The 72,089-nt window shown below is 37.4% G+C and overlaps 3 protein-coding genes, 1 long non-coding RNA gene and 1 pseudogene across 9 annotated transcripts; 2 read left to right on the top strand and 3 right to left on the bottom strand.

Moving 5' to 3' along the window:
* Positions 1-17,331: 17,331 nt before the first annotated feature.
* Positions 17,332-21,396, bottom strand: LOC122074397 (protein DMR6-LIKE OXYGENASE 2-like). Its single transcript, XM_042639222.1, has 4 exons — positions 21,178-21,396; positions 19,742-19,989; positions 18,231-18,552; positions 17,332-17,583 (listed from the first exon to the last, which is right to left on the bottom strand). Exons 1-4 carry the CDS (start codon positions 21,394-21,396, stop codon positions 17,332-17,334), a joined length of 1,041 nt encoding a protein of 346 aa, XP_042495156.1.
* An 8,077-nt stretch (positions 21,397-29,473) lies between these two features.
* LOC122079858 (60S ribosomal protein L23A) lies at positions 29,474-34,828 on the bottom strand. 2 transcript variants are annotated; one of them, XM_042646650.1, is made up of 4 exons: positions 34,716-34,828; positions 33,048-33,099; positions 32,423-32,786; positions 29,474-29,766 (listed from the first exon to the last, which is right to left on the bottom strand). In XM_042646650.1, exons 2-4 carry the CDS (start codon positions 33,064-33,066, stop codon positions 29,682-29,684), a joined length of 468 nt encoding a protein of 155 aa, XP_042502584.1. In that variant the 5' UTR covers positions 33,067-33,099; positions 34,716-34,828; the 3' UTR covers positions 29,474-29,681. The 2 variants fall into 2 exon arrangements, with proteins under 2 accessions (XP_042502584.1, XP_042502664.1); XM_042646730.1 differs by lacking the exon at positions 34,716-34,828 and adding an exon at positions 34,053-34,313.
* Positions 34,829-49,074: 14,246 nt separating this feature from the next.
* Positions 49,075-50,688, top strand: LOC122071692 (annotated as a pseudogene).
* A 3,655-nt stretch (positions 50,689-54,343) lies between these two features.
* LOC122081155 lies at positions 54,344-57,657 on the bottom strand. Of its 2 annotated transcripts, none has more exons than XR_006141027.1 (3): positions 56,841-57,657; positions 56,435-56,707; positions 54,344-54,545 (listed from the first exon to the last, which is right to left on the bottom strand). It is a non-coding gene; the product is annotated as an uncharacterized LOC122081155 (long non-coding RNA). The 2 variants fall into 2 exon arrangements; XR_006141028.1 differs by lacking the exon at positions 54,344-54,545 and adding an exon at positions 56,160-56,203.
* An 888-nt stretch (positions 57,658-58,545) lies between these two features.
* Positions 58,546-70,077, top strand: LOC122081131 (probable U3 small nucleolar RNA-associated protein 11). 4 transcript variants are annotated; one of them, XM_042648120.1, is made up of 9 exons: positions 58,546-58,677; positions 60,777-60,868; positions 60,959-61,049; positions 61,193-61,284; positions 61,362-61,455; positions 61,827-61,906; positions 65,091-65,174; positions 69,301-69,400; positions 69,492-70,077. In XM_042648120.1, the coding sequence occupies exons 2-9, from the start codon at positions 60,813-60,815 to the stop codon at positions 69,582-69,584; spliced, it is 690 nt and encodes a 229-aa protein (XP_042504054.1). In that variant the 5' UTR covers positions 58,546-58,677; positions 60,777-60,812; the 3' UTR covers positions 69,585-70,077. The 4 variants fall into 4 exon arrangements, with proteins under 4 accessions (XP_042504054.1, XP_042504058.1, XP_042504072.1 ...); XM_042648124.1 differs by having other exon boundaries at positions 58,552-58,677; positions 60,747-60,868; XM_042648138.1 differs by having other exon boundaries at positions 58,564-58,677; positions 60,785-60,868.
* The last annotated feature ends 2,012 nt before the right edge of the window (positions 70,078-72,089 follow it).

Below are 72,089 nucleotides of genomic sequence, written 5' to 3'. Positions count from 1 at the left end.
CCCGATAGCGTGTGGGGTCAGAGTGGGTACGCTGTGCAGAAAGGAGAAAGTTTATGAGACCCAAGAATATGACAAGTTTCGGACCCACCAGGGAGATTGGTGAGGTGTCCCCACCAAGAATACGACCAATACCAGGGGTTTGGGAGATCGGTGAGGGTATTTAAACTTTAGTCCCACATCGCCTAGGGAGATATTATTAGGCTAGTTAATAACCTCTAGTCTCCTTAACATGGTGCAATGTATTTTAAAGCTTTGAGCCACATGAGGACAATATTGTGTAAGGTTAGTGGGGCTGAGGCGTTACAAACCTAAGAATACGACAAGTACCAGACCTGCTTGAAAGATCGGTGAGGTATCTCCACTAAGAATACGGTCAGTACTAGGGGTTTGGGAGATTGGTGAGGGCGTGTAAAATTTAGTCCCACATTGCCTGGGGAGAGATTACTGGTCTAGTTAATAACCTCTACCCTCCTTAACATGGTACAACGTGTTTTAAAGCCTTGAGACCCATGGGAGAAAGAATACAATATTGTGTAAGGTTAATGGGATCGAGGGGTTACAAATGGTATCAGAGCGGACCCCGACAGTGTGGGGGGCCACAATGGGAATGCTGTGCCGAAATAAGGAATTTTGTGAGACCCAAGAATACATAAGTACCAGACCCGCCTAGGCAAACAGTGAGGTGTCCCCACCAAGAATACGGCAAGTACCAAGGGGTTTGGGAGATCAGTGAGGGTGTGTAATCTTTAATCCCACATCGCCTAGGGAGAGATTACTGTGCTAGTTAATAACCTCTAGCCTCCTTAACATGGTACAACGCGTTTTAAAGCCTTGAGGCCTATGGGCCAAAGAGGACAATATTGTACAAGGTTCATGGGGCTGGGGCGTTACAGGCCTTACTCTCTATACCCTCTATGCAGTTAAATAGATATTCAAATATAATGTGCGTTTAGGCTTTTTTCACTAGAAGATTAAATTTTATTAAAAGAGAGAAAAAATAAACGAATACAAAAGAGAATAAAAAAAACCCAGAAGGAGCCTCCACCGGTGGCATTGCCATCAGCAGAGGCTCACAACCACTATCTGTAGAGTCTGAAGCGGGAGCGACCTGCTTCATCAATGAGGATCTCGTTAGTGATGGAATCTAGAAGAGGCAATTCACATCTAAAAAGCTAATCTTAGATGCATCTTTGGCTAGGAAATCCGCTATGGAATTAGCTTCTCTAAAATAGTGGGTGATCTTCCACTCAATGGAGTTAACATAGCTTAAGAGGTTAGACCATTCTTGGAAAACAAACTAGGGAAAAAGCCTATGAAGAAACATAATAACCACGGAGGCAGAATCAGACTCGATCCAAAGATGCCACACATTCATGTCATGAGTGTATTTCAGGCCCTTGACTATACTCCAAAATTCTACTGCAAAATTATTTGCCACTCCCAAGAAGACATTATAACATATAAGCTTTTTCCCAACATGGTCGCGAAAAATACCTCCACCACCTGCCCGACCAGGGTTCCTAGGGAGCAACCATCAACATTCAGCTTAACCCAATTTACCTGAGGCTTGCTCCAGCGAACTTCCAAAATCTCATGGGTAGAATTATGAGCATTGTTTAGCTGAAATCGTCTACTAAGGACAAGATCATTTACAGATTTGGTGAAATTTTCATCCCATTGCAAATAAACACAATGTCTTTAGAAATAGCAGTGAGCACCATGGGAGAGGTAAAGGATATTGATTCAAGCCTTCTGAGATTCCTCTCACTCCAGATTGCATCAATAATGACACTCAGCCCAATTAGCAAAGGTTCTTTTAGAACCCATCCCTTCCCCTTGCTCTTCCACCATTTAATGACCTCATCGACTGAGGGTTTGCTAACCCACGCCTGATGGAACAGCGCAGCAGACTTGGCCCAGATGTCCTGAGAGAATTTGCATTCTAGGAATAAATAATTGAATGTTTCATCAATCTCACCACATAGATCAGACTTGAAAGAGAGTGGATGCCTTTTGCTTGGATTCTGTAATCAATTGGAAATTTTCCATGCACGTAGCACCAAGCCAAGATAGATAGTCTAGGGGGAAGAAGCTTATTCCAAACAACTGAAGCCCAAGAAACAGGAGGTGAGACAATCCTAATGCCATTCCAAGCAAATTTCACAGAGAAGATTCTCATAGGATCAAGCTTCCAAACACACTTATCGTCCATTGGAACAGAAGGAAGAGGTATATCTCGAATAGACTCAAAAGCCAACTTCAAGAGTCTTGAGTCAACCGAAGGCAGGTTCCAAACACCGTTGTCAATAAACTCAACCATCTGAGCAAAAAAGCCACTGAAGACGTCTTCCCCAAGCCCAGAAAAATCACATATGGATTTGGGACCCATCCAGGTGTGTCCCCAAAAATCGATTTTCTTTCCATCTCCCACAATCCTCCTCTCATTATTTGCAACAAAATTCTACATCTTCTTTATACTAGGCCAAATGGAAGATCTTTTAAAGCCTTTCTTGAGCTGACCATGCTTAGATAAGAAACTTGCCCTGAGAAGTCTACTGAAATCAGAGTCATCGTGCTTTACATTCCAGGCGAGCTTGGTGAGCAAAGCCTTGTTAACATCTCTAAGTCTTCTTATTCCAAGACTCCCCTCCCTTTTTGGTTTGCACACTGAATCCCATCTCACAATAATCGACTTAGCGGTATCAATCTCCCTCGACCAGATGAAATTCCTCGTCCATTTCTCAAGGCACTTGATAAGAGAGGTGGGCCACCAATACACAGAAAAGCTATGAAGAGGCATATCAGAGAACTCACTGAACGAACTAGCTCAACCCTACCAACCATAGATAGGATCTTTCCCTTCCATCCAGATGAAAACATCATCTGCAAAGAGAAGGTGAGTGGAAGCCACAACCCCACAAGGGCCCCCAATGGGTTTGATGAGGTTGTTGCTAGCCAAAGCATTCAGCCCCCTGCAAAGGACTTCTTCAGCAATAATAAATAAAATGGAGGAGATGGGATCATCCTGCCTTAGCTCTTTACTGACCTCAAAGTATCCAACAGGGCCACCATTGAGGAGAATAAAAAATTTTGCCGACAAAATAATAGAATGAACCCATCCAATCATGATCTTAGAGAAGCCAAATTTTCTAAGGACCATAAACAAAAAATCCCAATAGAGGGTGTCAAAAGCTTTCCTTATGTCAATCTTAAGACCCAACCCTCCACCTCTGGAGGTCTTCCCCTTTAAATTGGCAGGCTCAGAGGCTGAGCCAATGTTAGTCTGAATTAATTTCCCTCATTGGAAAACTCCTTGCTCAGGGGAAATAATTCTAGGGAGAAAACCCGAGATACGAGAAGCCATAATCTTAGACAAAATTTTGTAAACAAAATTGCCCATACACAGGGGCCGAAATTTATCCAGAGATCTTGTCCCCTCCACCTTATTAATAGTAAGAAATTATTATTTACTCTAAGTGGTACGACACTTGATAAAAAAAATGCTTGAACGCTCTACAGACATGTCCATGAATGATACCCCAGCACTTCCTATAGAAAGCTCCCGTGTATCCATCAAGTCCTGAAGAGCTATCGGGTCAAGGTCCCAAATGGCCTTCTTGATTTCATCCTTTGAGGGAATCGAATCAAGGAATAGTAGATCCTCTTGATGAAGAACCTTCGGGATTGAGTCTAGAATGTCTTGATGGCTCTCAAGCTCCACCCTTCTCTGGAAAGATTCATAGGAATCGACCATGTAGTTCCCCATCTGATCTTGATATTTGATTGCAATCCCATCATCTCTATTAATGCTTCTAATAGCATTTTTAGATCTCTTCACTTTCTCCATGACATGGGAAAATTAGGAATTTCTGTCTCCTTATTTTAACCATTTAACTCTGGATTTTTTCACCCACATTTTCTTATGGTTCTCCAAAGCTTTCCAATGGTGAACTTTTGCATCAGCCTCAATATTAAAATGGTCGTCAATCATCCCTTCCTCCTCCATTCTTCTCTGGATAACATCAAGGGCAGCCCTAGAGCTTGAGACCTCCACTTCCAGTTTGGGAAAAGCTACCCGGGACCAGGAAAGAATGATGGGCTTAAGCTTTTTCAACTTCTGAGCCAGGGAGGAGATAGGGGAGCCATAGCAATCTGTGTTCCAAGCATTACTCACCATAGAGGTGAACTCTAAATGATCCATCCAAATTTATTGATTCGAAAAGGACAACTTTTGTGCTTTGAAGAGTTCTCAGAACATACCAGCAAAGGAGCATGGTCCGAGGCAAACCTAAGGAGAACAAGTTGCATATGATCACTGAACTTATTCAGCCATTCCAAGTTGATGAAAGATCTATCCAGGACTGCTGAAACATTCCCCCGCTTCCTGTTGTTGCTCCATGTGCGTTTGGGCTTATCTGAAGCCTGCATTTCATAATCACATGGTAGGTGTAAGAACTTTCAACTCTTTTGTTATCATTAGTTCATTTCTTATTCTTATTTGTAAGAAATTGTGCTCATTATTCGAAATCAACAATAGCAACAACAACAACAACAAAGCTTTATCTCAACTTAATGGGGTTGGGTACATGGATCTAAGCAAAGCTAAAGAAAAAGAAGAAGAAAAAAAAGGCATTAAAGGAAACGGATTAGTAATCACTAATGAAGTAGAACATAGATAAAGTGGGTCCGCTATCTAGATTCTAGCCCTCCAATCTGCTCTATTCTAGACCATACTTGGGACAAGGCCTAATTTGTGCATGTATTTCCTCACAACATCTCCTATGGTCATTTTTGGCTTGCCTCTAGTACTTTTAGGTCTTATCTTAATCAAATTGCTCTTCCTTACCGGTGCATCTGATCGCCTTCATTGGACATGACCAAACCACCTCAAACGAGAATTAACCAAATCACTGGTTCAACATTATAAAATAAATAAATAAATAAATAAATATGATAGAAGCTTGAATCAATGTCAAAAAAATGTCCATATGTTCACATAAACCAATGAAAGCTTCTTCCTTGTTATCCTAATGACCGAAGCTTCAGTGAAATCCTTCCTACAAAGATAAAGTTCTGCAAGATAAGATCCAAAAGCTCAAGAGCAGAGTTGCGGAGATCGGAAGCTTTCCAGCAACGATTAAGTTCTGCAAGATAAACTAATGAAAGCTTCTTCGTTGTGCAGTTTGGCAGTAATTTAGAGAAGATCGATGCACGGCTTGCCAGAATTTCATGCCGAATGTCTCAACCCAATATGCCGCCACCACCGCCGGCATCGAAAGCAAAAGAGGAAATTGGGCAAAGTTCTTCATCCGTTGGTGTTGATGTGGTAGGTGAGGGATCTCTAGACCCCTTTGCATTGAGTTATAGAAAGTTTCCTTCTTATCTCAGATCCTCCTTACTCTATTGTTCTCTCTTCCCTAAGGGAATACGTAGAGGAAGATTTGTTCGGCTATTGGTGGCTGAAGGTATTTTCCAAGAAAGACCAAGGGAAGTCATGGAGGATATTGCTAAAGAAATTATCAACCAATTAGTTGCCCAAGGAATGCTTCGAATTGAAATTAGCTACGAAAATGAACTTAAAGTTGTCCACCCTTATCGTAAAATCTGTCAACTTAAGCTGCAGCAAGGAGAAACTATCAATTGGTATCTGGGTTCAAATTTTAATTTGCATCAGAGTTCAATTCCCGTATTGTTTTGGTCCAATATCATGGTGAGCCTATCAGTACAAGCTTGAATGATGTTCCAATTCGATCATTATTTGTCCATTGCGCACCGTATTAACAAGGATTAGTTCCCCATGAGTATTAGGAGGAAGGCATTCCTGACGATCACTGGGCCTCCGTAAGAAGTGTCTTCCCTTCCATACCACTAATTTTTTAGGGTTTTGGAGTTTGATAATCTTGAAGTTAAGAGCTTTCCAGAAGAAATAAAAGATCTGATAAATTTGAGGTATCTAGGCTTAAAAAATTCAGCACTGGATGAGATTGCAGAGTGCATAGGCAATCTTCAAAATCCATAGACTTTGGATATTAGATGGCTTGGATGGCCAAGGGTATTGCCAAGTGGAGTTCTGAATCTTCTACAGTTGTGGCACCTTGTGTTGCCAACGAATGGAATAAAAGTTCCCTCAGGTATAGGCATATTAACAAACATCCAAAGTTTTAACTAATTTATTTATAAGACCTGGCATCATCCAAGAATTAAGAAGTTTGACCCAACTCAAGAAACTGATATTAAGGGATGTATCAGAAGAACATGGCAGTGAGCTCTTTGCTTGTATTATGAAGTTTATAGGACTCCTCTGCTTGTCTATGGATTCAGAAGATGATGGTGAAGGAGAAGAAATGTTGCCCACATTGGATCCGTTTTCGCCACCCCGTTTATGAGACACCTCAGCTTATGCGGGTGTCTAGTTGATCTTCCTGATTGGGTCTATTCCATAGAGAACCTCACTAAGTTAACCTTAGGAAATTCTTTTCTACTTGAGGGAGCAATTTATGTACTTCAGTTTCTTCCTAACTTGAAGCATCTAAATTTGGGTGGAGCCTGCAACAGAAAACAAATACACGAGGAGTTTTGCAAGGTGGGTGGATTTCCAAAGCTAGAGACACTCAGAATTTGTTCAGATGATCTAGTAGAATGGACTGAGATAGAAAAGGGGGCATCCCAAGCTTATCATTCCTCTTCTTCCAAAATTGTCAACAGATGATGAATCTTCCAAAAGGACTACAGTTTGTCACCATGTTAAAAGTATTGGAGATCATTGCCTTGCACCCATATCTTGAACGGAGGTTGAAACCTGATGGAGGTTAAAGAGAATTACAAGATCAAACACATTCCACTAATAAGGTATTATACTTCCTAGTCATCTATTAATGATTGATAACTCTGTTTAGGATTGATGTACGATCTGATTTGAAATTCATTTAAAACTTGATCAGAGTTTATTGAAGAAGCAGTAGAGTCAAGTTATAAAAATTAGTATTTTGAAAGGCTATTTGGTGGTCCAAGATCATTTCGTTGCTTTCCACGCAGGAGGCATCAGATTAACATCTACAAAAGTTCACAAAACTCTGCATTGTGTAGTGATTTTATCTACTTTTATAGGTTTTGGGATTGACCTAATTTTCAAGTGGTGGCTGTCAAGCTTAGAACTCACAAATACAATATATTTGTTAGTGATTTAAGGCCATTTGGATATTGTAACATCTCTCTTTGGATTGGTCATGTATGGCTCCAAAACTCACGGTTATTGATTTGCTATGACTTTCACTACCTAAGATTACACTTAAGAGTAAGCACACATGGGCCTTAGCTTGGTAAATGTGTGTAGGTGGCTTATATCAGCATGGAAAATGGCCAATGAAGTCAGGTATTTTCCAGCCGCAGGGACGCTCAACGCGACATCTGATGGCTGGGAAGTACAAGATATTTTTCCTAAAGAAAAAGATACACTAATACGAAAGACAAGACAAAAAGTAAGCACACATGGGCCTTAGCTTGGTGGTTTGAATGGAGTTGGTCACTCGATCAACTTCTCTCAAGCGGATCAGTGCTTGGTTTACATCAATTTCCTTGCTTTCCAAGAAGTGTGGCCTTGGGCTCTGTAAGGATGATGTACGTTGGGGGGGTTTTGATGTGTATATCTCCATCCATGGTCCCTACACCACTGTATCATCACTCGGGAAAATACATGGGGGGCCTTTTTAGCAAATAACGCATTCCCTCTTTGTTGGGTGATTTTTCAATGATAAACTAATTTCCAATTCAGGGATTGAGAATCATAAAATTTGGATTTGCCACCTAGGGTTAGGGCCTAGGACCCGGGATGTAGGTCCATTCCATATGAATGGACCCGAGATTGACTCGATCTGGTCCAGAGATTTAGGTTAAGAGTTAGGTTATGAAGCTGGGAAGGTGTTAGGCACCCACTTCACATAGTTGAACTGGTCTCCCTATTAGATGCATATATTTGAATATCCCCCAGTATATCCTAACCCACATGTGTGACTAAATATTTAATATACAAGCATTATATCGAATGAAATATCTACATTAAGCCTACTTAGTTAAGAAATTATACTTGACCTTGACCTATGTTTCGGGTCAAGAGGGGTGGGAATAATTTTGGTTGCTTGCTTCTTTTCTTTGGAGAATCTAGGCCTTTAAAAAACTCTGGCACGTCTCTCGAGGACCTCTAGGAAATTTGGCAAATCTTCATCTTGAGGGAGCAAAAGCTGGGCACACTCGGGCAGAACTTCGTCACGCGAAAGAGAAAGTCGGACACACTCGGGTAGAACTTCGGGTAAGGACCACTAGGTTAGGCTAAAAAAAGGAAAGGGTTGGTGGTTGGGTGGAAGAGGATACCAAAAATGGCAAGGGGGTCTACTACTTTGGGAAGGGCTATTCCTTTTACACTGAGCTCTCTTAGACTAAAATGGGGGATCTTTCCAAATTCCTTTCACCCACTAAAATTGGTAAAAAAAATGACAACATTTATAGGCGTTCGGACCAGATTTAGCGGGCCTTCAAAAAATGGAAAATTCTCTGGCAGGTTTGCCACCCAAAAAATGTAACATTTCATAGGCCCAGTCAATTTTCAAGTTTATTTTCAAAAGGAATTTGACAGGCCCGCCCAAAATTGGTAGGTCCATAACCAAAAAATCATTTTTTTCACTGGCTCGTGCCAATTCCAGACCAATTTATTGAAGAGAAAAGTGGCAGGCCCGCCAGATTGATCTAGGGAAAATTTAGCCGATTGATCCCTATTCTGACTTCCGAGGGTGATTCCGGAAGATCCGGTGGTCCAATTTTTGCGTGCAATATATCGTCAAAATTGTATTTTCGAGCACTATCCTATGCGTCGGTTTCAAGCTCCTTTTCGCTCTTAAAAATTCCAAATCAACAAGAAAGGGTCTTCTGCCCTAGTGCAAGCTGGGGTTTTTCTGGAAATCCTTATTCATGTCATTTCCACACCATTAGAGAGTACTTAGAATCGATTCAATAATATATAACATGTTAATATCATGTGCTATGAGATCAGGTCTGAAATTGATCACGAGCCAGATTAGGGTTTCAGGTTGAATTAGGGTTTCGGGCTTATCATCGGGTCTCAAGTTACTGTCAGTGTCATCAGAAAAGGCCTAGATTCTCTTCCGATGTAGAGCATGAACCTGATCATTCCCTATTCGTTATCATTTTTTATGTGGGTGGAAAATTTGGGTGTCTATAGGCTCCTATTGACTCCTCTGTGAGTCTGTTCTTAGCCCCTTTGTGGGTTTACTGAAATGGCCATTAAACCCCTAAACTTTGAACCCAAAGGGGATGAGAAAAGAACAATAGTAGGGTAATTTAAAGGTTTTTCTGATTGTCCCCTCCTGATGTGTCAAATTTATCTTAAACTTTCTTATTAGCCTTATCACTAATGTTGTCTCAAATTTTACCAAAACAAACAAATGTTGTTTCAAGTGAATAGTTATACTTGTAATTTCAAGAATGTTCTTCAAGTGCTTTATTATGATTGCCAATAGTACTCGCTTGGAAAATGGTCATGGATAATGAAGGGATGGATAATGCAGATTAGAACAGCAAACTAGAACCCTATGTACCTGAGGCTGCCTTCTAGACTCTGGGTCCTGTGACCTTTCTGGTGCAAGTACACACTAGTGGGCATGGCAATTGGAAGAGCTCGTGCAAGCATCTTCAGTGCATGGCATTGCAGTCTTTCCACACTCATTGTGTCTAGGCTCAAGTACACGCTAGAGGGTAGTGTTCTTTTTTCCATAATAATAATAAGAGAGAAAGAGCTACCCGTACAGTTACCCATGCCTAGACACATGGTGAACTGGGGACAAGCTGTGAAAAGATGCCCTTGCCTTTGCCTCCACTTCCCCATGTTTATGGACATGGGGAATGCGGATGGGAATTTTCTTTCCCTAAGAATAATAAAATGTGGGCTTGAGTTACTTATTTTACAGTCCATGATTACAATACATCATTATGAGTCCATGCTTCTAATTCTAAGGTTGTCATATTATTGCTGGGGTTAAAAACATCACTTTTTCTTGGGGCAAGAGAACGCTACTTGATTGCATAGGTACACACCAGCATCTTTGGAGTAGTCTTTGAATTCCCATGGAGTCCAACACACGAATTGTGTGTTCGGCTATAGGCCCATGGTATTTTGTTGTAGGCCAACTTGTATTCATAACTTATTGAATCTATCAGGGTTTCGCAACATTATGCTAGGCACATTTCTGGGGTGCCCAATCTCTCTTTCTCTCTCTCCCTTTGGAAATAACCCCAATACCCCTCCCATCCAGGCCCCTCCACTGGTTGAGCTGCTAATTCTATGAAAACTAAATATAGAATTGATGGACGCATTTCCGATATATATGGTTGATATTCAATAGACCCAACCTATTTGTATGGTTAAAAATTGCCACATCATCAGCTATGTGGCTTAAATTGGATCGAGCATGTAGCGAAGTTTCTTGAAACCAACTATGCCACATTTTTGCCAGAAAACAAAATCATTGAGTAAGTCCACATGAGATGATTAAAATTTTGAAAATTATCCTAATATTTGGTATATGAAATCTTTCCAACATCTTTCCTTTCTGTACCTTGCAGCTTCTTTAATTTCGTAGCTAATTTTAGTGATTTATAATTGAACCAATTAATTTCTTCATTCCTATCACAAGCATGTAGTAATTAGTTTCAAGTCCAGTAAATAAGATTACCTTCTGTATCTCTTTCAATAAGATGTTGGCTCCCATTTGACATTGAAACGAGTGTGAATCAATGTATTCAAAAACTTTCCCTCAGCTGGTTCTTTTAAGGGTGTTAATAGGTTCGATTTCGGTTTAAATGGTGCGGATCAGTTCTGTTCACATTTATTTGACTAAAACCATCACCGCACCATTTACTAAATGGTTTCACTTTCTGAAACCGTGACCATTTAGTGAATGGTTTTGGTTTCCACGGTTGCTAAACGGTGCCAGTTTCACAATTTTAAACAGTTTCGGTTTCGGTTTATTCCATACGGTTTGTAAAACGGTTCACAATCGGTTTGTTATAACTTGCAACCATCTCTAAACTAAAGATCATAAGCTTATCAAAAAATAATTGGCAACCACAAATAAGAGATTCTATATTAACGATGGTATGTCTTAATTTGATAATCTAGTGTTATTTCTTTGCATGATCATTCTCAAACATTTAGAACTAATATCATACAACATCCAAATCCAGCATTCTACAGCATAAAATATTAAAATGACAAGTGGTTCAGCCAAAACACCCCATCTATGATAACATAATAATGTAGTAACATATATGAATCACAAGTTCATGTTCTAAAGCCTAAACTTGAATTGAATTGCAATAAATCATACCAAAGCAGGATGGGCACTTAATTTAATTGTTAATTGTTATACGGATTACTGCCCCTTCTTTATTTAATTGTTATATGGATAAATCAAATCGGTTTAAATGGTTTAAACGGTTTTAAAAGGTTTCAATTCTGTTTGAAACCAACGGGTTCCGCGGTTAAAACTAGCCCGACCTATTTAGCTAATCGGTCTGAAACTTGAAACCATAACCGCATCATTTACTAAACGGTTTTGCAGTTTCGGTGTAAATGGATTGGTTTGGTTTCGGTAAATGGTTTCAGTTACAAATTCACATCCTTAGGTTCTTTGCCAAGTCATCAACTAATGCGGTACACTTTTAGTCACAGTCTTCTAATATTGCCTAGAGTTGCTATGTATACAATTGATAACTCCACTGTTGCATAGCGTTATCTCGGAATCTCTACACTGCAACCACTATCTTACACATAGACAATCGTATGCACATTCACACTGCACCACCAAATAGCTAGCCCTACCAAATGTGCATACCCAAACTGCAAACAAGCACTCCAATATGCAAAGTAAGCATACACAAAAACAACACAAAAGATATGTGGTTCAGCCAATTGCCTGCGTGCACAAAGTAATGCCCACTGTCAGGCTTAGTATTTACTCAATAAATTATGACTGAACCCACAGCTAAGGGACACACAGTCTAAGTTTCCATCAATGACATATAATGGTTAGGTCTTCACCCCTATGTTTCCTATAATGATCTGAGAAACCGCAACCATGAAAATTAAGATTAGGTTTGTGGTATGTGTCCAATACCCACTGGACACCAATTACAAAATGAAGTTGGGCTTATATCAATGCCTTACAATGATATCTCATATAGAATAGGTCTACTGCATGTATAAACTAGCTACACATACATTGAAAATACATTAAATCAAATACACAATTCAATGCGTATAGGATAGTTTACAACTCTACAATGTCTCTAATCACTGGTTTCGGGACAAGAAACATGGAACTTTGATTTCCCATTGGAATCTTCAAGTATACTATGGAATCCGGATCTAGCAGTGTTTAGTGTGTGATACAAACACACTCTCTCTCTCTTTTCTTCCTTCTTTTTCTTTCTTGCAAATTAGACATTCAAGCCTTCAATGGAACTTAACAACCACCTTCAAAATAGAAGTTCAAAGGCTTTCTCTTGAAGTTAATATTTCATTCAATGCAACTAACACGAGAAGGTTCTTCTCTAGGGCACAGGAAGAGTCACACACACCTCTTTTTTCTCGCTTTTTATGTTTCTTTCAACACACATTCATCACCACACACTTTTCTCATAGAGTTCTCTAATCCACCATCAATGGCTTCTTGAAGATATATAAGAGATCGTTAAGGGCATTCGACACACATAGGAATGGAGGATCTTCTTCTTATTTCTTTTTCTCTTTCATATTTTTCTTTTTTCCCTTTCTTCTTCTTGGCTACAACGAATGGAGGTTGTTTCTCTAGCTTCTAGCAACTTTTTTTGCCCTTTAATGGATGCCACAAATTATATGCAAGAGATAGCATGTTCAATATTCAAACCCAAAGCTTCTATAGTGCTTCAAATCCATTTTTGGATAACCTCAGCAACCCACACCTCTAGTTTCTTGCTACAGGAAGATTTCTCTTGCAAAAACAAAGAGAACCCAACTTGAGTCAGTCCAATCAGACTCAGGATGAGAGAGATATTGCATTTTGAAGATTGGTCTTTAATATTGCTTCAAATGGAATCTTCACTTAACTTCATGTACTTTTGTGAATTACCAAATAATAAGGCTAAGCATAACCCTTAGATTAGATTCACAAATATATAGATTTAATAAGGGCCATTAGATCACGTCAGAACCTCTAGCACAAAATCCGGATGACCTTTAAATGGAAGCCCTCATATTCGAATCTGTATGACACCTCGTCATGTCATGTATAAAGTGAGAAAGACACTTATCAACTTTTGATTGAACATTAAGAATCTTCCATAGAGATCATCGGATCTAGGTAACAAGAGGTGGTTCAGATTCTTCCATAGGGAAACACAAAAATATCAATCAATTAATGAAGCAGCTTTGGAATCTCAAATATCTTTCTCACCCTTCTCTCTTTTAAAAAAAAAAAATTTTTAAAATAAAAAAATAAAAAGAAAAGGAGAGATTAAAGCACGCCAAATTTAAACCATTGAACTACTTTAGGTTGCAACCCAACTCAACCTGTTGCCTTGCTACCCAAGTCAGCCCTTTCTGCTAGCTAGGCAGGCACCATGAGACCCCTTTACCGCCCATTAACCGTGCACGTGGAGCTCCTTGCATGCCGGCCAACCAAGCTGATTGCCACCACCACCACCACCTAGCCAACATAAAAAATGCCACATCGCAAAATAAAAAGACTCATTTGGTCTACTGCCACCTCGCTAGATGGGGCCTGCAACTCTTTGAAACGCATGTGATACTATTTAGGCATTTCATTGAACACTTGTGCCATGTTGGAGTTATTGCATGAAAATGATCATAAATTCTTCATATAAACTCAAATTGTAATGAAACAAGTTGCGTTGCATTCAATACTTGGAGAACTACAACTTTCTAGAACAACTCAACTTCAGAACTAGTCATATAAATGACAAAATTGCCCCTGAACTTTTTATAGGCCACAACTTCTATGTTTTAGCTCTGATCAAAGCGTCGTTTGCAGCCACGTTCATGAAAATGAGCACAAAAAATATAACCCGCTCACACCAGAAAAATACTTACTTTTTTGTCAGTAAGCAGAACACAACTTGAATAAACTAAAATGCTATTTATTTTCAGGTTACTAAACGAGAATTGCTATAACTTCATCAACCGAACTCAAAATTATGCAATTCCAGTTGCATTTTGAAGAGGACTGGACAAATTACAATACTCATAAAAGAAAAAATCCCATCTCAGTCAAAAGACCCTATGAAAATTCTGATAAAGCCACTTCTAGTGTGAAAATATGTATATCTCATCACACGCTATGGGCCCACTACAAACATCACCATCATGTTGCCATAAGTACAAGAGCTATCATTTCTAATACTCTGAGCCACTGCCATATCACTCTGCCATTGCAGTGCTTACTTATAATTTATTATAATGAAACACCACATTCATTGTGTATAACATAAGATTCCCCTTTTATCTCATCATTTTAAGTTATTTTGGGTCTAAATAATATTGATTTCTTTTTCAAAACTTTGACACATAAATGATTTTTTTTAGTAATAATAAATAAATGCATTTTTAACCAATTACCAGATCTTGATAACTCACAATATTTTTGTATTTCGCGGACCTTGGTCTACAGTTGTAGAGAGTATTAATACATGCAACTATAAAAGATAACTTGCCCTAGACATCTATACTATCATAGTAGGAATCAAATATGTATAAGAGGTATAGTAAGAGATGGTTTGCAAATGTGACAATAAGTTGGATTTGCATAGAAACAATATATAGAATCTCCATATGTAAGGAGAGACTCTATTCATCCTAGGTATAAATACATGTCATAAGCATGAAGGTTTTTCATTTTTTTTTTTTTTTTTTTTTTTTGGGGTGAAATAAGTATGAAGGTTAAGAGAGAGAGAAAGGAAGGATGGCCTGGTGTTGGTCTACGTTGTGGGTTATAACAATGGCTTTCTTGGCTATTATTGTAGGTTTGAATGTGTTTGTGGCCAAAAGTGATGAGTGGGAAGCTGCATAAGCGACATTTTATGATGATATGAATGACGTTAAATCATGCGGAAATCATGAGTTTGAGACTTGAAGCCCCTTATATTGATGATTTTGCAATTTTACCGATCTTATGACCAGCCATTTAGTACTAATGTACCAATATTGAGATGCATTCCCTTATTCATAGAAAGAAGATAATTAGGAGAGACAGTGAGGTGGATCAATTGGTTCGCTTCGACATTGAATTATTTTTTATACCCAAAGATAACTGGTTAATGGAAGGTTGACATGTGGCAAGCAACAGCTATTGGCAAACGATTCGAATGGAAACTGAAGAAACTTATAGGACAAGAAATCCCCTCAAATCATGGAATCATTTGAAGATTCAGCCTTTCCCACGTCGTTGACGTTTACTAAGACCCAATTTTTCAAAACATGGAAACTGGGGTACTCCACTTACGGCAACCTACTCACTTGCCGCTTGGGGAGCAAGTAATTGTCTTCCACTTGGAACTCAACCCCACCCTGTACGATAAATAGAGGGAGGGCCCCAAAGTAAGACTCACTTCATTATTTTATTCACTATTTCTCTCTCCTTACCCTTCTTTATTACTATTGTAAGGATTGACTTGAGCATCCAAGAATCCTCCAGAGTTCGCTTTGGCCTCTCTTAATCTGATTTACTTATGCAGGACAGAGGAGTCAGCAACCAATCAATGTTTTGACGCAATGGATTGATCCAATCCATGGGAAGATAGAGAGAATATGTGACTTGACATGATGACAAAGACATACCAGAAAAACAAGGCTACCATGCAACATTGAGGTGTTCGCTCTAAGGTTGCACTAAGGGAGTCTAAGGGTCCATTTGATAATGTTTCAAGAAACGCGTTTCAATCGTTTTTATTTCCAGAAATAACAAAAACGGAGTAAAAAGCGTTTGATAAAACTGTTTCGTTTCACTTATTTTTAGAAATAGAAATAGAAATTTTTCCTTATTTATGGTTCAAGAAACGACCTAGACGAAACAAGTTCCCTTTCTGAAAACGACTTGTGGCAATTCTTTCACTGATTACCATCGACTTCTAAAAACATGACTTATCAAACACCTTCAATTCCGTTTCTGTTTCTAAAAACGAAAATTTATGTTTCTGCCGTTTCTTGAAACAAAAACGGCAGAAACGTTATCAAACGGGCCCTAACTCATTTTCTCTATACGTATTATTTATCCAGTAAATAAAAACAATGATATTAAGTGCAGTAATAATTGGAGATAAAAAACAAACTCCTTAGTGAAGTGTTTATTACATTTAATCATCTCCACTTTAACAGCATCGCATACATATTTAGAGGCATAGAAAGCAATATCATCAAGAGCCTAAACAGTCATAACAGCCAATATATAAAAATTTGTCGACCCTAGGTTCGACATAAAATATTTATAAATATTTTGAAAAATAATTATTTAATAACACTAATATTTAAAAATGCATTTGTAAATAATTTATAGACTTCCACCAAGCTCAAAATTTTTTTTAATCATTGTCAAAGAATTGTCATAGGATATTCTCTCACATCGAGAAATGGATTCCATGTTGAGCATGCATCTTTTCCATTTAAAAATAAACGTTGTGATTCTAGCCTACCCATATGGTGTATAGGCATCAACATTGGTACACATGACAATGCGCAAAATATAATAATAATGGTAGCGAAGGACCTCTTAAGTATAGAGACAAAAATGACTATCAAAGTGTTTCATACATAAACAATTAATGACGATCCAATCATCCAAGATTCTCATTTTGATCGAGTCCAACACATATACAATATGAATGCTCACATTTATATTTTAGATTTACACTCCAAAAGTATATAATAAAAAAAACAATATGCCTAATGTTGTTCCTAGCAGTTGTGAATACTTCAAGGTATAATCTTACAACAACACATTGCACATAGAATAATAATACAAATTAATTTTATTTACTTTAAATTGAAGACACACATATCCAACACCCTGCACTGCCACTGTGGGGTATCTCCACGCCACACTAATGGTGGTGGTGTGGAAAATGGTATCATTCACATGGCCAAGAAGAAAGAAAAAAATAACGAAGAAAAACCATGATGGGTGTACAATACATTAATTGCATGGGAAACTTTTTCGCATAACATATTTTCTATGACAATACATACATCATCCTATACGGATTATCAAACATCTAAGTTGTAGAAACTCTAAACATATCTAAGCATTTCTCGGTCGCAAGCCCTAGATTCCAAAACTTGGTGTAGTACTCGCTATAAGTATAGCTTTTGTAGAGGGCAGGGTGCTCTTTGTCCACTAGCTCTTCTGCAGGTTTGATCACAGCATCAGGTGATGGGCAATAGAAAGTTGGGATAGAGATTCTATCTTTGTTGTGGTTTACCACAGCCCTATGGAGCACACTTTTGTACCTTCCATTACTGAGCACCTACACACAAACGATAATAGACTTTAAAGGATCAATGACTTGTTGATAAGTAGCATCCTTAATGCTTAACCCAAAGACTAAAAACAAAAAATCAGCCCCCAGCCAAAATTTTCAATCCAGCAACTCAATCTATGATTTCTGCTCATTCATGGATGTTGGGGGTGGGGTCTTGGCATGCCTTCACCCGAAAGTAAAATAATACACATTCCAATAACTACTATTTGGCAGTTTAGGTGCGATTATATGCTTCTTTTTTTTTCTTCTTTTTTTTAACAATGGGTATCTAGGGCTTCGACCTGACTAGTCCTGCGGGTTCATACTGACCCCACAACTGCATGGACCTACTCATACCGGAATTGAATGAGAACCATTTAATTTTCACTGAAAGCAATGAAGAACACTAAACACCCCCGTGTGAGTGGATCCAAAGAGGTAAGAGGAGTCGAACTCAGAACTATAAGCTTCCTGAGGTGAAGATCCATTGCCAACTTAAGTAGACCACAAAGTCCTTTATTCATGTGTCAAATTTCAGTCCGAGCCAAATTTCTCAAGTAGCAAAACAAGGTATTGAAAAATCAGAGACTACAATGAGGGTGGATGGACATAACAAAGCTATTAGAAATCTAAATATTTTTTGTTTCTCTCACCTCAATTTGATCACCGATGTTGACAATAAAGGTATTCAGAGTTGGGTTGATGGCAACCCATTTGCCATTTCTAAGGACCTGCAAACCTGGAATATCATCTTGTAAAAGAATTGTGATTACGTTCGGGTCAGTATGAACGGGTAATCCATAAGTAAGCTCCGGTTGTGGACATGGTGGATAGTAATTGATGGCCATGTGTTGTGCATGTTTATGTAATGCCTTATCTATGTAATCACTTTGTAAACCTAAGCTCTCTGAAATTGCTTCAAGCAACCTTAATACAAGACCTCTCACATTTGTGCAATATTGAGCTGCATCTTCCCTGTTAGAATAAAAATGGATGACAATGCATTTTATTAATTTATATTAGCTAGTGAATATTGTAATATATTCATCAAATGCGTTGTTGAAAACACAGACAGATTCATATGAAAAACAATAGCCACTTCAAATTTTAAACTGTCGATTTAACCTTATCTTCTTTATTATTGCGAGTATTGAATGATATCTCTATATTTGTATATTGAATTTGACGTCTTCTTTTTGCCCTTTGTCTAATTTTCAAAAGTTATTTAAGATAATGGTATAAAAGAGTTTTCAGAAATAATTTAAAAATGGCATATCATTATCAAAAGGTGTCATTGTCATGCACATATTTCAAATACACATGTGAAATGTCATTATTACCCTCATAAGAAAAAAAATTATATATCATATTAAAAGGTAAAAAATTGAGCTACAAATTATTTGACACCTTGAGAGGTGTTAATAAGAAACTCCCTTTATTATAAGATATATCAACTAATAATAATAATGATGATGAATAATTTAAAAAAAAAAATCAATTTATAAAAGAAAAATATACAAAAATTTACTTTTCCAAGAAAAAAAAATAGTGCAAAAGCCTAAAAGCTTGGGTCTCTGGGATGGTATGGTGTAATACATGCATCCACATAGGTCCCTCCAAAACACCTAGTGTAGCAACCCACCGCCACAGTCTCTACTTAAATCGTAGATGCACACATGGGGAATCGAACCTGAGCCCATGCGCCTATCTACACAATCTCTAATTTGCACCTACACACACACAATGTGTACGACAGGGTTCGATCCCACGACCTTCTGGGCGTCAACTCTTCAAGCCGGAGCTGCCACCACTAGGTTATCCTAGTGGTGTTAGTTGACCTTCAAATGTTTCCCTTATTATTATTATTATTATTATTATTATTATTATTATTATTAAAGAAAATTATTGGGAAATAATTAAAGGTAATTTCAGGGGAGGCAACACTAAGTATTGGTTCTGCCTCCATGTACTTTGGGTGCCATGCAAAGATATGGAAAATAAGAAATAGGGGATCAAATTTGTGAGCTTATCTTATCCATATGTCCCATTTTGTATGAGATACTCTTATTTTCCCCTAAGGTATCTATCAAGCATTGACAGAGACCATGAGGGGTTTATATTAAAATTGAAAGTAAATTTAGACGTAAGGATAAAATAGAGTTACCTAAAAGGGGGAGGATTAGATGGCCATTCATGCACATAGTCCTCAAGAGGGTAACAATGAAGTCTCAAAAAATCTCTCCAATTTGCAACTGTTTCTGTCTTCACATTGAAGCTGGTTGAGAGCCTCACAGTCTTGGAAGGATCAGTGGAGTAGATTTTCAACCTCTCTCTTTCAGGCAATTTAAAGAACTCCTTGGATACTCTTAACATGTCTTTGATCATCCTCTCCGGTATCCCATGGTTCTTGACCTATAAACATTTTAAGGGGTGATGATTATAAAAGGACTAGTCATATACAAAGGAACTATCAAAAAATTATGGAAGACTTGAACCAAAACTGAGAGGTGAAAGCCTCATTATTCAGGTTAGGGCCCTGAATCATGCAATGGCTACCCTCATAATTTATCTTCTTTCTCTCCCCATGCCCTATTTGGGTTTTGCAGTCTGTCCACATAGGCTGGTCTTTGTTTAGATAGAGAGAGAGAGAGAGAGAGATCCCACTCAATGGGTCCTTCATGAATTGGGTCATATTGCATGGACGCACATGATCCAACCCGCAGACCCGCACCCACTTCTAGCAAAAACTAGCTTATAATGAAACAATAAGCCTTTTTATCAGTAAAATAAAATAGAGAGTAGGGGTGTCAATTTGTGGCCCGACCCGACTAAACCGACCGGGACCGACCGTTTATAGACCGGCCCGGCCCGGACCGTTTATTAAACGTGTCGGGCTTAAGCCCGGCCCGTTTATAAATGGTCGGTCTCGGTTTTGCTACTTGGACCGTCGGGCGCCCGACCGAGACTGACCGAATAACGCCCGACCGAGACCGGCCTATTGTGCACCGACTTGGCCCGACCCTTTAGTGATTGTAGAATACCTATTTTACCCCCCAAATTAAAGAATAAAAACTAAAAAGTAAAAGACATGTTCACATTTTAAATAATGGTTATATTTGGTATCATTTATTGATTTATTTTCATTTTTTTGGGCTTGCATGAGTGGGCCGGAATATAAGAGCAAATTTTAAAGAGGGCCCGTTTAAAAACCGATTAAAGCCCGTTTAACATTAAACATGTCCGTAGCCCGGTTAAGGCCCGACTAAAGCCCGATTAAGGTAGCCCGATTATAGTCTGAGACCGACCGACCGAATATAAAGTGTACCATGCCCTCAATAACTAAGCCCGATTAGTTAAATGGGCAGACACGGTGTAGCCCTTGAAAGTCTTCAAGCCCGATTAAGCCCGACCGAAACCGGACCGGCCCAACCGGTTGACACCCCTAATAGAGAGTTTTCCTCCATCATGGGAAGGTTCACCATATGATCTGAGGGTTCATAAATCTCTCCAGGGTTTAATATTTTTTCAAAATATCCACGGTCAAGGGATTCTCATTCACCAAGGCTCAAGGAAAACTCAGTCCAAATAAAAATAACATACCTGAAAAAAACCATCATGTTGACATGCTTGGCCAATCTCTTTTACTATCTTAGAGTGGTTAGGACCGTTGAGGTCTTGAAGATCAATGATAGGAATCGATTGTTCCGGTGATTGAACATTGAGAAGATTCGGACGATCCGAAACCGGTCGAACATAATTCAAAGGGACATGACTGATGCCGGACGAAAGATCAGTCAGTAATACTTTGCTGGCAGCCATAGAAGAGTTTGAAGACTCTAAATTGAATCTCAACTATTGTTTTTGTAGGTATGAAAAGAAGAAGAGACGAGGATGAAGAATTGAAGATAGAAGTAATCAAGCTATATAGAGTCTTATATTGGTGCTAACTAATGTGTGAACTGAGTTCAACCAAAAGAAAAAGAATAATTAATGTGTGAACATTGTTAGATGCCATATTTAGTAACGAATGAAGGAGAAAAGTATAGCCCTTTTCTCCCAAAAATTTAGCATTTCTGCTCGTGTAACATGCCTTATTATCTTTAGGATGATGTTTCAAGAGATGATATCACATTGTCACCTTTTTTTTTGGAGTGAGGTTTGTAAGTAGGTGGGTAGGTGGTAGGTGGGTTGGTAGGTATGTCCTTGCATGCCATATTTCCATGGTGACTTCGAGAAGTGAAGCATGATGTGTGTTACTGTTATTGCTGCTTAAGTTTTGCATTGGAAAAGAATAATGGGGTCAACAAGCTGCTTTCTATAACTTTGACCCAGTTTGGATGGTTGAACCATCATTAGAACCCAAAGCCCATCAGAGGGAAAGCTATTGGTTTGAGGGATATATCTTTGTGAAAGGCAGTTTCCTTTATCCATGGTGAATGGAGCATCCCTTATCTATGGGTTTGAGTGTTTCAAGATAGGTATGGAGAATAGTGGGAAAGGAATTATCGACTTCATACAATAGGAGTGGCAAGTAATATTAACTTTAATGTTATTGATGAAGTCTGATCTTAGTTTAATTCAAGAAGTACTATTGATTATTTTTCAATTTTTAATGAACCTCAACTTTTTATGAGTTGTCTATATTATGAAGTTTTTGTGAAAGGCAGTTTCTTTATAGTGATGCAGTCTGATATTAGTTTAATTCAAGAAGCTAGTTTTGTCCTTTGAGGATCAGGGTTTCTCTATATTGTACTATGTGAGGATGTGAAAGTGAGAGTTTTGTAATTTCTTTATCAGAATAGTGTAAGTTTTGGTTATTACTTTACAGTCGAAGTAGCTCATCTTAGGTGAACCACATAAATCATTGTATTCCATGCATGTGTGTGTGTGTGTAATCCCTTTTTCGTTTTTACTTTTGCTAATTGTTGTTCTGCTGCGTTGTTAATTCCTAATACCAAAATGAGTGGGTGAAATGTCATTCTGTCCACTTCCTTCAAAAAAAAAACAAGCGGAGCTGTTTTTGAAGCTCCTCTGCTTGCATCGTCCAACTCATTTTTGAAGTCGTCTCGTGCAATTTCATGCACGGCCCTCATTAAGTCGAGCCTGGGCTGCCTGCAGCCCTACTCCACACTAGTGGAGAACTTTCTCAATTTCCATCTTGGAACTCTCGACTTTAAATCGAAGGAAAGTATTTGGAGTTGGTTTGAATGGTTTTATGGGTGAACCATGTAGGTCAAACTAATACTCGAATTATCCCACCAATTAATGCAACCTTATATGGGATAAAATATAAAACAATGACAGATTCAAACTTAATTGGAAACTTAATATTTGGCTTATATTAAATTATTCCCTTTCAGTTTTGAACTTTGATGACCACTAACTTTAAACTTGTATTTGCATATTCTTCATGATAGATAATAATTATAAAAACCTAACTTTAAATTTGTAGCAGATACTTAATTATCCCCTCCCTTTTAAATTGGAACTTTGAAGTGTAACGTTAAGTTGGTGGTGATAGTGACTTAACAAAGTATTAATTACATTTTTTTAAAATATTTAATTCCATTTTTATGTCAATTACTCCATTTTTTATTATTCAATGAAACGAATCATCCTAATTAGGAAATCATATAGATTCTCAAAATTCTCAAGGAAAAATAAGTGTTTCAGTGCTTTACAAAATAAATAAAAAATAAAAAAAAGGCTTATTCTATTAATGTTAGGTCATTCTTTCGCTACTTAAGATACCCTGGTTGATTGAATTCTCATTAGAATTTCAGACAGTATATTTCCTTGTTTAACTTCTTTTATTTGCTTTCCCTCTAATATAATGCCATAAATACCATCTAATTGACTTTTATTTTTTTGCCCCAAAATCTCTTTCTACCTCTTTGTTCACTTTTAAGGCTTTTCAAAATTCCATTTTTTCTCCAAGTCCAACTTCACCCAAAGTTGACCTTGAACATGAGGGCCCAATCTACATTAGGGGCTTTTGAGCTCCTCCATGTGTGTTTACAATAGAGATGGAAGTGGATCGAATATGAATCGAATGTGATCGGATCTAAATAATTTCTCATCCGATACGATTATCCCTAAATGATATATATAGATGTGAATCGAATTAAAATTTTCAACTATCTGTTTACATCTCTAACTTATGTAATCTGAACTTTTCTCCCCCTGGCTATATATGATTCGCATCAATCTATGTCTCTCAAATGTTTTAGTCTCATGATTTTGTTTCCTCATTCTCTAAAACTTGTTGCATCTTCAAAAACCCACAAGATTATTAACTACTTAGATTTTAGTTTAGTTGAATATTTATTCGAATTTGATAGATTTCTTTCGGAGTATCTATATACCTATAAACGAATATGGATGCAAACTGAATTCGTTTATATTTTTTCTTTATAAGTAAGGGGCTTAGGAGTTTAGGAGTTTAGGAGTTTAATGGACTTTAGAATTCAGGGTTTAGGATAAGGTCTGGGCAGTTGGTGCAACTTGGCCAAGTCCAAAGTAGGCTAGAGATGATGCTATCCATCTTGACAAGTAACATTTAAGAGTCTAATGGGACCTAGCCAACAATCAATATTCTAGGAATGAGTTTTGAGGTGGCTTTCAAACTTGGACAATAACCCATTGACCAAATGATAAAACATGAACACAATCACACGCATTGATGTCTGAACATCACTTGTTTTACATTTGTCTGAACAGCAATCTTGACCTTGTAACATAATGAACTATGACGCTTGATTTAAGGGTATTTATTAGTTTGACTGGAAATGGAAAGTTCAGACTTAAGACACGTGAGTTGAAGGTGGTGTAGAAGAGAGTTTTTTTTTTTAAATTAATTAATTAGGTAGGGAAGGGAAGAAATGTAGAAAAGAGTTAATTACTACAAACTATGTGTTATTTGTACGTCTCTCATAGTTCATTTACCCAAAAAAAAAATTCTCAAGAGTTCATTGAAGTCCACAAGTTGTAGGGATATGTTTATCTTATGAAAATAAAAATAATCGATCGTCACTTGGGTATTTCTTTGGATTACACTTGATTGCAAGGAATACTAAAAGGAAAGGAAGTGAAAATTTTCAAATCTTATTTATAATGATTATCCCATGTGATTGTATAAACTACTCTATTTTCTTATTATATTTAGTAGTGATATATTTTACATTTTAAAGCAAAGGGATTTGGATGGAAAGTAAAGAGTAATTCAGTAAACAAGCATAGAATGATTTAGAGATAACAATATAGTCACATGGGTAATAATTACAATAATCTCTCTTTTAGGTTTGAATATTTCATTTCCTTTCCCTTTAATTCCCCTTGCCACCAAGTGATGCCTTTAGAGATTTTATTTTATTTTTTGGTAAAAATGCCTTCAGAGAATTAGAGGGGAAATCTAGTACATCAAGAGATGGAAATTCTCCTAAGGCACAACATAGCAGAATATAAACAACCAAGAAGGGATATCCACTTACCTCCATTTTCTCTTAGGCTTTGTTAGGTTGCAATGGGAATTTAAAAGGAAGAAAGTGAAATTTTCATACTTTAAAAAGAAATGTTTATAATCATAATCCTATATGATTGTATAAACTACTTAAATTTTTTTTAACCATATTTAGCAATGATACATTTTACGTGTAATTTTCATTTTACATATTATAGCAAAGGGTTTTAGATACAAAGTAAAGTGAAATTTTATAACCAAATATGGAATGATTTGAAGTTAATGTTAAAATTACATGAGTAATGTCACACCCTGCCTCAAATTGGCCAAGGTATGCAGCACTAGACACCCACATCCAGTCAGTCTACTTCTCTAGGATCACAGATACAGTATCTTAATTTTACAAATGCCATCAAGACCACAACTAAAATCAGAGTACACTAATAAAATCATACAAATATCACTAGTTTTGTACTAAAATGATAAATAACATTATATAAATTTTCATGTCTTTACACATCTGCATGTTACAATACTTCCTACTACACATTCTATAAATATATACATCAAATGGAATATCTGAAATAAGAAGAGTGAAGTCCATCAGCCTCCTGGTGTCTCGTAGACACAAGCCTCACAATCGCTGCCGAAGTCCAATCCTATCTCAGTATCGGTTCCACCATTTAGAAAGAGTAATTAATGAGGGATGAGCTTCACAAGCCCAGTGAGGGGTGTACATACAAGCACACGCAAATAAATGATGCAATGCATGCTCAAACAAATTAAATGATGCTCATGATCCATTTTTATCACACAATACCTAGCAAACAATTACTAAGTCTAAGATAGGGTATCAGTGCTACTGCAACATAGGTGGCATCCCTGGCCCCGGAATCACACATATTAGTCACTCAAAGATACAAACTAGTTGCAAGTCAGGAGCCTGCAGGTCTCAGAATCACACACATCAGTCACCCATGTTGTAGACAACCATGTTCTTGGAATCTCACACGTCGATCACCCATGCTATGTAGCATGCAGCCACAGTCCCAGAATCTCAACATCGGTCACCCATGCTACATCCCCATCTCTTGGGATTAACCAGTACCTAACCCCTTACTGGCAAGGGGTGTAGCACCAGGGTCTGTGAAGCATAACCATATGTAATCTATATGCATCATCGCAATCAATCATACATCGGTGTTCATCATTGTAATACCGACCTCTGAGCCCACGGTACCGGATTTTCCCCCCCTCGATCACACTTTGCCTCAGACCGTCGATGTTACAATCACTATCACTTAATTCTATAACTACGCATCCACAAAACCTCTATCACAATAACATCGGTAAAACCATACCACATGTGCAATATATATATAATATATATATATCAGAGCATGCATAAATGAAATTATAAAAGAAACACTCTATAAATTAATCAAACACTCACTCACTTTTTTACCCAAATCACAAGTACGATGAGATCACCGCAATCGACTTTGTATCCTCGTCCGATTGTTTAGGTTCCTAACCAAGTGTGTATCATTTGTTAAATATTTATAACACCTATCTACATCTAAATTGACTCATTACAGGTTCGCTACTAAACCCAAAACAACTCTTAACAGTACAGCCCATGTTCCAATCTCATTTAAAACCTCAAAAATACTCCCGAGTTACCCCCTACTCATAGGGCTAAGTTGGCTAAATAGGTAGGGAACATAACCCACAAGGGGAAGGGTATTGTTCAGCCAAACCAGGGGCTGATTGGGCTCAAAATATCCCAATCGGTGGGAGACAACCGGCTAGCCGCTTGCCCAACCGATGCGAGAGATTCTGCAGAAATTTCTACACTTCCATATGCAGTTCTGCCAATTTCTTCAGCTTGGGCTGCCCATGGTTGATGGGTATTGACCATGGGAACATGGGAAAGGTTCCTTAACACCTCTAGGGTCCTTTTACAACCCCCAACACTCCCAATTACATGAATTAAAATTTTGCCCTATGGAATTCCTCAATTTTCTTCCTTGGGATGGCAGATTCAAGTCTGGAAATCTATTCCTGAACCTGTGGAGCTCAAACCCAATTTATGGGTGGTTGTTGGGACAAATTCAAGTCTGTATCTCACTTTAAATTACATGTACAGCAAGATTACATCAAGAATTACAATTAATTTAGTCTCAATGCCAGAAATTAGCCCAATTCATATGCATGCAGTCCAAGATTCCCTCTCTGGATGGCTGCATGCTTAAGAATTCAGCTGAAACTATTCCTTGGTACAGCCATTAGATTACCTTAAATTTATAGGTACAGCAGGAATTTCATATCAATTTACTCTCTATAACAGTAATCAGCCAAGTTCCCTTGCATGCAGTCCATATTTCCCACTTTGGGTGGCTGCAAGCTTAGGAACCAAGCTGAACCTATTCCTAATTTGTAACTACACTACTGTACAGCAATTTCAGAGGTTAATTTTTATCTTATGATGTGTGTATAGCAGAAAATATGTGACAGCAGCCCCCTTTCTGCACCTTGGACAGCAGCATGCACTCCTCTCGGTTTGTTCCAAGCTTGGACAGCAACAAATTCCTTGCACCCACCACCTTTTACTCTACAACAGCAACAAGTGAGTAGCAAAAACCATACGACAGCAGTAGCAATAGCATGAGGCAGCCCCAAAACACATGGACAGCAGCCTTCTCTTCTCCTTCCTTTCTTCTTCTTTTTCTTTCCCTCTTCTCTGTTTTCATACGGATGTAGCAGCAAAGGAGAGGAAATAATGACCGATTTTCCCCCTTTTAAGGACCAACAGAGACCTTAGGGTCTATTATGTAAAAGTAGTTTTTATAAAATTTCATTTTTCCTAAATACTTCAACTCAAATATCTCAGTAGGAATTGAAGATTAACATGAAATTAAATGCAATCAAACCCTTAAACATACCTCAAATCATAGGAAAAACACCAAATTTGGGCATTCTGCCACTGAATAGGCAGGCCGTTGGCCAGGGGCTCTCCAGCCGGTTAGGCCCTTTTTGGTCCTCTACTATCCAATCTTCTGGCTAAGATATCCCACCTTATGTGGGACCCTTCCCCATTCATGTAGGCATCCACAAGCCCTTCCATAACTTACATCAAGATTCCTTTTCTTCCCTTGCTCTCATCTACACAATTGACCATTAACCATTCCACCTTATACCCTTATCCATAAAATTTCTATTCCTAAGGCTGGGTTCTAAAATCAAGGTGCTTCAGATAATGATTATATATATTTCTTTTTAAGTATGAAAATTTCACTTCTCTTCCCTTTTATTCCCCTAACAACCAAACATAGCCTTAGTGGTAGAAGAGGATGGAATAATGTCCATCTCTCACCCAAAACCAAAACCCTTCTTAAGCTATCAACTGCTCGTATCCATTTCCTTGCATCAAGGAAATGGTTGCAGTTACACTTCCACTTATCCATTAACCACCTTGCAATGTTATAAATGGTATAAAATTGATGTGGCAATTTGAACCACATCATCCAACATTCTTCCACTTATCTCATATTGCTATATTAGAAGAAAAATTCTTTACATTTCAAATTTTAATGCATGTCCATACTTCGAAGTTTAGTCTTTCATAGATTACTTAATGTTCTAAATGAAAATTTTAACCCACAATTAACAACGGTACATATTCAATATGTAGATCACTTCCTTCCATGTATTACGATCAAATATCTTGTGAAATAACCTATATGGGCAAAGGAGAGAGAGAGACTGTGAGGGCCACCGGTAGAGACTGCTTTTCCCCACAGAGAACACTCTCCCCTGTTATTGTTAAGCTTTCTACTTCTTCTGGTTATTCAGGAAGGATGTCCTCTTTAAACAGTAAAACCCAATTTTTGTTGTACAGTTAGTCCAATTTATCAACGGGTCTCTGATCTCAAGTTGTTCTCCCTTCAATTGATCAGCATGAGTCTTGAAAGCTAATGCTATGCATAATGCAATCCTTTCTTTTGAGGATTACCAGGGTTTAACACATGGGATTGAACCTCCTTTAATCTGTGATGGTAGTTTTGAGCAATGTTTAGGGAGTGCAGGATGGGAACCTATTCTTCTATGTAACTCCCATTTTGTTATGGTTTCAATGCAATATGGTATCTAAATGCAGTTAAAATCTTGACAAGTCAGGACAGAGACCATAGCAATCCAAACAGTTTTGCGGATGGCTAAGCAGTGTATGGTGTGCAACAACTGGTGACAGGAATAGACAGCAAACAGTAGATAGGATTGCAGTATCAGGAAATATATTCAATGAATAGCCATGATAGACATTTAAACTGTTTGACATTTTCAATCTTTCGCAGACATTGAAGCATGTAAGAATCTTGAGAGTAGCGGCTCAATTTCTATACCACATCAAAGCAACAAAATCAAAGAGGAGACATCTACAGAGGAACCAGGGGTCAATATGCTTCCATAAGCTTAGCATTCCAAAGATTATAAGAAAAATCCAATAAATTTAGAATTTGTCCATGTAAAAAAAATTTGAAAACTAGAACTACACCTGAAACTATTGAAAAATGCAGATGCGTAGCATCTCTCTAGTACTATCATAGATTTCCAATTAACAAGCCAATATGAAATCAAATCTCCATTAAATGATGCCAATCTTGTTGGCAACGTCCAAAGCATCATAGTCTGGAGTCAACCTCACATATGCCTTCTTGGTACCATCGGGTCTGTTAACAAAACAGAAATAGAAAAAATGCGAAGATATCAGAACTGAAAAGAGATGTCAAAGAAAAACATCAACTGATAGGTTAATAAATCTAGTTAGACCTTAACATACAAACTAAACCTAGGTTGACGTGAAAGTGAAACTCACAATCTCTCTTACAAACTGATGGAGTTCCTGAGATTCGGAAACCCTACTTGGGTTTGCAGTGGGCCCACCCAAGCACTAGATAAGCAAGAAATAATAGCAGTTCTGCAATTATAATGAACTTGCAAAGGGGGAGGTAGCAATCATGAAATAAACCAAAATTGTAGAGAGTTACTTTGGAAGGTGAACATGTGGTAGGACCTAACTGTCTTTTATATTTTTTTGTATGGGAACCGATTGGAAGCAATTGTACGTGACGGACAGACTTGGACTTAACAGGAAGCACAAGGGTATTGATGTCAATAAACAACCCAATTGAAGTTGTCTTCTTCAACCTCTCAAAAAGTACAGGCCAGCGGTACGAAGCCCCCCTCACAATGGACCCAACTTTTCAGTTTTCACCCAAGGTCCAATCAAGGTAAGAATTAAAGAGATAGTTGGCCCTAAGATCTCTGGATTCCAGCCAACAATCCTTCAAAGCAACAGCCTAGCAAATATCTGAAATTTGACCTGGCGGTGGAGGAAGAATCAGATCTGAAAGTGAATTAGAAACCCACTATTCCAACAAGCTCTGGAACTCAGGTTTAGCAAGATGGGTCGCCCCGAGGTAAGACCTCAACCCCCAAAATCTAAGAGGTAAAGGATTAGGGATGGGGGAGATTGATAGCCAACCATGGGAGACACTCAATTTCATTCCATTATAAAATCTGTCCAATGCATTGAGTTACAAACATATTTAAAGAAAAAAAAAATTATTTTGGTAAAGAAGATTCTGACAAATAAAAACTAATATATAGCTAGGAATCTACTAACTCAACAAGGACACTAAGTAACTAGGAATCTTTTTAAGTCCCACGCATCTAACTCAATCTACAACTTCCAGTAAGAAGATTACAAGAAAATTCCAAAATAAATTCCTAATATCCTACTGAACGACAACCAAACCTGGACCCGGTTCTAGTTCGGGCTCTCAAACAGGTTCGGCACGATCAAATGAAGTGCTCATGCATCAATTGCCCCCAGTCTTGTTAATAACTCACCCCACGAGTTTTGTAAAATGGGAGAATTAGCACCAATCAATCAGAATCCATCCTTGAATATATAAAATCATCAGTTAAACCTCGATCAAGGCATATAGTAAGAAAAGAATAGATACCTCATAAAACGGTATGAAAACCATGACATGAAATTCGTTGTTGAAGTAGCAACTTGGAAATATAAAATTGATCAATTCACTAAAGAGATAAACAATTGGCCTGTGTACAGTAAGAAAAGAATATATACCCACTTAAACATCTCTTGAGACCATCAAATTCTACAAATAGGTACCTTATCCCTTAATCAAGGTCACGTAAAAATCCCAAGTCCATAATTAGTGGAAGTACCTACCACTATCTTCTTAAACCCTAAATTTGAGTTTCCAGATTCTGCCAGAATTGACACAATGATAATAAAAATTACAAAACCAATCCTTCCCTAATCCAAATAATTCCAAATTTTTCAAGCATAATTAAACTTAATAGCACTGTTTCAAACCAAAAATCAGAACTCAACTCGAATCATATTTATTCCACATGCTACAATCCTAGTGTAGATTCTGCCAGAATTATGTGCACCGAAATAAATTGACATCAACATCATAATTCTAAAACTAAAATAACCCCCAAATTTTCTAGGATTAAACTAGACTTAAAATAGTCACACAACCGAAAAAAAAGTATATGTCAGGTTATTAATTCCATCCATATAATGTTACTAATTCTGCCCTATCGGCAGACCAAATTCGAGTTTACAATTTATGGGCATAGTAAACGTTCTCAAATCAAGCCCAAACTTTCCAGGATCAAAGTAGACATCATAAAGACTATACTCAAATTTTCCAGTCGAAACTCAAACCCTGGGTCAGGTTTTCATCTTTACCTTTCCCGGACTCAGATTCTGTACCTAACAGAAAAATTGGTTCAATCACTTATGAACTTTATATCAAAGAAATATAATTCAATGAACATTATTTTGAACCATGATTCTCAAATTTAGAACTCAAAAAGACTAAATGTATGCATTAATCCATTGTTTTATCAAGACAATTATCCCTAAACTATACTTCACCCAAATTTTGGCATGTCAAAGAGTGATGTGGCTAATACAACTGTTGGAACTCGGGGATGGTCTGAAGGCCTGTGCCAAATTTCAGCCTAGAAACCTTCCCTGTGTGTCTATGCACCCCAACTGTAGAGCCATGCATCCTCTTGGCAGTCCCAGATTTTTCACTTCCTCGTTTGGTGTTGACAAACTCAGGTTGATCTGAAATTTGGCATCTGAGCAAGGGACCTTGGTGTCTACCTGTCCACAAATATTTTCAGTGCCATCTCACCTACCATATGGCGGATCCAGGTGCCGCTTATGGAGATTCTTCCATTAACATCCAAGCAGGAAAACCAGGTCCTAAAAAGAAAGCTACATCCTGGAAACAATGTAATTTACAATAATAACCCAAAAGAAGATGTGTTCACCTGATCAAAGTATTGACTTTCTTTGTCTGGATGTCATACATCTTCTTCACAGCATCTTTGATCTTCTTCTTATCTGCCCGAATATCAACAATGAAGACAAGTGTGTTATTGTCTTCTATTTTCTTCATGGCAGATTCAGTGGTGAGGGGATACTTGAGAATCTGATAGTGGTCCAGCTTGTTCCTCGGAGGAGCACTAATACGGGGGTACTTTGGATTCCTCTCTTTCTTCAGTGTCTTTGGTCGGTGAAAAGTTACTGAAGTGCGGATCTTCTTCATCTTCTTTTTCAGAGAAGCAGCCCCTGATTTTACTGCCTTGGCAGCCTTCAATGCCTGTGCCTTTGCATCAGGCTTCTTGGCAGTAGCTATGAAAGAAAACAATAACTATAGATTCAAGGCTCCAGACGAGAGAGGCAAAATGCTTGGAAAATTCCCCATAAATGAGTTAACTAAGGGTAAGAAAGGTACAAATAGCAAGATTAAGCTAATAAGAGCTAGAGAGCGATCCTCAAGAGCTTCTGGGGGGATGAAATACAAACCATTTAGCAAGGTCATGCAATTATTAATTATGAGCACACACATTACAAATAAGCTTAAGAAGGGCAAACTAAAAAGTAATAGCATACCTTTAGCAGGAGGAGCCATTTGAAATGGCTTAAGTTTTGATTAGTTGACCACCTACAAAAGAGAAGCCGACGGAAATCAGCAATAACAGCATGCAAAAAATGCACATTCAATGAATTCAACATTATATACAAAAAGGCATTTTGAAGGTAAGTCATCTACTCAAACATCAGAACCTGTTTTTCCATGGTTAATATTTTTTATTTCATCTTTATAATAAGAAGGCTATAGAATCATTTGTGCATCCATATACTTGTCGCGAACAATGTAATGTCTCACCCCATTGAGACCTGCTAGTTTAATAGTTATGAACTTCTAATAATTAGGTAAAAGTTCTGGCAGGCAGAAAGCATGGAAGAAAAAATTTAAATAGTGAATTCAAATCCAACAGCAACTTTGAACGAAAATATTTATGATATTTGTCATAAGTCATACTGCAAACAAAGAAATGTCCAAATGAGCTAGTAGTTTAGGTTATGGAGACAATAAGAAAAAAGCATATAAAGTAGCTCTGAAGTTAACCAAGAAAACCGTTCTTGCTTCGCTTGGTGCAGAACATCAGATCAAAATCCACTAGAAATAATAATAATACAGAAAATTCCACATGAAGAACATCACTAAATTTCAGTGTTCAACTTGATTTCATTTACATGAAATTAATGAACAAAAAAAAAGGGTCAAAAGAAGGGCTTCCTGAGCAGATATTAAAGAGGAAATGTTCATCCCAATCTGTGTATAAAGTTGAAATAGTTCGGTGGCATTACAAAAAAGAGAATAACAACAAAAATCATTATAAAGTAAGCCAGCATAATACATAACAAACATCCTGACCGATAGATCACAGTATGACAATGAAACCGCAAAGATCTCCACGAATAGTTCCAACCCAAAATTGAAAATCAGATCAAACAGAGAACTCTCATAACCTAGCACCTATGTACATAGTAGTTCACTTGCCAAAAATAAGAGTGGCAGAAAATATATATCATGAAAGCATTAAAATTAACCTTCTTCATGTAAGAGCTGTATTAAAATATCCATTGTGTTTCCCATGAAAATTGATGGCAATCCCAGAATAATTAAGATGCCAGCCTATAAAAATCTGCTTCAACTTCTTTACCCACAGCTGCCAAACAGAACTCCTACAATCCAGATAAATTTAATCTGCACTCCACAGTAGTAAAGACTATCAATACAGCATCCCAATAAGTCTCGATCCCTTAAACTCCATATACAATTGGAAGTCCTCTTCCCCCCCAAACTCCAATTACTCAAGGTAGAACCAACTCCAAAATTTGCAGTACCACCGTTCTCCTTTCAAGAAACTGACCACATTCAACTAAGAAAACATCGTTCCCACCTGATTTTTTTTTTTTCCCTATAAGTATTCCCACCTGATTTAGTTCCACTCAAAACATAAAATTCTTCCAAACTGAACTCATAAATAGTTAATAAAAGAAATTATTTTCTAGCACTCAAAAACCTTCCCAGAAGAAATCCTAGATAGAGAAATTAGCTTCAAATGGAAATGACAAAACTAAGCCATGCAATTAACTTCAATGGGGTCAAAATTAAAAACCCACAATAAATGAATCGCAAAAAGAGAGAATTTTCTACGGATTTGAGTGTCTAAAGAAGAAGGTTTTAGGGGCAGAGAGCGGAGACGTTACCACTGTGGACAAGAAACTCTGAATTCTTCTGAGTTCCCTCGCAAGGAGACAAACTAGGTTTCTTCCCAAAAGTACTAGTAACTAGCCTATGAGGACGAGCTGGGATAGAGAGGATTCATCTGAGCCGTTCATTTCTCAAGGAATATGATATTCGATTGTAGACGTTGATATTAGATCATGTGGCTTCACCAGTTTACATGGTCGATAATTGGAATCATCCACTGATGTGAATTTGAAATCAAAATATAACCGAACTGTTTACACTGAAACCGTAAAACCATGTAATAAATGGTTTGATTTTGATTTTAAAATTTAAATCGCTGGTAAATCATATGTCAAAACCATTGAACTGATTAAGATACAAGTAGTAAATTTAGCTCATTTAATGTTAAGTTAAATTAAACAATTATTTAAAAAATAAAGAAAAATAATTCAGTCTAATATTTAAAATTTACATCAATTTTACCAAAAAATTTGAAGATTAAGAAGCTTTTTGGATAAAAAAAAAATTAGAAAATATAAGAAAACCGTTTATAAGTGGTTTCGATTTTAAAATATGAAACCATATGTTAAATTGTTTAGTTTTTGTTTTACCTACAAAATCTTGCACCCAATTGAATCGAACAGTCTACACTGGAATTGAACCGACACCCTTAACTCAAGGATTGTAAATGGGTTGGTATATGATGAAGCCCATCTCATTTAACAGGTCCTGACTATGAATTAAGCAAATGCATATATCCAAGTGGAGAGGCAAGGGGATCATTGCACAACCCTATGATTGACGGAGCAAGGGGACGTTTAGGCAACATTATTTTCCCATCTAATAATAATTGTAAATAGGGAAAGCAAAATAAAATGTAGCATCATGTAGCTTTCCACGCAGAGGAATCAGAATAGATCTGATTGTGCTACGCATCGATCCGCATGAATAGCGACGAATAAATGATTGCAACAATCTCGCTAGGCAATGATCCACCCTCGAAATCCAAGTATTGCAATTGAGATCTTTGGAGACACGCACTCTCAATTGGGAGAAATAGAAGAGAATTGGGAGAGAGAGAGAGAGAGAGAGAGAGAGAGAGAGAGAGAGATTAGGTCAAAAACCTTGCTTTGCTTTATGGTCAAACCCTCTTATTTATAGAGACTAGCTAGCTAGGGTTCCTAATCCTAGTGGATCCATGATTACCTCAAGTGGGTGACCCACGAAGGAATCAGGTCAGGACTCAGTCCAATCCAAATTAATTAACATCTCCCACTCGCCCACGCAGGGCAAGCGTACTCAATTGTACATTTTAGAAGTCTCTCTACCTAGGTGTCTCATCATACAGGAAAATGAAGCTTACAACCTAACGAGATAGTACAAATATATGAGTGTTTTATCAAGCTTCCATCTAACCAACATAGCACATCACTCACAAATAATTTATGGTACCCTAAATAATTAAATTACATTAGATTCAGCACTCTCAATCCCTCAAGATGAGTGCTGATCCCTAAACATGCAATGTGCTATGACTACATCGAAACACAAATACAACAATTCACCCCGACAATCAGCCACAAAATAAGGGTACAATTTTGAATAGTATTTTCTAAGCCAACATGTCAGTTCAACTATTCCCAATCGCTTTCCTAATCGTGTCCCGCTGAACCACATCATTCATGATCCTAAGAAGCACGTTAAAGTAGCATCATTGGGCATCCTCTTCATGACATAGTCTCAGATAGAGGGTATCCATGGGATCAATTCAATTTTGAACCAAATGGCTCACACAATGATGAAGAAGAGATTCATTCAGTCACTCTCACAAATGGTCGAAACAAAGCACATACAGTATGAAATGTATGTTATATATGGTGCAACTCCCACAAAGGTAGATATATCACTCATAAAATAAAAAGAACACCATACGAGTCTCAGTTTAGTCGCACTTTTAAGCACCTAACCTAAGTCAATCAGCCTAGTCGCCCCCATGACACCGCTTGAATTCTCACATTCGGCTATAAATAAGCTACACTAAGACGTGATATCTCTTTGTTCGACCATAGAATGATCTCATCTTAGTCTAACTAAGGTGCCACTTAGCTAAAAGGTTGTTTGTTCATCTTGCTTGCTATATTTAAGCGCCAAGGTGAATTTGGCTTATCTTGCTCGTTATTTCCTAGCACTAAGGTGAATCACCCGTGTGATTGAGTGGATTCATTTCTGGTGACATATTTACAAAATAAAATGTGTACTCGCAAATCACCTTAAAGAATTATGTCTCATACATAAACCAAAGAGTGATAATAATAATGTTTAAAGAAAATGTCAAAACTCAAAATACAAATCATCCACGTCTAAGTCACAGATTTCTAACATGAGTAAGGAAAATGTCTCGAGTAATAGGCTTAGTCAATTGATCGACCACCATGCTACTCATGGAGATATGCTTCAAAATATTTTCTCCTTGCACATCCATTTTTCGAATGTAGTGACATCTAATGTCTATGTCTTTGGCTTTTCCATGAAACTTAGGGTCCTTAACAAATGTCAAAGCTATCGTACTATCACAATGTACAAGTATCACATCTCCTGAATGTGCGGTAACGCCAAGGCACCGTAGGAGCCTCCTCATCCAGATGGCCTCATGAATGGCTACCGAGTACACAATATACTCGGACTCCATCGTGGATAAGGCGATGCAGGTCTACTTCTTGCTACTCCAAGAGACAGCCTTATCTCCTAGAATAAATGTATATCCCAAATTAGATTTGTACTTATCTTTGTCACTAGCTGTTTGAATTTTAAAAGTAACCCCAAGCGTACTGATCAGTGTAACTAACGGATCGAACACAAGGAGAGCAGCCACTTTATTTTAAGCTTCTTCTAGTAATGCGAAAATGCATAGATTAATTATAGTGATCTATTTCTAACTACAGACGTAACATAAATGCATCTAAAAGAGTCCTAACTAACACATCTAGGGAATTTAGAATTGAAATTGCAATAAAAATTGAATGACCTAACCATTCACATCTAGGAATTTAAATTATCAAACCACACACAATTAAATTGAAAGTAAAAGTGTTAAAATAAAAAGTACTAAAAAGTAAATAAATAAAATAAAAATAAGAAAAAGCTAAAGAGAGGCACACACATAGGCATCTCTACTTAGCCAGAGGAATGCACCATAAACAATATGAGCTTCCCTACTTGACCAGAGAGTACTCTTACAAGGGCTTTTCTACTTGGCTTTAGGGGAAGGGATGCAATATAAATAATCAAAATAAAATTATAGTTCTATAGCTAGAGAGGGGCAAAGCCAACACATAATCTAGCTATAAACCTTGGGAGAAAGGGAGAGCAATAATGTAAAACTGAAAATTTAAAACCTAATTTAAGAATGAAATGATAGAAAGAAGAGAGAATGAAAAGGGGTGAGAAGACTACTATAGAAGCCTACTTACTTGAACTTAAAAACTTTATTGAGATTTGAAATACTACCAGTACTAAAAACTAGACCTAGAATAAACCAAATTTGAAATTGCTGGTACTAGAGAAGACAAATCTGAAGAGAAACTTGCACTTAAACAGAGATGCTTCAAAGCTTGGATCTTGTCACCTCTAAACCTTGAACTAGAGAATTAAAATTACAATACCATAAACCATAACGATGAAAGAAAACTTGCATATTCATTAATTAAAACTCCATTATAAAAGTATTTAACCAAAAAGTAAGAAGAACTAAAAGAGACTAAACTTAGAGAAAGAGATAAAACCCTAAAACTGAATTGCACCTAAGAAGAGAGAAAAAGAGAGCTCAAAAATAATAACTAGCCATCCTCTCCCCTTGAATGTTTTTTATTTATAGAGAAATAGGGAGAGAGACCAACGATTAGGGTTTGGGGGCCCATAATTGTGAGGTGGAGGATTTATTTCTCTTCTTTTTTTTTTCTGTCCTTTTTCTCTTTCTTCTTGATCAAGAAACCCCCTTGGCCAACCGTTGTTCCTTGCTTGAATCGATTGTGATGAGTCGGAGAGAAAGTCTTCAAAAAATATTTTCAAAAAATACCAACCAGGAGGTTCGAACTTGAGACCTCTTAATAAGAAAAGGATTTTACACACCATAACTCACCAACTACACTAGGTAGTTGTTGTTACTAAAAACAAATCTTCAATCATTTAAGGGTATGGGCAATTGATCCTGTTGGCATTTGAAATATTTCTTGTACACCTAGGACAACTGCAAACGGGCTAGTTCTGCATCTCAGTTCAGTTCTGAACTATTATTATTTTTCTAGCCCGAAAAGTATAATCACTTGTACGGGTGACAAAATGGATGTGTACTTTTAATGTAACACGTCTATCTTGCTTATAATTTTATCATCTTCACATCTATGAAAAGAAACAATACCTCTTTATATAAAAAATTGGAGAAATGACACCCGACAATCCTAAAGTCCTTTAAAATTCAAAATCTACAAAAAGAGAGTAAAACCCAAAGTAGCTCCATTCTAAATATGTAAAATGCATGTTTTACTACCTAAGATTTTACATATAAATGTGGTCATCACTAGCCCAGTCACCATCACTATAGCCTCTTCATCTCAAATATGAACCATTGTAGGTGAGGGTGAGATCAGTGGTCCCATGAAGGTATCAAAAGATTCTTTTCACTTTATGTCAGTGGCGTAGTCCTTGGTTACTCTAGTAATGACTAACCATGCCAACTGCGAATCATATATCTGGACAGTACACATCATCGCATACATTAGACTGCCTATCGTTGTTGCTTAGGGTACTTGGGACATTTGATTCTTCTCCTTATCAATCTTAGGGCACTGGTCAAGGCTGAAAACACATACCTTGTCCATGGGAGTGTCAATGGGTTTAGACTTGTCCATGTGGAATCGTTCAAGGATTTTCTTTATGTAAGTCTTTTGAGACAAGCTAAAAAGATTCTTAGAGCTAATGATCTTAATACCTAATATAAAGTTGGTTTCACCCTTGTCATTCATCTCAAAAGTAGAGGACAAACACTCTTTAGTGGCGACAATCATTACCATATAATTTCTAACCAATAGAATGTTGTCAACATATAAGGACAAAATAAAGAAAGTTTCCTTGGACCGTTCACATACATGCAGTGTCCTCTTCAATAATTTCAAAACCAATAGAGGTGTTGGCATGATGAAATCTAAAGTACCACTGCCTAGACGATTGTTCAAGGTCATATGTAGAACATTTGAAATGGCAGATTTTGCTCTGTTGTCTTTTGACCTCAAAACCCACTGATTGATCCATAAAGATTTTTTCGTCTAGTTCTCTATTAAAAAACGCATTTTTAACATCTATATGAAAGAGTTTCAAACTTAATTTACGATAATGACCAGAATGAGGCAAATTAAGGTAATTCTCACCATAGGGGAGAAAGTCTCATCATAGTCTACACCCTCCCTTTGGGTATAGCCCTTCGCCACAAGACGTGCCTTATACTTGTCAATCGATCCATCTACCTTGCTTTTGACCTTTAAAATCTATATTTATTTCTAATGGTCTTATGCCCAAGAGGTAGGTCAACTAACTCTCTTAATTGGTTCTTACTAATAGAACTCAGTTCATCCTCCACAGCAGCTTGCTATTTATCCTTAGCAGGTGAGAAGAGCATCTCTCGTAAAGAAGCGGGTTCATCCACATCCTTTGGAACACATGAGAACCTCCCCTTCAATCTCAAAACGAAGACGGGTAATGTGCCCACAAGTGCCCCTATGTGTCAGGGAATTTTGATGATCATAAAGTGGTACACTCACATTAGTTGGTACACTCCCACTAGGCTAATGATCAATCTCACTTTTTTTTGCAATTACACAGGATGTGTTAATACCCCAGCCTCTCCAAGCTTTTCTCATCCTCTATCTCAAAGATGTCAAGATCCCTTCCGGCGTTACTAATGCTAAGAAAGTTTGTCTCAATAAAATAGACATCACGTGGCTCTATCTTGGTCATTCATCCATCAAGGTGTTTATCGTACATAATGTAACCCTTTAAAATATTGAAATATCTTATAAAGATGTGTTTCCTAGCATTAAGGCCAAGCTTCTATTTACAAGAGGTGTTGTGAATATAACCTGCTAATCCACATGGCCGCATGTGCCCTAAATTTGGCTTTGTGCCTTTTCATAACTCATAGGAGGTTGAAAGAACTAACTATGGAGACAATTGGTTAAGGATGTGGGTAACAATCAAAAGAGTATCCCCCCAGAAAGATATTGAGATGTTGGCTTGCATTATCATCGACTTAACCATATCTAAGAGTTTCCTATTCCTCCTCTCCACTACGCCATTTTATTGCGAAGTATGAAAAATGTTCAATTGCCTACGAATCCCTTTCTCCTCACACAGCTCTTTATACTGGTCAGATAGGTACTCGCGTCCTCAGTCAGTGCATAGAGTTTTTAAATTCTTACTTAACTGAATCTCGACCTCTGCCTCGAAGCGTTTGAAGCAATCTAATTCCTCGCAATAGTGAGCGATCAGATATACATAACCGTATTGTGAATAATCATAAATGAACGTGAGAAAATAAGAGGCACCGTGGCATACCTTTACATTCATAGGTCCATAAATATCTGAGTGGACAACTTTTAGAGTCTAAGTAGCTCAGATCGCCTTTCCAAAAGGCTTCTGATGAGACTTACCTCGCACATAGGGAGGTTGACCATAGCGAGTGAACTAAAAGGCATTCTTTAGCTAACCTAGCCATCCTATCTCGCCCTATGTGTCCTAGTCTAGCATGCTATATAATAGATTCAGAATTATCACATGTATTAACTACATAAGAAATAGATGAAGCATAATCAATTAAATCTAATTTAAAAAAAAATCATCAATTGAGGATCCACATCCAACAATAGTATCGCTTAATTAACTACATAAGAAATAAACGAAACAGAATCAATTAAATATAATTTAAAAAATTCATCAATTAATAATACACGGCCCTCAAATAAAACTCTAAAGTGCAACTGTCAATATGAAAATAATATCTTAAAGGTAATAATGTAGAAACTAAAAGTAGATTATGCTGAATATCTAGTGTGCAAAGAATATCTTGAAGAAGCAAGGTGCATCCAGTACGCATCTTAAGCCGATAAATACCAACTCCTCGAACTACCTCACTAGTGTCATTCCCCATGAACATATTCTGGGATTCAGCTGGAACTCTGTGATAATTTACAAAACCCCCTCAATCTTGTGCAATATGTTTTGTTGCTATTGTATCTACAATCCAATCAAACTATGTATAGGCAACCAAAACATAGGTACAAACAAATATACAGAGTGGGATAGAAATTATACTTTCTTTGGCTTAGTGCAATCACGAGTGAAGTGCCCCATCTTCTGATAGTTGTAGCATTTGACTTTGGATAACTCTTTCTTTCCACTGTACTTGCCTCTTTTGTGCTTGGCGGGCTTGCCTTCTTTTGACGCCTAGTTCTAAGCCATACCCTAATTTTTTGGGTTACCCTATCTTTTATGTTTGAACTTGTGCTTACCTCCTTGGGCGACTAAGACAGCTACATGGTTCGTCTTTTGGCGCTTCGCCTCAAGTTCCACATATTGCGAAACTCAGTAAAATTTTTAAATTTATCATTATGTATGAGAATGAGTTTCATAGGGCTCAAAGAATCTGGTAGTGTCCTAATGACAACTTAAACATGCTACTCATGAGTAAGGGTGGTCTCAGTATCTTTTAGCTTTCCTATCATGTCATTTACCACCTTAAGGTGTTCAGGCATAGTGTGCTTAGGGTCTATCTTATACATCTCACACTTCAAGGTCATACCACTTAACCTTGTAATAGATGTACCTTTAAAGTTAATTTTTAGCTGGTCCCGCATGGACTTAGTTGTGGTGTGTTTCTCATAATCACCAATCAGTTCATCCATACATAGCGACTTAACATAATAAAGAGCGTACTATGATCATTATTCACCCACTGATTATAAGCTTCTATATCATGATTGTGCTGAGCGATAGTACCCTCAGTGGGTTTGTCCATAGTAGTGGTTAAATAATCAAAGTAATTTTGTTGATCAAGAAAATATTGAATCTTTCGATGCCACATGTCATAGTTGGATACAGTTAGTTTATCACCCTTGGTGAGGTTCGAAACAACATCATAAATGGCCATACTACACACAAGGATGTGCAAGGTAAACATTAGGTACACATTAATGATTTGTTTCATAAACCTTGATTAAAATTAATGGTTCTTTGCTACACAAGGTGAGAATAAAAATTTGTTACACTTATAATCAAATCTCACATGCGTGGGTCAGGGATATGTAATTTTAATTGATTTCAAACAAATATAAGGAGAGTTATGTATCTCGAATCCACAAAATTGCACTATACAAACGGGTGTGCATGGGTCCCACATAGGAACCCGATTGGTACTTAAAATGGCATCGAAGTAGTGTAAGCATATGACATGTAGTACGAGGCACTTTTCCTTTATAAGGCTTCTAAAAAGATTAAATACATTGTCACACAATTAACAATTATATCATTTAAAAGTCCTATTGCATCAATCTACTGAGTAGGGAGCGCCACAATTACATCATATACTAAATTACCTCTAACGTACATACAAGAACTTGCCACTTAAATGAAATAACAATAATGACCTCCAAGCCAAAATAAGAATAGACATCCATGGGTCAGTGGATGGAGATTAATCATGCATTCCAATAAGTGGAATGAGTCACAAGTTATAACCGCCATGGGAGGGTATAATGGAACGATAAAATAGATACACATGCTAAACACAAAAGTAATAAAATCATATGTAAAATAAAAATAGTCACATACCCAAGCATCATAAAACATATCACATAAAGTACCCTCCAAATATAACCTAAATCATTAAAGGGTAAAAACATAATTTTAGGTAGGGTGACACAAACTCAAGCCCTAGATTACATCACAATACCTTTCAATAGTTCAACAAATAAACCCCAAATCACAACCAATACTTTTCAATACTTGCTGATCCAAACCAATCAAAATCAGTATCGGTCAAAACCGATTATGACCTTTAGAATAAAACTCTTTTAAAAAAAAAAATCTAAAGTTAAACTCGGTGAAAAGATATTAGGATATATTATTTTTTAGTTGTATATGTATTAAAGATAAATTCTCTAAAAAAATAATCATTGCTTTATTTATTTATTTATTTTTTAATTAGAATAAACATAGGAGACTTCTCTCCCAATAGCCCACGACTATATTCATAGAGCCTGATGGAAACATTCCCAAGAAGAAACTATCCTCAACCTACTTGTCTTTGATACCAATGTAAATAGGGAAAGCAAATAAAGGGAACGGTGATTACCTCAATACAGCTTTCCCCACAGCAGAATGGATCTGGTTGTGCTACAGGTTGATTTGCACAAACACCGACGAGTAAAAAATTGTGGTAATCTCGCTAGGCAATTATCCACTCTTGAAATCCAAGTATTGCAATGGAGATCTTTGGAGAGACACACTCTCAATTGGGAGAGAGAAAAGAGAATATGGAGAGAGAGAGCTCTTGAGATTAAGTTATAAACCTTGCTTTGCTTTGTGGCCAAACCTTCTTATTTATAGAGACTAGCCAACTATGGTTCCTAATCTTAATGGGTCTATCATTACCCTAAGTGGACGACTCACGAAGGAATCAGGTTAGGGCCTAGTTCGACCCAAATTAATTAACATTAACAAATATTGACAACTTAGCTCCCCATGAAGTCATAATTCCTTATCACACAATAAAGAAGGAAAGTGAATGGGTTTATATGATTGAAGATCCTAGATTCATTTCATTGGTCAAATTTTAATGTAAACAAAGCAAATGGTTAAAAGCGGTTTTCAGTTTCATAAAAATGACATTTTGAAAAGAAACTTAGGCTTAGGCACCTATTTTCTACCACTGTGTCATTTCAAAAAAAATTTTTTTTTATGTGAAACAATAGGTGAAATTGGAAGCTTTGAATAGGAAAGGGACACCCTATATTTTGATGAAGTATTAAAATTTTAGTGACTAAAATTGATTAAGTTACCAAAAGTGCCTAGAAAATAAGGTTATTTTTTTTAAAGTCCGTAAAACTATTATTGTCTTCTTCCCTTTAATCTCATTGTTATCTATCTAGTTAATCTTACTTTGCTTTTTTTTTTAAGTTGTCTTTCTCCTGATTTTTACTTTTCAAAAACACATTTAGAATATTATGTAACATGGTTTTCAAATTGGAACCACTCATAATAACCACAAGATCATATCTTTTGTATGTGATTTAGTTGTTATTAAAAATCCCAATCCAAAAATTGGTTGGAAAAATATTGCAACTAAAAGCGGGCTACATATGGGGGTTTAAAAAATGACTCAAGTCAAACTACATGGACATTAGTCATTATCTCTCAAAATCAATTCTTATCTACTTCTATGGATTATAACTATGTAGGGAATACTCAAGAAGCAGAGGCAAGATGCTTCAAGGACTACAACAAGAAGACCTTTGGGAGCAACAATCATAGACATGCACCAATTGTTTGGCGCTATAAGACTAAATGTAAGATGATTATGTACATAAATGGCCAGCGGGGCTATTTCACCTTCTTTTAGATATCAAATCCATGAAAAAGCTATTCCCCAAATGCAATGTTTTGATGCACAATTTTGCTCTATACGGTCTTGCACAACACAGATTGGAATATGGTCCATAGGGAGCTCCAGGAAAGAGGCTCTGATGCCTAAATCAAGTCTTATCTCAAAAGAGATAAAATTTAATGTATTCAGTATGTTGAGGGTTTTACCTTCCAAATTTGCTAAGTGCCCCTTATCCAGACATTGGTGGTCCCTCTCATTGGTCAGATTTTTCCTTTCGTGGTCAACGTGGACCCTTCGTCCATTGGTGAGTTCATCCTTTTGTTTGCTATGATGGTCAATTTCATAATGATTAACTCAACCATGGTTAATCTTATAATGGCCAACTCATCCATCGTTAGTTAAATAATAGCCAAACCAACGTCTGGTTGAATTAAATAGGTATGGTTAAGCCCAAAGGCAGTTATAAATGTCACCATCTTATGACAACGTGGATGCTCCTCATCACGTGGCGGTCAGACGTGCATTGAGGTACACTGAGCATATTAGGTGCCACTGGTCGAAGCAAAATGGTTCGTGTTGAGCTATGTTATTGCTGGTCCTTCCTCATATCTTCTTGGCATATCGTGGTTGGGTCATATACTATTGATCAACTTGGTCAACCTATACACCATAGACCAATGATAGGTCGGAGTAATAGCGGTATATCACAAGTTGTTGAAATAAGATAGAGACTACATATGTTTAGCTTATAATTTAGCAAATAGAGTTAGGATTGAAAGGCTTAGAATAGTTGTATCAACGAGAATGTGAATCTGTTGTTATTTAATTCATTTTTATTTCTTTTCTTATAAAATAAAATAAAAAAAAAGGTGAGATAGTGATATGACCTGAAGGGAGAGATGGAACCCAAGCATCGTGGTAATTATCACTTAATTCTCCGCTACCCATATGTCACCTAATACGATGTTGTAAGACCTCTTGGCCTTTTAAAAGACTCTTCCAAGCCCAAAAGACTCTAGAATTGGCAAAGGCATCAAAGAAATAAGAAGTGGGAAAATACCCTTTTTTTAATGGAAAAACAGAATTTAATTAATGGACATAACTTGATACATCTAGGTTAGTGTCAGAGTTCTTGATTTTGGCCTTTTTGTTCACAACAAGATAAGTGATATGTTTAAATAAAAAGCACAAGATCGTTGGATTGCCTAAGATAAAAATATGCCACAAAATGGATTTATATATATTAAAAACAAATAGGGGAGAAGCACACCAAGGCGACGAGCTAGTGTTGTTCAAAACCAATTTATGCAGTTCTTCATAATCACTCCAAATTTTTCTCACATCACCTTCTTCCTTTGCTTGCCTCAAGCTATTGAGAAGGCCTTTGGAGATTGCATCAATACTTTTTCCTGTCATCATCTAGTCTACATAAAGTGAGATAAACTTCCTTTGAAAAAAACACCACTTGCCCATTTTGATACATTGTGAACAATGTAACAATGTTAGTAACATATGTGTAATCAAAATAGGAAAATCTACAAAAAGAGGGAGGGGGGGCAGTTTATGATGGTATAGTGTCCAAGGGATGGCCCTCGGTGATGCACTCCTATTGTAAAAGAGTTAGGAAGGAGGAATAAATCCAATTATTCACATTATTCAAAATCATATACAGATTGGATTTTACATGTGAGTGGATGAGTTGAATTCTATGAGACCAAATAAAATAGCGATAAATTATAAAACACTAAAAAAATATGTCCTTATCATGTACAGAAATGAGATTCAAATTAAACAGATATATAATAAAAGCATTGAAAGAAAAACTCACGAGGCTCTCAATTTGTAAACCTAGAGGTCCCGCTACCCAAATTCGTTTGATGAAATCACAAGGTAGGAAGATAAGCAAATGGATTCACACTGAGAAAGGCAGAAAACCATAGGTAGGATCAATCAATAGTCAACTATTTTTTCCAATACATCTTTGGTAGGAATGCCTCTATGAGCAAGTCTCTAAAAGAAATCTTAAATTTTGGGTGTATTTTGAATTTCCAGAGAGGTAAGAATGGAATCCATGGATCATTCCAAAAGAAAGTATTACAACCATTACCAATTTTGATGAAGACCATTCTTTTTAAATTGGGTAATATGCTAACCATGGTTCAAAATATTGGATCAGTCAGATCGAAATGCTATTGGCCTTGACCAATTCTCACTGCTGAACTTTCCGATCCCAATACACTGGCACAGTCCAAGGGTAAAAACCTAATAAAAAATTGACTTTTTAAATTAAAAATATGGGTAAATCTGTCCAATATTACCCAACCCAAACCGATGCAAATTGATATCAAAATGGTATCAGTCTCCCCGAGACCGATCCCAAGTTTTAGAGCCTTGATGCTAACAATGCTATTCCAAGTAATGAATCTTATCTTCTGTTTTTTCAAAGTCGATGAGGAAAAAAATAGAATTATTTGAAAAGTACTTAGCTTTAGCTTTTAAGACCTGGACCATAAAGAATGTTCATCAGAAATTAAGTTCCACCCAAGGTGGGAATAAACTTACGCTTAAATACCTTAGCCCATGAGGAAGTCCTCATTCTCAAGGAGATGCCAGCCTTGTTTAGTAAGGAGGGCATGATTGAAACATTCAAAATCGTGGAAACCAATGCCCCATAATGTTTACTTTGGCAAAGGTGAGACCAACAGAGGCAATAAACTCTCTTGCCAAATCAGATTTTTTTTTTTTTCTTTCTGCAACCCTTGGATTTAATTCTCGGTATCGTAAAGGATTGGTGGATATCAATAACTTTTGTCTTTACTTTTTAAAAACAGGTACATATATATATATATATATATTTTTTTTTATTTTACCCTTGAAATGATACAGGTAATCAATCTGAATCAGTCAAGGATCAAGGATTGATCTCAACCGATACCAATACTTGAAACCACGCTGTAAACTGTGCTCGGAAAAAAAAAAAAAAAGATCACTTTATCCTCCTAGGTTGTAGTATTTTTCAAAATACCTTTTAAGATTTCATTTCTTTGACTGTACCAGTTACCGCTAAAACAACTAAATTTTATCCATCCGAATCATTCTTCTACCAAAACTTCCTAAATACAAAAAAAGGAAAAAGGAAAAAAAAAATCTAGATAAGAAATAGCCTGCTTTTTGGTTCTATCAAAACACTATTGGCAAGCCAAACTGTTAGTTTCATTTCTTTTCAATAAATCTTTTCACCAAATATTAACCCAGAAAAAATATGGTTTGTCATTAAGAAAAGAAAATGCAAATTATTTCCTTTGTCATGGTCTTATAGAACTTCCCAACAAGCTTCCCTCATAAAAAAGAAAAGATAAAGGTTACACATGTGACATGTAGAACCTAACTAACTATATCCCAAACTTCTAGTCTCTACTTATAAATAACCTAACTAATATTTACCCTTTTGGGGGACAAATGCCAAACTCCTTTGTCTCTAATTCCATGCTCTAATCTAATACTTTACCAAAAAGCATTTAAAACCCACATGAAGTAAAGCATTTAAAACCCATAGGAAACATACTGCTGTAGTAGAGACAATGGAATCCTTCTCTACTTCCTCCTCCAAATTCCATCACCCAAACATGCTTCTCCCTTCCACCAAGCCCATAACAACAGAAACAATCTCAAGAAAATTTTCTCCCCTTAGCCCAGAACTCAGTTTTTCCTTCATTAGAGTTGGAATGAGGTCACACAACACAACAACAGTAGAAGTAACAGCAACATACAAAGGTGCTGAACCTATGGTTATTACCACTAGAAGGCCATTGGTGTCTTCTCTACTGACCACCTTCCTCAATGTGTTGGAAGATACCATCAACAGCTTCAATGAAGCTCATCCTCTCCCATCTTTCATTGATCCACAGTGTGTCCTCTGTGATAATTTCGCTCCGGTTGACGAGCTTCCCCCAACCGCGTGCCAGGTTACTGAAGGACAACTCCCATCTTGCCTTAATGGAGCTTACATTCGCAATGGCCCCAACCCTCAGTACTTCCCAACTGGTTCATACCACCAATTTGATGGTGATGGAATGCTTCATGCCCTCACCATTTCTGATGGCCATGCCGTGCTCTGTAGCCGCTATGTCAAGACTTATAAGTAGAATTTAGAGCACAAAACTGGCCGGCCGGTCTTTCCAAACATGTTTTCAGTCTTGTACTCCGCCACCACCTTTGTGATAACCATTTTTTTGTTCACTGCAGCTAGAATCTTCAGTGGACAGATCAATCCTGCAAGAGGGGGTGGTCTTGCCAATACCAGCCTTGCTTTCGTTGGTGACAGGCTCTTTGCCCTTGCTGTTTGTGTAGATAAAGCCGGTGACATTGAGACCATAAGGCCCTATGATTCTAATGGAGAACTGTTAGGAAACATGACAGCCCACCCAAAGATTGATCCGGACACCAAAGAAACATTTGCTTTTCGTCAGGGCATGATCCGCCCATTCTTGACCTTCTTCAGTTTTGATGTAAATGGCTCAAAACAATCAGATGTACCCATCTTCTCTATATCTCATCGGTCACTGGTTCATGACTTTGCCATCACTAAACAGTTTGCAATATTTCCTGAAATACAGATAACAATAAACCCAATGGCAGTTATGAAAGGAAAACCTTTGATGCAGTTAGACCATGCGAAAGTGCCGAGGATTGGTGTAATTCCACGGAATGCCAAGGATGAATCAGAGATGAGGTGGTTCGATGTTCCTGGATTCAACATCTTCCATACCATTAATGCCTGGGAGGAGGAAGATGATGCAATTGTCCTAATTGCACCCAACATTTTGTCCATAGACCACTGCTTAGAGAAGACTGAGCTGAACCACTTATCGGTAGAGAAGGTTAGGATAGACTTGAAGAGTGGAATCGTTTCAAGGTTCCCATTGTCTGCAAGGAACTTGGAATTTGGGGTGATAAACCCAGCATTAGGGGGGAAGAAGAGCCAGTATGCCTACCTGGGAGTGGGAGAGCCAATGCCCAAGATGGTTGGGGTAGTGAAGCTGGACCTTTCAGGATGGGAGCACCGAGAACAAATTGTGGGCAGTCAGATGTATGGGCAAGGGTGCTATGGTGGTGAACCATTCTTTGGGGCAAAAAACCTGGAGGACCCAAACGCTGAGGAAGACGATGGGTATGTGGTGTCATACATGCATGATGAGATTTTAAGGGAATCGAAGTTCTTGGTCATGGATGCAAAATCACCTTCTCTTGAGATTGTTGCAGTGGTAAAGCTGCCCCGGCGGGTGCCCTATGGATTTCATGGGCTATTTGTGAGGGAAGGTGATCTCAACAAATTGTGAGCAACTTAGTTTTAAAGAATGCCAAAAACATAACGAAATATCTTCTGTCACATTTTTTTTGGTCTCAATCGGAGGTCTATTGATCATTCTTTGTATAATTGCATCTCTATCTATCCAAGACATTGTAGACATCATAATTGTCAGATAATAAAGCAATTCAGTTACTCATGGAAAAACCTGAAAGCACATAAAAATAGAGCAACCCAGTGCACGAGGCTACCACTACTGTAGGGTCTTGGAGGGGCATATGTACGTAGCCTTACCCTTAGCTTCACAGAAGAGGCTGTTTCCAAGAAAAGCCTGAAAGCAAACGTTGGACCAAAACTTATATTCCCGGAGTCTTCAATCTTCACCCATACTTTGGCCTCTCCAACCTTCTCCATCTCTTTGCCATCTTCTGGCTTTTAATATCTATTGCAGATCAGAGCTAAGACACGAAAGACCACAACTATTTATATAGGACCTTTTCCAATTGTTCCTAGGTGGGAGCACAAAAAGATGGTAGAATCCATTGACCCGGTAGGGAAGGGCATGGCTTTGCTTTTCCTCAGCCAAGGATGTCTCAGAGGCTTTGAGTGCTAACTTGTTTTCCCTCTTTTTCAAAGATCTTATGCAAGTACTTCCCCTGAGCTTGAATTTTGAGTTTTAACCGTCATTGCACCTGAGAGAGTAAGCAAAGTTCAAGGAGTCAACAATCATTCTAAAGAAACCACAATTGACATAATTGTCATACTGATATCAGCTTGCTTAGCAATCCATATCATAGATAAGTCATGTTATGTCCATGGACATCCACAACCATATCCTGTTATGTCCATGGACATCCACAACCATAGCTTGCTGACTCGGGAGTTGAGTCAGCTCCTAAAGTCTAATAGTCGCTATGTTGACTCCAGTTCAATAAAATCAGCCAAGTGAAAAGTGAGATTGGGATGAATCAGGTAACCCGGGATGAGTTTTCAAATTTGATGGGTCACACATAGGCCATTTGAATACAATTAATACAAATAACACTCAACAAAAGAAAAATCCTAACCTGGCCCTTTTCTCTCAAAGCAATGCGATGCTAAAGCACACTACGAAGGAACAGCAACAATAAAGATAGATAAAGACAAATGTTAAAACACTTAGATATATATAATACCTAGAAATTAAATTGAATCAAAAGAGAGAAGAAATGTGTTCAATCTAAATCAGGGGAGTATGAGACGTCCTGAGGGGTTGACAGTTCTCAAGAAAATAAAGAAAATTAGATATAAAGGCATGAAAGCCATTTTGGTTGGAACATGGCACAATCGAGATGATAGAAAGAAAAAGTTAGAGTGCCATAGTTGCCATTATTGTAGACAAATAGTGAGTGGTGTAGTAAATAGGCTGAAGCACCAGTTGGCTCAGATTTTGATCCACGTCAATTTGTTTCTACTAATGTGATGATAGGAATGAGAGACAAGCTGCAAGGAATCAAAGATGCAGTGTGTGTGGAAGTCTAGACTCCTCAAACAAGTGCCTGTGATGAATTACAGGAAGTAGAGGATGAAGATCATGAGGTCATTAAAAAGGTAACAAGAAGAGCAAAGAGAATAGCTTCTGGTGGTGGTCAAAGGAAATTTAAACTGTAGTTAGTTCAGCAAGTAAAATATTGGAGTAAAAATGTCTACAAACCTGTTGACAAAAACCTTTAGATTGGTGGAATAAGGATGCTCAAACCGAAGTAGGAGAAGCCATTGCTTGGTTTCCTACCATGCTGCAATTCCTTATAATACAACAACTTCAAAATATTAGAGACCTCTCAGCTGGCTTAATACTTGACCAATTGGCAAGTGAGAAAAGAGAGCGTCACAAGAAACACACTCCAACGAGTCAGCCTTGGCCATCCCAAGCAATTAGACGTTGTCAGAAAAAAGTAAAAAAAGGAAATTCCCTTTTCTTTTGTCCCTATCCGTAAATTCGATACAATATTAATATTAAATAATATAAATATTTAATAATAGGACACTGGAAATGAAAGTTTCATTCTAGCATCCTAGGTTTTATTGTTCATATGTCAAGGGCTGGTAAGATTTTGCGTGTTGTATCGAATTAAACCACATGCTCCACCACTAGTGGTTGATACAATTGGACAGTATAGACATGGTATTAAAATATCCTTCAAATAAGGACATTGCTTAGAAGTTCTTAGAGAATGAGATTTCAAATACCAAAAAAATCTCTTGAAGAATTCAGAGCACAGTAAGCCCAATCTGGATCATCATGTTCAATAGATGGAAAGATGGAATAGGCAGACTTTAATAAATTTTTTGGGGTACTGTCTACATGGCGTGTATTTCTTTAGGGAGGAGGTTAGGTACTCTGCCATCTTTCCTGTAGCTAGCGGCTCAACCAATGGGATGGCTGGGATGGGAGGGGCATAGGGGACTTTCCAAGGGGAGGACAAGATAGGTAGTCACAGATTTGGGTATACCACTAGCATACCCAGCCCTTTCCCTCTTTTTTACAAATCAGTGGATGCATCAGAAGTCATAAAAAACAGGTAAATTTTAATAATTTTACTGGATGAGGTTGTTGAGGAAGTTGGATAATCAAATGTTTTTCAGATTGTGACTGATAATGCAGGAAAAAAACTAACAGAGAAGTGATCCCATTTTATTTTTTTGGAACCCTTGTATTGCCCATTGTTTGGATTATATTCTTGACGACATGGGGAAGTTGAAAAGGAATGGAGCATATTATTTCAAAAGGGATGCCCAAAGTTTTCTATTCATATTTTTTTTAGGGTGCACCGTGCACATGATTTTTCTGAGATATTGATAGCCAAAATGATGAGCTTAGCTTCACTCTAACAAAACATTTTAATATAAGTTGATGCTGTCTCATATAACAGCTTCCTTTCTCCTGCCTGTAATTACCCAAGTGGGGTTAGTTCCCTCCCTCACCCTTGCCCTATTTTCACCTCTAAGCCACTGTTTCTAAATCCCTTTCCAAAGTGCCAATCTAGAACCTGAACAGCCTCCTCCTGGTGCTAGCTCTCAACTAACATAATTTAGTTGCATCAATCTCTTTCAGAACTCATAAATATTATGAGATTTTCCTGCAGTATCATGGTTTAAATCATCACAATCCTACACTAGTTTATCCGAAGGCTAGTCAACATAAGTGGAGCACTCTTATGTTGTATACCCTCCCCCCTTTTCCTCTCTTCGGAGGACTTTAAGGCTTAAAGCATATAATCTATTATCGATTGATTGGGTGCAAAGGTAAGGTCCTCAAAAGGCAGTAAGAATTAAAAAATCTGAAAGCACAAGTAACTTAGAGGAACTTTGAATGCTTATGTTTTATAAGAAGGAATATTCTCACTGACTATGCATGGTTACACGGAATTGTAACAATCAGGCACGGACCAAATAAGGCAAAAGAGATTGGTTAGTATAAATTTTTTTAAATAGAGGTTTAATACCATTTCTGCTCACCCTACAGGACAAATAAGATTGCCCTCCTAGTGTATGATGGAGGGCAATTCCTGTATATTATAGGCCCACTATAACAATAACCAACATGGTCAAACAGAGCAAAACCTTTAAGATTTTATACGGACAAACGGTTACTAAGACATGGCTTAATTTATTTTGTGGAAAACAAAAAATTGATTCTGATATAGTAGTCAAATTGTCGGGTGATGATGTTGATTAAATGATGAAATAATATTCCAATTGCTTCCACTTAAGAAAATAAACCAGCACTATATGTTCTCATTCCTGAATAAAAATACCCACTATCTGGTCCACTAAGTTGTGTGATGGCATCTAGAAAGCAACCATGAAGATCTGAAGCCCACTGCATGCGATGCTTGTCAGTCCCACCTGAGACTCTAAAATTAGCAAGTTGATCAAAACTCTAAGCCTTATGAAGCACTAAGCCAACAGAAGAGAATATGTTGGGTGAAACATGATGGATTGATTGCAAGTTTTGAAAATCAAACACAAGAGTAAGACTCAGTGTGCTTCTAAATTTACAAGAAACCATAACAAATCCACAAAATTTAATGAGTGATCACGACAAAATAGTTGCTATCTAGCTAAAATTAACAATAAAAAGCACAAGAAAATATAGCTACATCTATAATGGACAAACACAGGAAAGCATTTGAACTACTACAGCAACTTCAATTAGGAAACCTCAGCTAGACATCATCTAAATAGGGGTGTCAACCGGTCGGGCCGGTTCGGTTTCGGTCGGGCTTAATCGGGCTTGAAGACTTTCAAAGGCTACATCGTGTCCGCCCATTTAACTAATCGGGCTTAGTTATTGAGGGCATGGTACACTTTATATTCGGTCGGTCGGTCTCGGGTTATAATCGGGCCACCTAAATCGGGCTTTAGTCGGGCATTAACCGGACTATGGACATGTTTAATGTTAAACGGGCTTTAACCGGTTTTTAAACGAGCCCTCTTTAAAATGTGCTATTATATTCCGGCCCACTCATGCAAGCCCAAAAAAATGACAATAAATCAATAAATGATACCAAATATAACCATTATTTAAAATGTGAACATGTCTTTACTTTTTAGTTTTTATTCTTTAATTTGGGGGGTAAAATAGGTATTCTACAATCATTAAAAGGTGTAAGGGAAAAAATAAATAAATAAATAAAATGGAAAAGACAAGCACAGACTAAGTACACTTCACCAGTTCGATAACATACACATGATGCATCCATACTCTATTCTTTACAACAGCATATTTAATGAATCACAAGAAGTTGGAAAATTGAAAATGTTATTGACAGACCCAAACTGAAATAACTAAGTCACCCAAGAAGCAAGTATTACTTCAATAAATAATGAAAAATATCAGAGAATCGCTCCTCAATTTCCTCACCAGAACTTAGTTCGTAACAGAACAATTAGAACTTCAAAGATTTGAAATAATTACACAAAATCAGTGGTGAAATTCAGCAACAAAAGTTTCAGATCAATAACACCTGCTGAAACCTTTTCCCCAGACAAAAATCTACAAGGTCTGAGAAATACCAATCCCTAACAACCCCTCGGAAAACCGAAAAGCATTAAACAAACACCTTCTCCATGCATCCTGTTAAGTTTGTCTCGAATTCTTGACCAGTTTTGAAGATTGACCCGCTCCGACATATTTAATGGCGACCTGAATGGGAAGTTTTCTGAGATCTGAAATGGAAGCAGAGCGGTCCGAACGGATCGACTGTGACCTGATGGGTCGACCTGCAGCTTGGAGTATATATTATCTTGTTGAGAAAGTCATTGTATTTTGGGGTTTTTTTTTTCTAGCTAGGGTTTCAGGGCGAGTTTTCTTGCCGCTGCTTGGTGTAATCTCTCTTCTGCATAGTGAAACATCTTCTTCTTCGTCCGAAGACGTAGCACACCATTTTGGTGTGTGAACCTCATTAAATCTCTGTGTTGTGCGATCTGTCTTGGTTTATTTATCATATTTCTTGGTGTTTGCTCTAACACATCCAAATCACTTCCAATGCATCCAATCCAACCTGAAGTAAAAAAGTGAAATCTGAACATCAAAATTCAAATTGCTGACAATCGAAACTCTGATTACAGAAACGATAAACACTCGGAATAGCAAATGAAGCATTAAACTGACTTATCAGCCCAAAATGGGCGTTAGAGACTTAGAGCAAACCAAAATTGAAAGGGCAAGTGAAGCTATGCAACTGAAAAGTGAATGGGGGAATTGAGAACAGCCAATTCGAACATAAACTCACATTATTAAGCAACCTTCTTTCTTCTCCTTGGCGAGTTGCATTGGTGCTGGTGCTTCTTCTTTTTATATGCAATTGTTAATTGAACTGGGTTGGACTGGTCTTGACCCGGTTCCTTCATGGCTTGTCCACTTGAGATAACCCACTAGTAGTAGATTATTATGAACCAATTCTCTATAAATAAGAGGGTTTGACCACAAAGCTTGCCTAACGAGATCGACTCAACCTTTCGTTTGTCACTGTTCGTGCATATCTGATGCAACTGGATTCATTCCGCTGCAAAAAACAGCAACAGCAAGGTAATACCCGATGCTCTATTTGCTTTTCCTATTTACAACAAATAATAGGGTAACAAAATCGGTAGAACAATGAACACTGAGCATTGGGTTCGGAACCGTAGAACCCTAACCTTCTTTCTTCTCCTTGGCAAGTTGAAGCTCCTGGCATGCAGCCTGCAACTCAACAATGGAGTGAGAGCAGATATAAGTTCCTTTTCCATTAGTCTCCCTCTTCCATAAGCAGAAATAAAACAGAAGTGAATTACAAGCAATGTAAGTGGTGAATTCTTCTCCATTGGCCTACGGTGGTAGAACATTGTTAATCTTCTTCATCTTCTTTTTTTTTTTTTCTTCAACTGTTATTGTGGTACTACAAAGTCCAGCAACCATTCTTCGTTATCCTTGCTCATAACCCAGTGGATGACGATACATAATCAGCCATTAAAGGCCTTCCTTCGATTATGTATGGCCTTCGGTCCATCACAACTTTGTCCAACAGTGGCCGCGCCTCTGTCATCTGCGTTGCCCTCCTCTGCTTTCCCTCCAGGCACCGACACTCCACCTGCAACAATAACTCGACTTGTCTCATAAAATTAAAAGTTTGATGAGGATGAACCAGAGATCCCCACCATCACCTACGAAGAGGCAGACAGGCACCGCAGCTCACTTGGGCTTGAATTTTTCTGGGTGAGTAATTGGTGTTGTTGATTCTGCAATGCCCATATAAGAAATTACCTTCCCTGCACTTTCTTCGATTCGTTGCTTCTCAATATCATCGTCGTCGAAGGAAGGTGGAGGTTTGTAGAGACGGAGCTGTTGGGCTAAGTTTCTAAGCCTATATGAACCTCTGATGCAGTTAGAATCCACGAGATAAGAGACAGAGCTGCAGTGGAGTGGTAGCCATCAACAATGAACCTGCAACACCTCTCTCTCCCACCCTCTTCCTTCCCTTTCCCTCTCCCTCTCCCTCTCCCTCTCCCTCTCCGATAGTCTTGGGGTGTCAAAACCTAACCCAAATCGATAAAATTCGAACCGAACCAAACTGATCCAGATTGATTTTGGACTGAGGTATATTGGGACTAACTGAAAATCGATCCAAATGAAACCGATCAATAACCAAATTAAAACTAAACCGAATGAAACTGGTAAAAAATTAAATGATTATAAGATTATAAATTGATGAATTAACCATCCATTTTTTATAATACGAGTGAGAAAATTTTTATTATAAGAGAAATTGTTACAAATCATTGAATATTAGGTTATGAATAGAGAAATTGATTTGTAAATTGTAATAATGCTTTCATCGATTTCTTTGTTCATTATAGAAAACTAGTTGGATAGTTAACTGAATGACTGGATAATAGGGTTCATTTTGTGATTTCAATATTAGTTATCTTCTTAGTAATTTTTTATCCATTGGTTTCAATATTAGCTATATTTTCCTTACAATGATAAATCATTATTTAATCATGAATTTAAAGTTTTTTTTTTTTTTTTTCGTCAAATCTTATCATTATAAGTTATGAATGTAAGATACATTATGGTTCAAACCTAATGATAAACCGATCTAAACCGATATTAAATCGATATTAAAAAACCAAAATAAATCGAAACCAAACTAGATCGAAATCGAAACCGATCGAAAACCGAAGTTCTTTAATGGATTGATTTTGATCTCCCTCATTCCTAGACTGAAACCGATTGACACTCCTATCCGATACCTTCCCATCAACCGATAACTGACCAAGGGTAAAATGGGAATTATAGAAAATAAGAAACCCCAGCCTCCAGAGTTTTAATTCAAGATTAAACTTACCGATTTTACCCCATATAAATAAACTGGATTCCATCCAGGGTCCAAAGTATCGGGCCTCAGTTGAAAATCACGAAACCTGCTAGCGACTCTATCGTCTCAAGCTGCACGAGGCAGACAACCATCGTTCCAGTTGCTGCTCGAACCTGCAGGTATGCTCTCTCTCTCTCGCCTTCGCTTGCTCTGTCCCTCTCTCTCTCTCGCACGCTCGTTGTCTCCGTTTCCCTAGGGTTACCACGAGCCTTGGTAAGTGTCTAGACTTAGATTGATCTAGGGTTTCAATATGAGAGAACTCGACTGTAGGGTTCTGGGTTAAGACACGAATGTTGGGTTTGGTTCGTGCAACTAAATCTCTAATTGTAGCACTGTAAATTTTTGGCATGTGAAAGTGGCTTGAAATTAGTATTCAAGACAATGTACTGAACACTGAATAGGTTTAAAATACTCTTCGTTTCTGTAACAATTGATGCCCCTAAAAAAAAAAAAAAAAGAGGTACTCCTCCGTAATCCACCATGGCTTGGCATTCACTCAGACCACATGAATTATAGGAGTATTCTTTAGGGCTTCCAAGTGTTTGTCATTGTTTCCAGTTTTACAAATAAGAGGATTATTCCTGAAAGCTAAGAATTGTTGGAGAAGTTGGGTTGTGAAGTAATCCTCAAGGGTTGAACCATAAAAATGACATAAAATGAAGGATAAAGATACATTCAAGAATGTCAAGTTATTTCTAGTCCTGACGGCATGAAAAACTGACTCGTATTCACAGTTTGCCTTATAAATGCTATGAACTACGAACCATAATTTTCTCTTTTTCTTCTTTTTTTAATTTGACCACTAGAACAAAGTACCCACTATAGGATTTCTTTAGAGTAGAAAAAAGAAAGCAGTGAAAATGTTGTCAATAACATGTGGAAAAGTGCAGTGCTAGTTTGGAAGGTGCAGTCAAGGCCAAAACAGTACTTGTTTTGCACTGTAAAAATTAATTTTCATGGAATACTACCATATCTTTCAACTAGGTTTGTTTCCATGGACAAAGCAAATAATTTGGTAAATTGAGCCATTGAGGTAGACTCAAGTAAGTGGATTGATTTTTTTTTTTAATTTTAATTTATTGTTTTATACTTAGGCTTTTGATCGGCAAGAAATAAATACAAAAGAAAAATAAAAAATTATTTGAGGAGAGAGATGAATCCAACTGGCAGACTCAGTGCAACCAAACAGCTTTTCAGGAAAATCTAGATGAATCCAATTGATCTAACTGACGGACTCAAAGTAACCAAACTTTTTTCAGGCAGATTCTAGATGAATTCAACTGACAAAATCAAGGTAACCAAACAGTTAATCCTTCAGGATTACGATTCCACAGAAGCTCATTTTATGTAATTATGTCAAGAATCAATATGTGCACTAACAGATTTACGCAACCAAATGCTACGTAATAGTTTCTCGCTATAGTGCCGTTGCCATTCTTTCCTATACTCAACTTTGCTTTGTCCTGAGAGCAAGTGGGCAGAGAAGGTGACGGGGCAGCGACCGCAAAGACATACAAACAAGGTAAGCTCACCTCCTCTCTCCCTCTTTCTGTGAGAGGGGTTGGAAACCTAGCAGATTCTTGATTGGAATAGCTCACAGGACCGCTCAATGCCATTCTTCTTCTTCTTCTTCTTTATTAACTGGGTTTCATGGGTTTTACTGCCATCGCTACTTCAACAAAGGCATCTGCTTTATCTTTAATGAATTATCTTCCAAGCTTTCATTCATGCATCCCACTTGGAGGATACTTCCAAGCTGATTTATGATGCTGCTGAACGTTTGGGATTTGTTGGATAGATTGTGCTTGGCGTTATCTTTTCTCTGGGAATCTGTACCCTTTGTTACTTAACTCGGTTTATTCACAAGTGAAGAAGAATTGTTGTGTCTGCCATTTTATGTTTCAGTCAGTCAATTTTAAGCATACCTCTGTTAATTACCAGTTGTTAATCCCATTGTATTTGTTGTTCAATTTCAATATTTTTATTTGGGAGGTCTTCTGTGATATTTTGATTTCTCTTGAACAGCATAGGATTTGGGATTCTAGATACTTTTATTGGATTTCTCTCTCTCTGTTAGCTAGGATTCTGGAGCATTAGGCCTTGTTTAATTAAATAAAGGAAGCTTGGTCATTGCTGTTCTGTTAAAGGACAGGGAAGTTCTAAGATCTCTGCTTATCTGTTGAAACAGTGCAGAAAACTGATAGCTCAAAGTTTTTAGTCCTGCAGTAAAGGTACTTCCAACTTACGTGAAAAAATGTCGTCTCTAAGGAATGCTATCAGTAGACGGGCTCACAAGGAGCGATCTCAGCCGTAAGTGAAAGTATCTATTTTTCCCCAGTGGATTCTATTTCATCTGTTTAGGAACTCACTATTGTGTAATGGCTTTATTGATAATTTCAGGCATGCTAGGAAGAAGTTTGGGATTCTAGAAAAGCATAAAGACTATGTCTTGCGTGCAAAGGCATATCACCAGAAGGAGGAGACTTTACAGGTAATGTTTCCAGTGATTGCTTCTCCTGATTTCCTGTTATTTGTTATTAATATCGTCTGCAAAATGACCTCAGTAATATTTCTTGTAACATGATTTCTATTAAATATTTGGTGTTCGTTGCATAATTTTTGGTTTGGTTACAGAAACTCAAGGAGAAAGCATCATTCAGGAACCCAGATGAATTTTACTTCAAGATGATAAGAACAAGAACAAAGGATGGAGTTCATAAACCAGAGTAAGATATTAGTTGCCCAATTTCTTGGTTTGCTTCCATAAGTTTTGGCCATTCACTAACTAATATGGTTTTCTCAGGAGTGAGGCCAAGAAGTACACTAATGAGGAACTCATGCTCATGAAGACCCAAGATATAGGATATGTCTTTCAGAAAATTCAAAGTGAAAAGAAGGTGTTTTAGTGTTGCTAGTAATTCTAGTTGGTTGTAGTGTTGTTGCCAATGTTTGAGAAGATAACAAATCGGAATCGGTCAAGGCCAATACCGATCCAATCCCAATCCAGATAGGCCCGAATCGGACAGAGATACCCATACATTCAACTAAAAAAGTGTTTTTTTTCCCTTTGTCCATACGGATCTACTGATACAGTATCTGTCAAGAACCGGGATCGGTCATGGCTGATACTGATCCGACCAATTCAGGCCGATCCAATCCGATTCCTTAAACCATGGTTGTTGCTGGTTTGAGGATAGAAATTGATCATAGTCAACTTTTATGCAATTACTCTGTTGGCATCTTATTTTGGATTCTTTGTTTTCTGTAGAAAATTGAGAAGCTAGGTGCTGTGCTGCATTCTCTTGATAATCAGGCACCTAACAAGCACATCTATTATGCTGAAGACAGGTTTGAATTTCTTGATGTTCACTACTGCACTTTGAACTAGATTTCCTGTTTACATTCAAAACCCAAGGCATGGATCTGGTTGTTTTTAAACCTTAGCTGCTCTTGGATGGTGATACTTTTTTATTCTTTTATGTTTGTGAAAGGTTGGCTAGGTGGCTGCCCACCTAAGCTTTTCTCAAGGCTCCTCCAATGTGCCACACAGAAGGATGATGTGTCAATTTTGACAGTTGAATATTTTAGGAATGTATGGATCACCCACTTATGAAATTTCAGTTTCAAATTCCATAAGTTACCCTCCAATGTAATGGTGTACCCTCCCATGTATGATGTATGTCCATGCACCATTTTTGTAGTCCTATATTTTTCAATGTTTTGTGTTTCTACTTGGTAAATTTCTTTCGGGCTAAAACTTGATATGTGAGCAAGGGCCCATGGGGTCTACCTTTGTACCAAATTTCAGCCTACCTGACATGCCATGTGGCACAATTAGGTGACCCACTCAGTCAACTTTCCCCTTTTTATGTTCAGTATACTTAACTCATAACTGATAGATTATTGGGACATATTGGTAGATTATAATTCATCAAGGCTAGCTTTTGACTTTTAGGAAGGTATAAGTACTTTTTATTTCTCCTGCGCTATGTGAAAAATCAGAGTATGTTTAATGCTAAAACATTAGTGGCATTTTGACATTTTGTCTGTGTGGTTAACCAGGAAGTGAAGGATAACAAAGTAGGCTCTGTGCCCCACAGGTTGGGGAAAGTGAGGGTAGTAAAGGGAAATTAAGTTTTCCCTATCATGTTCATTTGCTGTCTTTTCTAGTGAGGGATAGTAATGGTACATCATCTCTCTAAATGGTGTGGAGCAATGGCTTTCCACACTATACCTCAAATCCAATCAATTTTGGTTTGATAACAGCTTATGGAGGCAGGGAAAGTGTGGATTTCAAAATTTTTACCATGTCCTCTAAACAGGGTAACTTTTACCATTCATGTGGAATTTTTCAGACATCCCCTCACTTTATCATGACCACACACTTCTCCACCTAACAGAGATTTTGGGAATAATGGCTGAACAGGGGGACTTGTTTGCTCTTTGGGGCTTGGGTCTCAAGAAAGGGGATGAGGCTTGGTCTGAGTCTGTTATGTCAATGTATTGTTGACTAGATTTTGGAATTTAAGCCATTGGATAAAATATTTGGGTCTGTTAATGTGTTGTTTTGTTTGCTTTTCTTTCCAAAAAAATTGTTATTTTTTATTTTTAATTGTAATGTTTTCTTAACCAGATAGTTATCAGTATGAGCTGGTGTCTTAGTTACCTGATTCTGCGGTTTGTTTGATTTTGGGGTTAAAGGTTCAAATTTGTTTTTCTTGTGGGACCCAGTTCGCTAAGGTTGCATTTCTATATGTCAGTCTTAGGTTGTCCTTGCCAAAAAATCTTTGTTACATTATCTATTTTAATTTTTAGGGAAAAAGATGCTGCCTGGTCGTGTGGCTTCTATGCCTAGACACAAGATCACACGAAATTACTGCCCCACCCCTTGTGAAATGAAAAATTCCATCCATGTTGATGCTCCTATGTTCACTCTCATTGGCCCCATGCTGGTGCATGGGCCACATGACCGGGCAGCGATCTCTTGCCCCAATTTTTAATAGTCCCTAGACTTTGTAATGTGAAATAAGCTGGGCTCTGAGTTATCTGGTTCAGTGGTTTACTGTTCAAATTTGTTGTTTTCATGTAACATTGTTCTCCTGTGTTGTGCTTCTATAAGTTGTCATATAGTTTTGTTTTTTTGTTTGCCAATGTAATCCATCACTCACAGAAATTTCTTTCCCATCCCTCCTTTAAGCCATTATTATGAAGGCTAAATTCAAACCAGGGAAATACATCTGGAATTTAGTTCAAAACAGAGCACAAAACAGGGAATATAAACCAGAAAAGGAGAAATCTCAGCAGTTATGGTTGAACAGTTCATATTAGGCTTCAATTTCAGTCAAAGATTTTGTCCTATTTACAGGCCAGGTTCACAGAATTGTGTCAGGATCTGATAGCCGGATTGTGAAATCAAGAACAATACTTCTGCAAGTAGGAAAACTTGAAACAAGAATGGAAATGCTGTAAATTGATTAGCAGAACTGGGAATCAAGTTAGAAATCTTTAGAGCTATTTGAATGGAGGATAGCAGATCGAAATTGGTCTTAACATGTAGCAGCAATATTACCGGGGAAAAAAAAATGTAGCAGCAGAACCTGAACTAAGATGACACATAATTTAGAAAATTGGGTAGAATTAGTATGCCTGCAAGATATGGAAGCATTTACATCAGAGTTCAGAAGTTCAGAGATCAACAAGAGGAGTTAACAGAGATCAACAAGAAGAGTTAACATACAAACAGAGCAGAAGCAGAAGCAGAAGCTGAGCATGAACAGTAACCACTGGCTGTCATGCTAGCTGTGACGGCTTCATGTTCTTTGGTGGTGTTTCTGGAACCTTATTTTTGCTTCACTTTGCCTCCACATCTTGCCCTAGAAGTTGCAATCATACCCTGCTAATCATTCTTATACTCTCATCTTCCATGTCTACTACCCCCATCTATTATTCTTGTAACTGGCACAATCTTCCATGCGCACCCAACAAAAAATCCATTGCTTGAGATGTGATGGTAGTGTAAATAGACCATGGCCCAACCTGAGACGCTAAACATTGTCTTGAGAATTAAGAAAGGATATCAAGTCGTTAGTTGAAGAAAATCTATGATTGGTTATAATGCACTGGGAAAATTGGGAACGTGAGGAGTGATCCTAGAGTGTAGGTGTACATTTTTTATTTTTTTAGTATTGATCTCTGCCATAAATCTGCAAACGATAATTTTCTCGTGGATGAGGGTGGAAAATAATGAGAAAAGGCTTCCTGTTAACTGTTTTGGATGCACCATTTCCAAAAATTTGGCTGGCATCCTAGTTCAAGTAGGATTCTTGTAGTGAGTAGGATAATATTTATTGAATTTTGATTTGTATTCCAAGTTTCCAACACATCCATTCGGCATAACAACTACCGAGGAGGTTAAATGTTTGATGGAGATTGTTTAAATTTCCTTTTTGACTGGTTGTGAATTTGCTAATCATCTCCCATTGAATTATAACTTATTATGACATTCTTCAAATTCTTTTCCTTTCCTTTATAGGGAGGAAGCTAAAGAAATACGATTACAAGCTCCACCAAGGGGAAAGTTACCTGCTTCTGAGGATCTCCCAGATCATATTAAGAGGTTAGAACAACTTGTCAGTTGCATGGTAGAATGCTGTATACCTCGTCCCTTTGTTTATCCCTTGTGTGCCTGTGCACATTTTGGTGTTTTGCCTGGGAAAATGTAAGGTTTCATTGATAAAGTAAAAGGTATGTATAATTGGTATCTTTAAGGTCATCACTTTGTACACATTCTCAAAAATTACATAAAAAATGTAGCAGCTTTCTCATAAATAATTGCTTGTGCATGCTCATCTGATTAAATAATTTTGGGTGCCTGGCAGAACCCTGATGCCTTATCTTGATCCATTCTCAAACATCTTGCTATTCCTTTCTTTCCAAACTTCCCAGGTGGCAACAACAACAACAACAAACTCAGTCTTATCCCAACTTAATGGGTCAGCTACACGGACCTATGCAAAACAAAGTAGGGAAAACTGAGGTCCAAACAAAATAAGAGAAATGAAGAAATGAGAAAGGATCCATGTGAACAGAGGTTGCCTGAATATATTAAAGCGCCGGCTGCCTACCTAATGCACCAATATAATATATATATATATATATACGAAGGGATAGAAAAGAAAGGACACCTAATGCATTAAAAGACGGTCTCCACAAATAGAATAAGCCATATTGTCAAAGGAAGGCAAAGAGATGATAATTCAGTGCATAGAACTAAAGAACTCAAGATTCCATGCACGTAACAAAAAAATCTATCTACTCAGCTAGAGGGAGGAGGAGCAAGCAGTGAACACACACCCATACAGGGAGATGATAAATTGATAATATTCCATAGCAGATATATAACACGCAAAGGGAGAAGGCATGCCATGAAGTTAAAATTCACTTGTTACATGTGATGCCGGAAGCACAGCTAAATTGGGCCAGCATAATCCTATTTTCAAGACCTCAATGGGTCATATGAACTTTGGGCTGTTTGATTTTGGGTTAATTGTTGTAGATTAATATTTTTAATGGGCCAATACATGGGGTAATGTTTAGGTGCACGAAATTAGCTACTACATTCTAATTTCTATTAGTTTCTACTTTCCCTTTTCTCCAGAAGATTTAGGTTAGATCTGGTCTATGGTTGCTATTTTGGTTTGTTCATTATTTGTGGGAGGGCTTTGAATCTGGTCCTAGAATCTCTTGAAAGTCTCTAAATTTGTGTGTGCTAGGAATAGAAGGTTAAGGGTGTGTTCAGTCTCATACATATCAGCTTTGTGATGCATGGATTCTTGTGTTAATTAATGAATAGCTTAAATGGTTTGTTGGCTTATTGATTGGGTGTGTCTATGTTTGTGGTTGAAGTCCCAGGCCACCTGCTTGAATAACAGTCATATTCAGCTGTTGCTTTCCCTCAATTTTGGTTCTATACTTCTATTTCTGCTTGTAAAGCTGAATTTATCCCACTGTTTTGATCCTGCTATGCTGCTGCCCTCTTTTGAAGGTTCATTCAAATTAGACCTGTGATGGAGGGCCGGTTACAGAAGAAGGGGAAGAAGCCTATGTGTTCACACTCTCTCACTAAGCACAAAACCAACTGAAAATTCTCATTCAATCAACTATGTCCATTGTTGGGTTACATGATAGTATTTAAAGAGAAAGCAATACTCCTACTTAAACTCTAAAAAGGAAACAAACTCCCAAAAATGAATTAGTTCCTCATCTAACACAACTTGGATTTAACAACGTGGTAAAAAGAAGACGCAAATACTCCCCATGATAAACATACCAACCAACTTAGAAGACTCAATTAATAGTAATTCCAGAACTTCAAAAATGCCCCCGGACTTTCCTAAATATCCATACTTAGGTCTTGGGCCTCCATATTAGATCACATTGACCTGGCCATGTGAAGGCTTCAGCTGCTGCAATATTAAGTCTATAGATATGGATTTTGTAATCCAATTTTTCAATGGTTAGGCATGGCATTTCTGTGAGATCAAGCTTGAAGTTCAGATCTGGGTTGAAAGTTGCCACCTGATTCAATTTTGGGCAATTTTACTTGATTTCAGAAAGTTCGTTTGAGGTTTTGTTTGCTGGTTCTTAGATGTCTAGGAGTTGAAGAGTTATTTTGAAATTTCAAGTTGTTTGATGCCATATTGCATAGTTGTCAAGGTGACTCAAGGCAGTGGAGGGGTGCCTAAGTGCTTAGGCGACTAAGGCGCCTAAGTGTTATTTTTTTATTTCTCCTCTTTTTTAACATTATTTAGTATGCTACAATGTATTATCTTATATTATAAAAAATCAACATTTATCCACATCAAGTTATAGAAAATGAACATTAAACCACATCAATTTATCAAAAATCAACATTAAGTCACATCAAGTCATCAAAATCAACATTAAGCCACATCAAGCCATCAAAATCAACATGGAATTAGAAGACAGTAGAACTGAAGAAGCAAGCTATTGAAAGTTTGAAACAGTCAAAACATACATTTGGTTTATGCTGTTCTTGAAAATGATCATTGTCCTGGTATAATTAGTCTCACAATTGGTTTATACTGTTCTTGGAAAATATGATCTTATCTTTTAGTAATTAAACTGTTGTTGCAGAATTTTGACAATTGCCAAAAACCACCTTTTTGGTAAACATTTATTACTAAAAGGAGCCCAGTCTGAAAATAATTTTCAAAAAGTGCTACCTTACTGGATCTTTTGGTAAGATCGTTTTTTTTATCATTCCCTGCACCATCACTGTCTTGAACATCAATTTCATATTTGTTGGGCACTCCGAAGTGCAATAAAAATAATCTACTCTGAGACTGGTGGATAGTTTCATTCTTGAAAATGAAAAATACAGTACATCTGTAAATCCACTTCAGATGATTAATTAAACTAAAGCCTTAGTGGACATGGATCTTAGAAAAAAAAATGAAGACATGTTAGCATATGAAACAAGAAGCATTCTAAATTCGATGTCAAAATAATATCGCATTTTGGGTGTTTGCATGTTGACTAATTATGTCTAGAATTTAGTTGTACTGGGGTTTTATAGAAGCTGCTCTTGATACTGGAAATCCAGTTCTGCCGTAGTAATTAGTAAACAGTCATTTCCAATGACCATACTGCAGTACAACATTTAGGGCCCATTTGATTTTGTTTATCCTGTTTCTATGTTTAGAAACGATTTTTAGAAACGCAAAAAGGTGTTTGATTTTTCTGTTTCCTGAAACGTTTTCAACAGTGTATTCAAGTTCAAGACATGAGTGAAGGCATGACGTTATAGGAATGTTACTCATGAGTGAAGGCATGATGTATGAGTTGCAGGTATGCTTTATGGAGATGAGCTTCAAAAGGATGAAGGCAATCCGAAACTGTGAGCTTCGCACAACTAGGTTGGAATCGCCGCATTTGGATAGCGAGAAGTTTCAATAATGGGTTGGGGGTTTGGGTAGGTCGAGTGAAGTATCGGGTTTTTCATAATTTTTGTCGCTTCCACTTGTTTCTAGAAACAGAAAAACAAGTCTAACTTGTTTCTCCATTTCTGTTTCCAGACACATAAATAGGCATAAATTTCTATATCTGTTTCCAAAAACAAGTGAAATGAAACAGAAAAATCAAACGATTTTTAGGATGTTTTTCCGGTTCTGTGCACAGAAAAACGGAAAAACCGTTTCTAGAAACAAAATCAAATGGGCCCTTAGATCCTAATTGTTATTAAAAATAATGCTCATTCACTCAGCAACTTACTGGATGTGTAACTAATTGTTTCTTCATTTTCAACCAAGTTAGTTTTTTATAGAAAAAATATGACAAGTCAGAAAACTTTTCAACTAGTATCTGAAATGTAGGTATTTTATGTTATGTTCGTCTTTCTTTCATAAAATATTTACCATCACTTGATGTCTTGCATCCAACCAGATGGACCTTTGATGGTTAGGATTTATATCAGTAGGAACTTTGGTCTATTGCTCTTGAAAGAGGAATTTTTATAATATTGAACTGTCTGAATTGATAGTCACTGATTTAGGTTGGTGATTAGGCAGTCACCAAACTGTATTGTTTTAGATATTGCTTAAAGAATATCTATGTTATGGAACTTATTAGATTTTAGGTACACCTCCACTTTCTTTTCCAGAGAGTAATTTTCCTGTTTTTGAGTTATTTTAATCTGATAACTTCTAGTTTTCCACGTCCAGAAAAACAGCTGGTTCATACCGAGAACTGGAGGCTAGGAAGAAGAGATTAAATGACCTAGAGAAACTGTATATGGACATGGAATTGAAAAAGGAACTACAGGTTTGAACATCTTTGATTTATTTCTCTTTATCCCTCTTGTTTTTTAACCATCATTTTCTTGTATATATAAATCATCAATTTAATGTCACAGAAAAAGGGTCGTAAACGCAAGCTTCGTGAAGATGAGATTGTTTGCCCAACTTCCAACCCCGTATATAAGTGGCGGAAGGAACGGAAGAGATAATGAAGTTAGAGTTTTTTTTGTTCCTGCACCTGGCACCTTTTCAGCGTCATTGATACAATTAGTTGAACTCCTGCTTTGTAGGGTATTTAGAAATTACTGTTCAGAGCTAGGAGGATGTTTTCTGAAAGGCCAAATTTCCCTTCTTCGGAAGCTCAAATCATTTCTCCCTAGAAAGAAAGCTGGATGATGAAACTGTATGGCAATTGGAAATAGAGTTTCTCATTTAAAATCAAAGTCTGGGAAAAGCTTGTATTTCTCCTGCAAAATACAGATTCTGGACCTTAGGAATTAGCTGTTGATGATTACTTATCCATCTCTGATTATTTCTTTTTGATATGTATGATTGTTAATAGATTATGCGGCTTTGTTTTTTTCAAAAACTTAAATGCAGTAGCAGGTTTTTGTGTTATGAATCATAAAATGGAAACAAAACAGATCATTTCATCATAAAGGATATGTTATTGCATGTCTTCTGTGGTGGAAAATTTGACTATTTCTTGGGTTCAAGCTGCTTCATTTCCTAAGCTCCCTTTTAATTAGCTTTTGTTGCTATTAGTTTATTTCTTACCCATCAAACATGGTGCAATGCTTTCCTGGACTGCAGAGTTCACTATGGTGTCTTTGGACTGCACGCCTAGCTGTGGTGTGTGCAACGGTAATATGTCCCAACCTGACTAATGGATATCTTGAGAACGGAGAAATTAACTGAATGCTTAACAAACTAGCGATATTTTTAGTGGCTAGTGTTTTCCATCCGGAAGTGTCCCGTGCCCAAACACAGGGCGGTGTAACCCCAGGAGGGGTGCAGTGGTTATTTTGCACCTCTTATATCTATGGTGTAGGGATGCTTCCGGATAGAAAACTTTGTCCTTATTTTTAGTAACGGTGAAAATAGCCAGTGTAAATTAAGATGCAGCAATTGAATGGTCGATAACCCTGAAATGAATAGGTCCTTGAGATAATGTTGGATGACAGCTCTTTATTTGGGTGAAATATACCAGAAATTTGAGGTGAAAACTAAGATTGGGGATCAGCATCTCAGATGCTAGGCTTGAGATTTTTTAGTGAAAATTACAAGATTTGCTCCGTTCTCATTTCTTTTTCCAGTTATTTCCTCCCCCCCCCCCCCCCCTCTGCCATGGAGAGCATTTTTATTTTTTTATTTTTTTGGTAATTGCTATAAAGAGTACAGGTTGTACAAAAACGCAAGCTACAAGAAGCACGGGTAGAAGGGGCGGGGGTTGCCCCTATAAATTTGATCCCATCGAAAAATATGTCAGCCCACCCCGCAACCTGAAAAAAAAAAGAAAAAAATTCTCTCTCAATTACGAACTCATTCATATGTAAATAGGGAAGCTAAGTACCTTCAATATGGTCTGGTTACTAATCCTGTTGGAATCTCACACAGGTGTATTTATTCATCTCCTTGCTCACATTGGTGGCGGTTTCTTTGCAAACTACATTTACACCCCAGATTTAAGATTTTCTCATGGAGACTTATACAGGGAGGAATACCTACCAAAGATACCCTTGGGAAATGGATGGACATTGACCCTTCATGTGTGTTTTGCCACAAACAACATGAGTCAGTTTGGCCTATTTTCCTTTCATTTGAGTTTATTAAGAGGGTTTGGGCTGCAAGCCCATTAGGGTTGAGAACTGAGAACATAACCGCTTCTTCCTTTAATAATCTTATTATGTACTTTTTTAATATCACCTCCTCTTCCACCGGTTCCCTCACTAAATCGTTTTTTCTGAAGTTCATTATTACATGTTATTTCATATGGAAGCATAGGAACAATATCATTTTTAAAAGACATGCAACACCAAACCCATACAACATTTTGGTGCGAGCATAGCAGTGGATAAGCATTTTAAGTAAACATGAGGACAAACAGGTGATGTCTTCCATTCCAAACACCTCGTCCTAATTTTCCCACATTGGACTGCCCAATTCTAATTATTGCTATATTCTCTGGAAAGCGGGAGAAGAAATTAGGGTGGGCTATATGCATTATTTTGAATGGGAAATGTGTCTTACCGGTGATAGCTGGTTATGTATTGATAGGAGAAACTTCTGATGCATGTGCATAGGCATTATATCATGACTAAGGTTAGCAAACAAAGAAGGTTGGATCATTGCTGAGATCTGGAATAATGCAAGTGAGCTTCATGGGCTCCTTTTGACAACAGTACCACACCGTGGCCTTTGAGCATACCCCCCCCCCCCCCCCCTTTTGGCATATATATTTTGGCTCAGACCAAACAATGAAGCTTTTGAGTTGTATACCCATAAGGCAATGAACAATGACTTTAGCCTAACTATCCAGAATCCAAATATTGATGTACTAGAATATTTATTAATCTAAACTCTCTTTGGTTTTTTCTCATAAAAAAAAGGAAAAAGAAAAGGGAAGATTCTCTGAGCCATTATGGAATGGTATGGTATCTCTCTCTCATAAAATGACCTTGTTGTCCTCTTATGTACCAAATTGTTTCATCGAA

This window comes from Macadamia integrifolia, chromosome 1 (genome assembly GCF_013358625.1).
Source record: "Macadamia integrifolia cultivar HAES 741 chromosome 1, SCU_Mint_v3, whole genome shotgun sequence".
Classification (NCBI taxonomy): domain Eukaryota; kingdom Viridiplantae; phylum Streptophyta; class Magnoliopsida; order Proteales; family Proteaceae; genus Macadamia; species Macadamia integrifolia.
The sequence above is the reverse complement of the archived record's forward strand: the minus strand, read 5'-3'. Positions and strand labels throughout refer to the sequence as shown.

Coding starts and splice junctions, on each gene's coding strand:
- LOC122074397 (XM_042639222.1), bottom strand. CDS start 21,396: ATGGCTGCCAGCAAAGTATTACTGACTGATCTTTCGTCCGGCATCAGT. Junction 19,990..21,177: donor AACATGATGGTTTTTTTCAG/GTATGTTATTTT, acceptor AAATGTTTATAG/GTCAAGAACCATGGGATACC. Junction 18,553..19,741: donor TCTAATCCTCCCCCTTTTAG/GTAACTCTATTT, acceptor TTATTCTAACAG/GGAAGATGCAGCTCAATATT.
- LOC122079858 (XM_042646650.1), bottom strand. Junction 29,767..32,422: donor AAAGTCAATACTTTGATCAG/GTGAACACATCT, acceptor TTTTGTTAACAG/ACCCGATGGTACCAAGAAGG.
- LOC122081131 (XM_042648120.1), top strand. CDS start 60,813: ATGTCGTCTCTAAGGAATGCTATCAGTAGACGGGCTCACAAGGAGCGA. Junction 61,456..61,826: donor AAATTCAAAGTGAAAAGAAG/GTGTTTTAGTGT, acceptor TGTTTTCTGTAG/AAAATTGAGAAGCTAGGTGC. Junction 65,175..69,300: donor CTCCCAGATCATATTAAGAG/GTTAGAACAACT, acceptor TTCCACGTCCAG/AAAAACAGCTGGTTCATACC.